Here is a 70,607-nt window from a genome sequence, read left to right as displayed (position 1 = left end):
TTTAACCAGCCAATTCCAGAGGACAGGGTTTCCTGGTAAGGAACCATAGCACAGTGGTTTAAATCCCATCCCTGATGCTCACTGTCTGTGTGACCTTGGACAAACCAACCTCCTTGGGCCTCAGTTTACTCATCTGTAAAATGAGGGTTTGGAAGAGATAGCCTCGGAGGTCCTGTGGACCTGTGATCCAGGCTTCTGGGCCCCCTCAGAATATCCTTTCACCCACCCACCAGTCATTTATGATTCCACTTATGCATTACTGCCACCAAGCCCCCAATGGCGTGCCTTCCTGTACCTAGTTTTGGGAGGCACAGATTAAAGGTATCAGTTAAGAAGCTTCTTCTCTCCCTTTCTTCTCATGTTTTCTTACCACTATCTAAGGGGCGTTCAGTAGACCTTACAGAAGTAGCTCCTCACTCCTATTAGCTGCTGGGGAGTGCTGTGACGGTGGATAGACCAGGGGCTCAGAAAGAACTGGGTTCAAATCCAGCCTCAGATATTTCTTAGCTGTGTGACTCTACTCAAGTCACTTAACCCTGTTTGCCTCAGTTTCCTCATCTGTAAAACAAAGCTACTAATAGCACCAATTCTTCCAGGATTGTTGTGAGGCTCAAATGAGGTAACAATTGTAAAGTGCTTGGCACATAGTAGGTGCTACAAGTGTTAGCTATTATCTTTATCATTATTTTATTTGCATCAAATCCGTTAGACCTACATGGTAGCACATGCCAATGTGTTGATTTGTTTTGCTTAACAGTGCTTTTTTGTTACAAAGAAGGGTCCTACTGAGAAGGGGAGAAGTCACTGGAAGTGATGGGGGAGGTTAAAAAAAAAGCATCAATAAAAAAGAAATTCAATCAGATCCCTGGTCTCCTCTTTCAGGGAATTGTAGCAGGATTCCTGCCTTTTTCTTAGTCAAATGACCCTCTGAAAATGAGATGACAGTAGGTATCTCCACAGGCTGCCAGTCACCTGAGGCTACCTTTTGGGCGGATGCCCAGCCTTGCTTGTAAAAAGAACCACACCACTTTCCTATCTCCCTGGGCGGTCAGAGTTTACTCAGTTGTCCCTCCAGGGATGTGTCCTGGCTCCTACAGAGCAAAAGGGGAAGGGCAGACCTCGAATTCCATCCCCCAGCTCTTCCTCTCTGGGACTCTCTCTGTCTCCCATCTTTCTCTGTCTGTCTCTGTCTTTGTCTCTCCCATCTCTCTCTCTCTCTCTCTCCCTCTCTCTCTCTCTCTCTCTCTCTCTCTCTCTCTCTCTCACTCACTCTCACTCTCTATCTCTGTCTCTCTCTCTCTCTCTCTGTCTCACTTTCTCTGTCTCTCTTTCTCTGTCTCTCTCTCTCTGTCTTTCTCTCTCTCATTTTTGTTGAATTAGCTAATGGTTCACCTGCTTTATTAGTTCTCAAAAACCCAGCTCTTAGTTTTTATTTATCAAATCAACGATTCTTTGTGTTAGATTTGTTTATCTCTTCTTTGATTTTCAGATTTTCTTTTCTGTCTGTTGGGCTTTTTTAGTTGTTGATTATGCTCAATTTCTTGTGATTTTCTCCCTTTCCCCTGCCCTAGTTCCTCTTTCCTCCTTGTGCATGGGCAGAACGAAGCTTCCTGAGAGCAAGGATTTTCTTTTGCTTGTATTTGTACGGCTAGCATTCAGCACAGTGCCTGGAATGTGTTTGGTACTTTACTTAATGATTATTTTATCATTCATTCATTTTCCTTTGTTGATGAAAGTATTCAGAGATATGAATTATCCCCTAACAACAGAATGTTTTAGTAATAATAATAAAATGGATAATTAATAATAATAGTTAGCATTTATATAGCACTTTGAAATTTTCAAAGCACTTTACAAATATTATCTCATTTAATCCTTACAATAACCTTGTGAGGCAGGAGCTGTTATTAGCCCTGTTTTACAGGGGAGGAAACTAAGGCAAACAGAAAGTATCTGAGGCTGATTTTGAACTCAGGTCTTCCTGATTCCAGGGCTAGGACTCTAATGATAAAAATGGTGATGATGATGACGACAACGATGATGATGATACTAGTGGCTATTTTTTTTTTGTCTTTTGGCTAGGCAGTGGGGTTAAGTGACTTGCCCAGGGTCACACAACTTGAACATATCTGAGGCTGGATTTGAACTCAGGTCTTCCTGACTCCAGGGCTAGTACTATAATAATATTAATGATAACAACAACAACAATAATAATAGCTAATGATAATGCCTAATCATTAATAATATTATCCATTGTTAATATTAATAATTATTAATATTAATGCCTAGTTGTTAATAAGATATTAATAGTTTATGCATGTTTAGTGCTTTATAGTTAGCAAAGCACTTTACATATATTATACTATCTAATCCTCACAACAACCCTAGAGGTTAAGTGACTTGTCCAGGATCACACAGATAGTGTCTAAGTCAGAATTCAAACCCAGGACTTTCTAAGTAGGGCACAGCCAGAAAGCTGGAGTAGCACTGGCTACAGTGGGGAAGAGGAGGTAGCATGGATTCTGGCCACTCCTCCCCTTCCTCATCTCAGCTCCCTCTTCTTGGAGGTAGGTGGAAAAAATAATGGCAGGTGGGTGGGCTTTGGCCCACTGCTGCCTCTCCCAGTGACTCCTCTGGTCCCAAACTCCCAAATCCCACACCTCCAAGCAGACCAATGAAGGGTACTGTTCACCCTGTGGGGTCTCTTATCAGGAGTCCAGAGTTGATTCCATCCATCTTCTAGAAGTACAGGTGATTGAAACCTGACCTTGGAGGCAGGAGAGACTTAGGTTCAAAGCTCATCTCCAGTACTTATTGGGACTGTGACCATGGATGGTTCCTTGGAACCTCAGTTTCCTTTTCTGTAAAATTGGGTTAATAATATGTAACATATGTCGTGAGCCGATCAATCAATGAGCATTTAGTAAGTGCCTATTATGTTCTCGATAGTGGCGATACAAAGACAAAAAACGATACAGTGGCTGCCTTCTATCAAAGGAGATAACTTGTATATACAAAGCAGTTACAAGGTAACCTTGGATAGAAAGGCACCGGAAGCTGAGTGGAGCAGCACAAGACCCCTCCAGAAGGTGGCGCTTGAATCCTGAAGGAAACTGGATTCCAAGAGACAAGACATGGAGGTGAGAAGCAAAAGCATTCTAGGCATGAGGATCAGCTAGGGCAAAGGTCCAGAGGCTGGAGATGAGTGAGGAATTTCAAGTGGGCCGGTGCGACTGAATAGTGGAGTGTGTAGAGGGAAATAATATGTCAGAAAACTGGAAAGCTAGAGGGTGGCCAGGTCGTGAAGAGCTTTGAATGCTGAGAAGAGGATTTTGTATTTGATTCCAGAGGTAATAAGAAGCTAGTGGAGTTTGTTGAATAGGAGGTGACATGAGCACACCAACCCTAGGAGGGTGACCTTGGCAGCTGACTGGGGAGCTGGAGTGGGGCGAGGCTTGAAGAAGGCAGTTCTTACAACAAACAGTTTAGGCAAGAAGGCATGAACTAGGGAGGTGACCCCATCACCCACAAGTGTCCCACGTCCTTAATCCCTCTGAGTGTGACCTCCTCTCATTCCATCTCCTCCAAAACCTACTCACTGCCCTCACCTTCCCCTCCAATCTCTCCACCCTCGGTATTTTCTCAGGCTATTTCTCCTGCTCAGGCTTCACTTTTCCCATCTGTAATTTGTAGCCGAGACCGTCTCTGAGGTATATGACCTTTGAGATGCAGGTTTTTAATCGTAGCCTTTTAAAACATTTGTTTGATTTTGGTAATAATTCTTCTCTTCCTTCTTTTTCTTCTTTCTTCTCTTCCTTCTTTTTCTTCCTCTTTTCTTCTTTTCTTTTTGCTTTTTCTTCTTCCTCTTCCTCTTCCTCCCCTTTGAGATAGTCATTCATTAAGGATTTACTGTGTGCCCCTTTTGGGCCAGGCACGTACCAAGCTCTGGAGATACAAATGAAAGCAAAAGGCTGTCTTGGCTCTCAAGGAGCCTCACAGTGCACCATGATGGAGAGGAGGCCAGCTATGGGGCCGGGCAGACCTGGGTTCAAGACTGACCTCTGCCACCTTCTGGCTGTGTGACCCTGGGGAAGTCATTGACCCTCTCTCTCAGTGCCCCAAGCAAATCTGTAAGTCTGTTTAGTTCTGGACAGAGCCCTATCTTCCTCAGAGAGGGGATTTTCATGAGTTCCTCTTATCAATGAAATTAGAAGTTTGGACCAAAGAATAAAACAATCATGAATGAATGAATGTTTTTCTTTTTCTTTTTTTGGGAGGCAATTGGGGCTGAGTGATTTATCCAGGGTCACGCAGCATAAGTCTGAGGTTGGATCCGAACTCAGGTCCTCCTGACTCCAGGGCCAGTGCACCATCTAGCTGCCCCTGTGAATGAATTTTTTTTTTAAGCCAATGAATGTTTCCTACATACCAACAACAATTAACGTTAATATATTGCTTACCGTGTCAGGTGCTGTGCTAAGCACTTTCTTAACATTATCTCTTTTGATCATAAAATAACCCTGGGAGGGAGGTGCTATTATGTTCCTCATTTTATGTAGGAGGAAGCAGGCACACAGGGGGTAAGTGACTTGCCCAGGGTCGTGCAGCTGGTCAGTATCTGAGGCCAGGTTTGAACTCAAATCTTCCTGACTCCAGGCGCAGGACTCTAGCCACTCTGTGGTGTGGTTGCCAAGTTGTTTTAGTCATGTCCAACTCTTCATGACCCCATTTGGGTTTTTCTTGGCAAAGATATTGGTGTGGTTTGCTGTTTTCCTCTACACTCATTTTACAGATGAGGGAACTAAGGCAAACAGGGTTAAGTGACTGCCCAGGGTCACACAGCTAGTAAGTGTCTGAGGCTGGATTTGAACTCAGGAAGAGTCTTCCTGACTCTAGGCCTGGCATTCTGCCCTACCGTATGATATGTGTTGTGCAAAGTGTTGGGCAGTACAGATAGAAAAACCAGACGGTCCCTGCCCTCGGGGTGCTTACATTCTGAAGAAGCTTATCCTCTCGAAGGGAAGGGTCCGGGACAGAGCAGGGCAGGAGCAGTTTTGGAATGGGGAAGAGGTCTCTGGTTCCAGAGCAGGGCTGCAGGTGGCTGGCCAGAAGGCTGGATGAGATATGAAACTGAAGTCCCTTCTTCCCTGCGGGAGACCCCAGCACCTCTTCCAGACGAGTAAAGGCAGCAGCAGCCCCCAAGCTGAGAGGAGAGTGGGGAGGCCTTCCCCACCCCTTCCTCCAAGGGCAGGCAGCAGCAGCAGCACGACAGGTTGATCTGAGTCTCTTCTCTTCTAGGAGGGAGGGACAAACCTGCCTCCTGTCTTTTGTGCCCATACACATAATTTCCTTCTGCCAAGCCCATATCTGCTTTGGGTTGCCAGGCCCCATGGAGAGAGGGTTACAGCTACCCTTTGAGGAGAGTGAGAGTGATGGATGTGGCCTGCTTGTCTGCTGAGAAATGCCCTCCTAGACTCTGTCCAGTGGACCCCCAGCATCCAGCCCGCTCCTATTGGGAGGGGGCTTATTAACTCTAGAAGAAACTCAGGGGATGGAGAGAAGCTGAGAACACATTGGCTGCCCACCAGCCCTGGGATGCTGAGCTGGAAGGGTATTCCCAGCCTTCTTCCCGGCTGGGGGAGAACAACCCAGAATCAGGGGACTACGGATTTACAGCTGGAAGCTGCCACTATCTAATCCAACCTGCTCATGTCACCAAAGGGGAAACTGAGGCTCAGAGAGGGAAGGGAATTGCCCAGGGTCCCAGAGCTAGTCAGAGGCCAGGCTTGAAACTGGATTTCTTGGTTCCATGGTCACCACTCAATCTACTATGCCACACTGCCTCTCAGCAGACCTAGGTATACCATGTGAATACTGTCTAGAATAGACAACCTATTGTACAGATTCAAATGAGGTAACTGATGGGCAAAGTGCTTTAGAAAGCCCAGTGCTCTAAAAGGAGCAGGAAGAACTATTATTGAGGGCATAAGACGCACATTTATTCTGTGTCTCCATTTCCCAGCTGCCATTTTCATTTTTCCCAAAGGGATTCCACCCTATTCTTTCTGTTCTCTGAATAGCAAGCTTTTTTTTCCCCCCTGAAGGAGATCAGTTACCATTGCCTGGCTCAGTTTTCTCATCATTCTATGCCTTGGAACAGAACATACCACTGTGTCCTTTTCCTGTCCATAAAGGCCCTGTTGCCTGGCCGGCTTCTTGGGGTGGGGGTTTCCATGACCATCTGGCAATAATCTCCTGCCTGCTTAGACAGTTTGTGTCTTACCAGTAGGAAGTTCCTTCCTGTGGATCTGTCCCTTGGGTGTGCCAACTGGGAGTTTCCAGATGGGGCTTTGTACAGAAAAAAAAAAAGCCAGCCTTGGCTTCCACTGTAACTTTGTGAGCTATCCAGTTGGTGGTCGTCCACTGGCGTGGCTGGTAAACTGCCATCCAAGAGTTTTTCAGTTTTTCCCAGAGTTTCTACAACTATTATTGAAGTGGTGAGCTCCTTGTCACTGGAGATGTTCAAGCAGAGTCTGTGTGATCATTTACTGAGAACATCTCCAGATTCTTCCAAGGTTCTGTTCATGAACCTTTCTCCATTCCTCCCAGCTGTTACTAGATAGAGCACTGGACCTGGAGTCAGGAAGACTCATCCTCCTGAGTTCAAATCCAGTCTCAGACATTTACTAGCAGTGTGACCCTGGACAAGTCACTTAACCCTGTATGCCTCAGTTTCCTCATCTGTAAAATGAGCTAGAGAAGGAAATGGCAAACCACTCCAGTGTCTCTGCCAAGAAAACCTCATGAAGCATTGGACAGGACTGAAAAATGGCTGAAATATTTACATTTACATATTGTAGAATGCCTTTGGGATGAATGAAAATGGCAACTGGGAAGTGTTGACCCAGAGTAAATATGTGTCTTGCTCTAATCATAATAATCCTCTTGGCTCATTTAGAGCTTCAGTCTTACCAACATGCTTTCCCCATCCATTCTTATCTCAGTAGGACCAGACACATTTGCTCTCATGAAAGGTATTTCCATTGCAGACCTATGTCCACTGAGAGGCAGCAGCAGATTGAGTGGTGGATTTGGATTCACCTGTGTGTGTGTGTGTGTGTGTGTGACTTTTACTAGCTGTGTGCCTATGGGCCAGCCCCGTAACATCTCAGATTTTCAGATTCTTCCTCTGTAGAACAAGGATGATAATACCAGCAGCTGGTATGGTTGTGAGGCTCAAACGGGACCAGGTCACTGAAGGAAGCACTTTGCAAACCTTATGGCATGATATAAATGTCAGTGTTGGTGATTATTGTATTAGACCATAGCTGGTGTAGTCTAAACACCTCTGGAGGTGGACAGGAGGCAGTGTTGAGGAGTGTGACCCATGGCAGCAAAGAAGAGAGCCAGCTACGAATTCAATAGGGAATTAGACATGGTAGTCAAAGCTCTGTTTACGAAGAGATGCAAGTCGAGGGAGGAATGCTGAGTGACCCCCTCAGCAAAAACTCAGCCTCCAGAATGAGGACTCCCACAAAAAGAGAAAGGACATTGGAGCCCCGTGCAGTCAGAGGTGTGAGTTACCATGTTTCTCTCTCTCAGTGTGCACTATGCACTTGTCTACTCTTCCTTCCAATGATGTATGTCTTTGTAGGGGAGCATGCCCCAGGTTTATCGGAGGAATGTTTTGTAGCTATTATTCTTACTATGACATCTCAGTAAATACCTTTGCTAGGAGCCAATGGTGTCTACTGGCTGACTATTAAAGATAAGCATACCAGTGGGGCTCATGAGCTGTAATTTTAGGAGCTCAAATCTGCAACCTTCACGTGCTTAATTGAGGAGGTAGCCCTGAGGGTTGCCACATCTACAATACAATAGGGTTGAACTAGGTGGATTCTAATGCACCTTTTAATTCTAAAGTTAAATGCTCTGTTTCTAGAACATTAGAGAGGAGTTTTCTGTTTTGTGCTGGAGTGAGTCTCCCTTGTTATATTTTGAATCAGCCTTATTTGTTTGTCTGTTTGCTTTATTTTTATTGATTCACTCATTTATTTATAAATACACAGTAGTCTGCAGGGAGAATTTCTCAGGCCATTGCTGTCCCAAGAATTCTGAGAGACTGGCATGATCAAGCAGCTTATAGACGATATGCTACAACAATCCTCTCTTTGCTTCCCCCGACATGCTTCTGGGAATAACTATGGTTCTTATAGTCTCTATTTCTTACATAGCATAAACTAAAATTCTCTACTATAAGGAAGTAGTGACCATTTTGTTATGTCCTGATGAGGCTTATGGGCCTCCTTCAGAATTACATTTGCTGCCTACATTCCTAATTGGAGGAAATGCTAAAATTCAGTTAAAGGTTAGCAAAAGGAAAGATGTGACTTTTTCCCTTCCAAGTTCACAGATGCCTGGAAGTCCATCCATGGGTCCCCTTGGGAGTCCACAGACCTCAGATTAAATCCCCCTGCTCTGAGGGGTTATTTTGGGTTAAATACCTGTGTGTGGGCATTTTACAGAACAGAAGTCAGCAAGTTATCTGGAGGACCCTCTGGATATTTACAGAACCAGGGGCTCTAATAATGACTATAGTAGCTAACATTTGTGTAGCATGTACTACATGCCAGGCACTGTATCTCATTTAATCCTCATAAAAGCCATTCTGAGAAGTAGGTGCTATTATTATTCCCATTTTACAGATGAGAAAACTGAGGCAGAGAGAAATTAAGTGACTTGTCCAGGGCCACACAGCTAGGAAGTGTCTGAGGCTAGATTTGAACTCAGGCCTTCCTGACTCCAGGCCCTGAACTCTCTGCACTGTGGCGCCTCCTAGCTGCTTCAGCTGTGCCATTTTAATGAACAATTACAGGTTTTGCTTTTTGAATGGATCAATTGTAGAACAGCCTACTTTAGTCAGTAAAAATGGAAGCCTCCCTTCACTTGCTGCTGTACCTCTAGGGTCTATGCTTCTGCCTCCATGGGGCAGGGCAGTGTCGCTTTGGCAGCTCAATGGGGCAGAGGATAAAGCTGAGGAACAGAGGCGCTCATGGTCAGGCCAAAGTGGGCAGAAGCAGCTTCTCCTCTGCGCCCTCTGGGATGCAGGGGACGGGCCCAGAGACCTGGGAGAAACCAGGGGAGAGCCTAGAGCCTATTTGTTGTCTAGAGAAAAAGGGGAGAAACCAGGGCTAGACCAGAGGGGGAGGCCTCAATCCTCCTGTCGTCATACACGGAAACTTTTCTTAGACTTTTCTCCATTGGGTGATCCCAATGTTTGATAGCCTGGGTACCCGCTGTACCTGCTCCAGATGGTGACTGTCCCTGGAAGAATGACCAGGGCAAGGCACAGTATGATTACCAGCAGTTCCTTCATCCTTCTGTCTATTTTTCTCCTTCTGCCCGCCCCCATCCCCCTGCTTCTCCTCCTACATTTTTCTCCACCCTCTTTTTTCTTTATCCTCTCATCCCTGATTGTCTAAACAGGCTTCTCTCCCCTGTTCTGCATTTCCCTGCTTTCTCTTCCTAAGTTTTCTCCTTTCTTTCTCCTCCGTTTCCCTGCACAGACTTCTGGGAAGAGCCCACTTGTTCTTTGAACAATCTATCTTTCCTCCTCCATAAACGTTTTTTGAACATGCCCCAGCACTTTGGCATCTTGAAAGGGAGCAGACCTCCCTCCCTTTTGAAGGTTCTTCTTATCACATTTTTAATTTCTTCCTGTTTGAACAGGAATTTGCTCTTCTCCCATGTTCTGCTGCCAAGTCTGCCCGCGTGGGAGAAAATAATTTCAGCTCTTTCCGTGGCATGATCAGAAGAGAAGAGGCGGTATCTTTCATTGTGTGTTTCACAATCTCTATTCTTCCTCTCACAAAAATCCTATCAACTCTATTGTCCCATTTTCCTTTTTCAAAGTCTTTCCCAAAGTTCTCTCATATGTGCCTAAACAAACATCTTCTAATCCTTTATTGTTATGGACTGCTTCTGAGTGCTTGCCTCAGAGGTCCTTCTTTGACTTTGTCAGGTGTAGGTGAAATCCTCTGCCCCGGCCCAATACTAATAACTCAGATTTGGAGATCATCTTAGAGCCTGCAAAGTTCACAACAAACCGGTGCAGTAGAGAGTATAAGGATTATCATCCTCCTTTTACAGATGAGGAAACTGAGGCTCAGAGTAGTTTGGTGACTTGGCCAGGGTCTCACAGTGGAGGAACCAGGATTCAAATTCAAATCCCTCAACTCCAGATCCCATACACTTCCTGCTACTTCACACTGCCCTCAACTTTGCCCTACTTAGTTTATGCAGGCGTAAAAGTAGGGCACTCCCATCCCTAAGAGCAGATGCTTTTGATTGGCACTAAAAGGCAGAAAGGCAGGGACGTAAAGGAAAGGCAAATAGCATGGGCCACCACAAAAGGAAATAGAGTTCAGATGCCTCCTGGTAGGTTGGGCTGGAGCTGCACAGGGTGTATTTCCTGCGCACGCCACCAGATGGCGCTCTGAGTACATGTTGCTCCAGCTCCCTTTTTGGGTGAAGGTGTGAACAGGATCTAAGTTGCTCTAAGCCCTGAGTTCCCTTTTAGTACCTCTGCACGTAAGTACATGAAGCTTCCATGGGTCCCAATCAGGAGTTCACCATTGCCAGCTTCTCACGAAGCTGTCTTCAGGCCAGAGAAGGGATCCCTAGCCAAGCTGAGAGATGGATCACCCCCAAGTTGGAACCCAAACCCTAAGCACAAACTAACTCCCTAGGAGCTCTCAATCCCTTGCACCTCTGTTTTTGTTTTGTTTTTAGCACTTTTCCAGTCGAGCATGGGAAACTCTGTTCTTCTTCGTCCTGCTGCAGCACAACATTAGAATAATCTCGGACCACTTCTTTTACGTCAGGTAGTCTGGGGCAATTTATTTCCACCTTCCAGATATTCTGCAGAGGAAAAGAGAAGCAATTTAATGAGAATGGCTCTATATTCCTTAGGTAACTTTTCTCTTTCAGTTTTTAGGGATGCAGCGGCTGGTTCATTCACAGTTCTGATCTTTTCCATTTTTTCACTTACATCCATGATCATGTATCTTCCCCGCCCAGAGTTCAAATGCTCAAATACTTCCCTATCGTCAAATACTTCCTTATAGAATTTCAGAGTTGGAAGGGATCACCGAGTCTAAACTATACGCAAAAGGAATCCCCAACATAACACCAGACAAGTGGTCAACCAGCCTCTACCCAGAGACCTCCAAGGAAGGGGATCCCATTACCTCCCAACTCTGCCCATTCCCTTATGGGATTGACTCTAATTGTTAGGAAGTCTGTCCTGACATCAAGCCTAAATCACTTCCATGACTCTACACCTGATTAGCTGTTTTCATCAGTCCTCACAGCATGCTGCTACACACACCTTCATCATTCATGCCCACCCACCACAACACCTCCTAAGCCCTAGGATGACTCCAGCCCAAGCTCCACTCACCCTGTGGCCCACATCCAATCTGTCGCCACGTCCTGTTGATTCTCCCTTTGTGGCATCTCTTGTCCCTTCTCTCCCTGGATTCCCTCTCATATTCAAGCCCTCATAGCCTCACACCTGGACTATTGACTGCCTGCCTGTCTTACATTCCTCCTCATTCCAGTCCATCTTCCACTCCAGGTATCTTCCTAAAGCTGATATCTGACCACATCCACCACCCACCCTCCACTACCTTCTTGCCTCTTACTCTACAATTTTCCAACTCTGCACTTTTTCACCAGCTGCCCTCCACGCCTCCAATTTTCTGCCTTTTCATCTTCCTTCGAGCCTCATCTAAAACCCACTTTCTACAAGAAGCATTTCCTAGACCTCTCTAATGTTTGTGCCTTCCTTCTGAGGTTATCTCCAAATTTATCTTGTATTTTGGTATATAGCTGTTTGCGGGTTGTCTTGTGAGCTCCCTGAGGGCAGGGATGGCCTTTGCCTTTTTTTTTTTTTGTATCCCCAGCACTGGCACATAATAGGTGCTTCTTAAATAAATGCTTGTTCACTTGACTAACTCTGTCTCTTGGCCAGCCACTCCTCCCCTCCCCAACCCGCTGCTCCCGATTCTTCCCTCTGGAACGAAGCAGCCCCTCTAATACTTGCAGACAACTGTTGTACTCCCTGAGTCTTCCCTTCTCTCCAGGCCCTTCAGATGATCCTCCCAGGCCTTTCACCATCCCGGTTGCTTTCTGTGTTAAACATGTGCCCCCGTTGTAGGACAGGCCCAAACCCCAGCCCTTTCTTTGCACATCATATTTTTCCCTCTTTATATTCAGCTTTGTTTCTTGTGCCAAGATGACATCTAGTCTCTTTCCTCTTAGATGCCAGGCCCATCAAGAAGCCTCTCAGTCTGCTGGGTTCTTCTGCTATGGTGGTTTGTGTTCTTTCCAAAACTGAGAGGTCATAGTTTGCCTTTCAAGGTTCCTTTTGAACTTCCTCCTCAAAGATGGTGGGCTATGGTTGAAGAAATGTTGTGGCCCAGGTCTAACTTGCAAAATTTATAATCATAAGCTACTCACCCAACTATGCCAAGTCTCAGTTTCTTCATCTGTAAAGTAGGTATGATAATGCCGATATTACTTAACTCTATAACGGGGGCAGATCCAAGCGATGGGTGCCATGTTTATTTATGAGAACTGCATTCCCTAGGAATTTGTGTATGAGCTTCACGGCTTTCAGCATTTCTAGTTTAAAAGAGCCATAATCTTATGGAAGGGGGAGGTGGTGAGAGATATGGGAGACAGAGGGGTTTCCCCAGGGAGGAGCCAGGGATGTGAGAAGGAAAGAAAGAAAGGATGTGGTGCAAGAGGGGCAGCTATAGGTGAGAGTGAACTGATTTGTGATGCAGGATGGCTCAAAGGAACAAAATGAGGTGTTTTCCTGCACCCTAACACCTGGTAGCCATGAGTCTGGATGGACTGTACCCTTTTCTGAGATGTTAGGACCTCAGGGGTTTACGTGGTGCTGTGACTAACTGGTCACTTTTTTAGGGTGTGTGTTGGGGGGAGGGGCTTGTTAGCCTGGGCAACCGTTTAACCAGGGCCCTACATGGACCGGCCTTCTTAGGAGATGCTACTGATGTTGCACAGCTAACAAGTGACCAAGGCAGGATTTGAACCCAGCTTTACCTGACTCCAGATCCAGTGCTCTAACCATTGGGCCATACTGATTTTGACTAAAGTGGCCATGCCCTCAAAAGCCGGGACCCCAAGAGTGAGGTCACCTAAGCTGGCCTCAGGAACCCAACCAGACAGAAAGACAAGAGTAATGAAGCAAATTTAGGCAAATCCTGCTGCTGACTTTAGGGAAAGATTTGGGTGACAAATGGAAGCCACATGTAAAGAGACATGTAAATTTCCCGCTATCCACCTCAGTCCACGGAGCAGAACTTTGGGAATCTGGGAGCTGTGTTGAAGTGCCAGGAGGAGAGTCAAAAAAGAAAGTCTTGGTCTTAGCCCAGCCTGGCTGTCTTGTGAGTAGGCAGGGCCAGCTAAGAGCCAGGACCCAAAGCAAGTGAGGAAATGCTGGGGGGTGGGGGGTTGGTTATAATTAAGAGACCTTTCTGTCCCTGACTGACTCCCAGCTCCTGACAAGATATTTGGAACCCGTCCTTCCCAAAGGCCAAGCTGCATCCCCCACAGCCCAGGCCACCAAGGCAGAGCCATGGGCCTCCCTCCCCGAGCGGAGGGTGCCATGGAGTCACAGCAGCTCCCTGTTGCCTTTAGTGTCGGATACAAATGCCTCGTTCACACCCCTTCACAGACTGGCCCGGGTGGACCTCGGTGGGTTGGCTGTGCATCGCACCCCGCCTCACGCCTCTATGTTCAGGCCAAACTGGCTGGCGTGCTGGTCTCCAAATGCCACGTTCCGTCTTCCTGGCCCTCACACAGGTAGGCCCCCTTATGTGGGTGCTTTTCCTCTCTACCCCTGACACTTGGGATCCCTGACTCCTTCAGTGCTCACCTCGAGGGGCATGTGGAATGGGGACTGACTTGGATTCACATCTTACTTAGTCCCGGTGTGACTTTGGGCAGCTCACTTTACCTCCTTCCGTGTCCGTTTCCTCATCTGCAAGATGGAGTTAAACCTCTGAGACCCCGATCAGGTCGGCAGCTATGACCTTATGTGAGGCCCCTGTCCCCAAAGAATCTTTGGTCTGTCTCAGAATTATTGTAAGATACAAGTGACTTGGGGGAGGGGCAAGGAGAAGGGGGTTGATCAGAAGAATGTCCATATCAGCACTTAGATTGGAATCTTTGATTGTTCGTCCTCTTTCCTCATAGAGTATGACTGTGACCGTTACTACCTATCTAGATGGACACAAGGTGACTGTTTTAAGTTTCAGTGTAGGAGCTGCCTCTGAGAAGATTTGGTTGGCTTGGGCTCTTGTGGGGGGACAGAGACACCCAAAGTGAGCCTGGCCTTTTTCACCGTTTCCCTGTTCAGAGTGGACTTGGCTAGGAGTGGGAGGGTTGTCAGAGGGAGCAGAGAAAGCCTGTGAATGCCTAGGCCCTGTGGTTATTCCTTCTCCCTCCATCAAGAGCCTTGGAATAGAAGCTTGCCCCAAGAGGATAATTCCTGAGAATTTTCTAGGACAAGAGATGGTAGTAATTAGAGCAATGGAGGTATTGAGTGGTCGCAGAAGGACATGGCAAAGGCCTGTGTGTGTTTGCCTCCATGGCCTGAAAGTGGAATTCATGGATGATGTCCCTGAACCCCAATCTCCTTGGCAGAGGAGGGAACATTTTGGTTTCCTAGGTAGCCTGATCCTAGAATCAAGCCTTCTAGACAGAGAAGGGAGATTTCTTGAGGTGTCCAAGTCTTGGGGGTTGCCCTCAGAGGAATCCCACATCTAAGAATTTGGAGATTTAGTCTTCTAGCAAGAATGTACTTCTTGGAGGAAGAAGACCACCCATATGGCCCCTGTAGCTGGAGAGTCAGTAAAGGATTAAAGCCATGAATGGAAGATCAGAAGACCTGTCCTTGTTGTGCTGATGATGGGCCTATGGGAGCCTCAGACTATGTTTGCCTTCTGGGAGGGTGCCTAAACCATAGGGTGGCACTAAAAGTCTGGAAAAGGTTGTGTAGGACTCTGTGGGAGAAGGATTTCATAGGAATGTCAAAGCATTGCCCTGCTGGTAATCCCAAATTTAGTTCCCTTCTGAAGTGAACTCATGGGCTATTGTGAGTGCCTTATGGTTTTTTGGTATCTGTTTATGGGCTCCTACTTTTTCTGCGGAGGGAAATACAGTCTGTCCTCTACTGGGCGTGCATTTGTTAACTAAGTGCTTGTATAGGAACTGGGGACCTTATTTCCCATATTTATGGACACCTAGACATGAGTTATAAACAAGCTAGCTTCAGATTTTTTCCAAAGTCAAATTTGGATGGGAACAATAACAAATGAAAAAAATTTCGTCTTTTACAGTCATTCCCTCAAGCCTCAACCCAGTTTCTAGGAGCCCTGACCAAAGTGCTTAGCACGGTGCCCAGTGTGTTAATAAATACCATACAAATGCTTATTTTCTCCTTCCCTGGGCCATGTGTTACAGGTATAATGGGAACAGTCTGTGAAGTGGGTAGAGTGCTCCTGGGTTTGAATCCTGCCTGTTAGACTTCTCAGCTAAGTAATCTCATGCCCATTTTCCTCATCTGTAAAATGGATACCACGATCCTCGCTGTCCCTCCCTCGTGGGCTTGCTGTGACACGCTGGCAAGCTTTGAAGCTTAGTGATTAATTAGTATGATGGGCCGGACAGTGCTTTGAAATTCATCCATCAGGCAAACTAGGGTTTTCAGGGGCCTTCAGAGAACAGAGGGGCGCAGCTGCACATTCACAAGCTGGTCGCCAGGCTGTGAGTCAGTGCAGCTTCCGTCCTGGCAGCGCCAGCATCGCCCCCACGACAGCCTCCCTAGGGGCTTGGCGGAAACCCGGTCCCACAGGCTCCAGCTGGAGACCAGAACCAGAGACTTCCAGCCTCCAAGCGAATGTTGCCAGTCCCGGAGCCGGAGACATTCCACAGCCCCGCCTCCCCCCGAGAGGTGCCCCTTTCAGGAGAGGGAAAACAATCCCCCCCATGGGGACTGGACCTAGTCATGGAGAAACAAAGGCGGCCAGCCCCATGAGTCACAGGTCACTGTGAAGCTGCAAGTCTCCCAAACACGCATGGTCATGTGACTTCCAGGCCGGGAGACAAGGTCACCCTTGTCCGGCTCTTTTCTCTCGACAGGAAGAGGGGCCTTTGAATCCCTGACAAATGATGGAGCTGGGGCTGCCCCTGGGACCGGCTCCCTAATGGGGAAGGCTTGGCACCTCGGACGCCTCGGAGGCTTGGGCGGATGTCCACAGTCAGGGTTAACAACCTCTGAGCTCTTTCATTCGCCATAAGAGGCAACCATCCCTCACCCCCGTCTCTTCTAATCCCAAGTCAGTTTTCTGAGACATAATAAATAGCCTGAGAAGCCATCTAGCTGTGTGCTGTTGTCCACAGGGTTTGTGTGATTGAGTCATTTTTCAGTCGTGTACGACTCTCCACGACCCCATTTGGGGTTTTCTTGGCTGAGATACGAGTGGTTGCCATTTCCTTCTCCAGCTCATTTTACAGACAAGGAAACTGAGGCAGACAGGATTAAGTGACTTGGCCAGGGTCTCCCAGCTAGGAACTGTCTGAGGCCAGATTTGAACTCGGGAGGATAGATCTCCTTGACTCTAGGCCTGGAACTCTATCCACTGTACCCTGTGCCCTGTGCCCTGGATAAGACAAGTCACTAGATAAGGACACCCCACTCCTCTCCTGCTCTCCCTGGCTTGGAGAGGGAACTGAAAGGCAGAGCTTTACAAAAGGATGTGTCCCTGAGGTGGGGGTGGGGGGGAAAGTATTGGGAAAAGCCAGAGAAAGAGGAGATGAGGTGATTTAGAAGAAGAGGAATAACCCCAAAGGGATGACTTCAAGGGAATCAGGTTGCCTGCTCTGGGGCCCCTCAGATGAAATGGGGCTCCACTTCCCCAGAGGGATGGACAGCCTGGCCCAGTTCTTCCTTGAATTGTTCTCACCAGGTATAGACACCCGGGGCATCCCCCCAAGGGCATGGGTCTTCCAGTAGAAGGGGGGCAAAGGGGAGCAGCATGATCACCCCTTCAGGTCTGTCTAAGACCCCCTCCCTGAGACGGTGCCGCACTGCTACCTGGTTCCTATTCCTTCTCACTGCCCACTGCACATGTACTTGGGAAATGTCTGAGTTAGGGAGGGGCTCCCGAAAAGGAGGCTGGGATTGGACCCCGAGGAGCTGGCCTGGGGTTTCTTCAGAAGAACAGGTGGAAAACACGGCCTGAATACCAAGAACTGTTCTCCCCCATTTCTGGGAACCCCAGCAAGCTACCCTCATCCTCACCTTCTGTCAGCCAAGGAACCTGGTTTTATGTCTCTGAGATGGTGCAGTTTAGAATTCTTTGCCATGTCAGGGGCAATGGTCTAACTTTTGAAAGCCAGTTGGCAAAATGTAAAACTCAGCCAGGGACCCAGCCTACCAGGGCACTGCCTGGTGGGATGGCATCACAGAACTGGAGATGGACAGGATGACTTCAGGGGCTAGACATATGGAGAGTCCCCACCACATCGTCTTCAACAAATAGCCACCCAGTCTTTGAAGACTACCTCCTGAGGCAATCCATTTCACTTGCGGATAGCTCTCTAATGTCCCTCCTACTTCTGACATCCCCTGTTCTGAGGCCCCTCACAGCTCTGACATCTCCTGTTCTAAGGCCCTTCCCAGTCCTGACATTCCCTGTCCTAAGGCCTCTCCCAACTCTGACCTTCCCTGTTTCAAGCTCCCTCTCAGCCCTGACCTTCCCTGTTCTAAGGTCCTCCCAACCCTGACATCCCCTGTTCCAAGCTCCCTCGCAGTCCTGACATCCCCTGTTCTAAGGCTCCTCACAGCTCTGACATTCTATGTTTAAGCTAAGAACATTTTCCTAAATTATCCTCTCTGAAACACTTCCTTTCCCCACCCTCCACCCTGGGACCAGCAGAACAAATCTCATCTCCTTTATATGTGGAAGACAATAGTCAGATACCTTCCCCTCCCCAACCCCTAGCCCCCAGATCTTCTCTCTTCTGGACTAAACATCAGAGCGAACATGCACCCTTCATGTGTCTGCAGATCACAAGTCCAAAGCAGCATGGAGGTGGGCAGACGCAGAGGTGGTTTTCCTTTAAATTACAACCCCACCCCCTTCTCCGTTATACAGATTGTGTTAAATGAGGGGATCTTGTATCATAATTTTGTTGTTGCCAATTGCTTGAAGCTCGGGAGCCAATGTCTCGAAAAACGTCATCGTGTCTGTCCTGGCGCTTTGCCTTTGGGGTGGAGACTGAGGCAGCTGCTGAGAGGGCCACGGTAATGCCTTTTGGTCACGAAGTGTTCACAGTTCTACAACATCAGAGACTAGATTCCTCTGGGTTCATCCTTTTAGGTCAATGAGCAATCGGGGTTCCAATCCTAGGTCTGGTCCCTTAGCGCTACGAGCGACCACAGGCTTCCTCTAGTCTTCTCCCCATTTTAAACAGGAGGATAGTTATCACTTGCCCAGAGTCAACAAGCGATACTAAGTGACAGAGGCTGGGTTTGAACTCAGGTCCTCTGAATCCAAATTTAGCTTTCTTTCCACTCTCCTCCTCTGCCCTTCCTACTCACTGACTATGGGAATTTCCAAAGAAAGAAGGCATTGTTAGTTGTCAACAGTCTTACATACAGTAGGCACTTAATAAATGCTTCTTGTCTGACTAGAACCATAGACCTGGAATGCAGGGTGTGCTTGGACTTCACATGATCCACATTTTAGAGGAGGAAACAAAGTGAGACAAGAGGGCAAGGCGGCAGTCCCTTAGCTCCCCAGGAGCAGCCGCATGCTGGCCCAAGGACACCCCCAGGAGACGCATACAGCTGGGCTGGAGCTCAGCCCAAACCTTGAATGTCCCTTTTACATGATGTCTCCCAGTGATTCTGCTTCTCTTTGTATCCCCAGCACTTGGTAAGAGCATCTGGCACACCCTAAGTGCCTAATAAATGCTCGTTGGTGGACTGACTCCCAGTCTACTTTCTACTGTATAAACCTGGATTAATGTCCAATGCCATCAGATACCTTCAGCCTAAATCCTGTGTTGGGACACAGCGCTGACATCTGAATCATCTCTACATTAGGAAAGGCCCTAGGAGAAGTCACGGCCCAGCATTTCGGCCGACTCCCATGTCCTCTCCCTTGCCAGAGGCCTCTGGGGATGGTGGCATCCTGGGGGAAATGAAAATGTTTGGTAACACCAGTAGGTTTACAACAATGAGAAAATTTATTTTCTCCAGACAGTAAAATAATATTTCTTTCTCTCTTTTCTGTAAAGTACCAGCACATTCCATTTTCTTAAATAACAAAATTCCTAAAAATATATATTAAATTGTACACAGTGTGTCACACTTCATCTTCCATCTTAAAATCCATGATGTTTCTATTTTATTCCCAAAGTTGCATATTAAGAGCGTATTTACAAATCAAACTTCATCTTCCAAAGATAAAAATCCAGACAGAGGACTCGCAACGTTCTCCGCCGGAGTGTGTGAATGCCACTGGCGGCCTCTCTCTGGAGGCGGGGAGAGGGGCCCCCACTTCAGCCTTCTGACAGCCTCCTCACGTGGACGCCGAGGTCCAATGCTTCTCTCTCCCGGCTCTTGGCTGGGGAGGCCATTCTGCAGGTGGGTGGATGGCCTGAGAGGGGGTCACTTGAGGGGCCTGTGCTCTGATGGGAGAGGGGAGGGATGGAGGGAAGGAAGGTGAGTGGGGTCGAAAAGCTCGGGAATTAGACCCCAGGCCAGAGAGGCCCCAGCCAGAGACTTGGCAAGGGGTCTAACCACAAGGAGGGGGAAGGGAAACAAGGGCAGCAGAGGAAGCACCATCACATGCCCAAGGGCAAGATGAGGAAAGCAGACGCACCAAGAGGAAACGACCCGACCTGAAGCCCGCAGTGAATGCCAGCGATGTGCATGCGTGCGTGTGCCATTCAGACTCACTGAGGGGTTGGCACGGACGGGGAGAGTGGGCCTCGGACCCAGGGAGCTGGGGATTCAGGGCAAACGAGTGCTGCCGTTCACATAAGTGCTTTTCATGACTAAGTATAGCCCCCCCAGAGTCTACACTGGCAGACCCTGGCTCACCACAACACAACCCCATGGAAAGCGAGGCCCCCGAAGGGAGACAGAACAATCTTTTCGAGCTGGAAAGGCCTTGAGAGGTCATGCTTACAGATGAGGAGGGAAGGGAAGAGGGTGGTGGGGCCTCGAGTTCCGGCCCCCTCTGCCTGGCAGGAGCAGCTGGACCCGGGCAAGGGGCAGCCATCTACTGAGCCTACATTCTTGGGCCTGGGACCCAGCAGACACTAGGAAACCTAGCAGGGCCCCTCTGCCTCAGTCAGGCCGTCCGTAACTTATCACAGGAGAACTTCCCAGGGAGGTCCTGAACTGCCGCCCTCCCCCTGGACGGGGAGGCCCCCTGGGTGCCGGACCTGCTGGGAGGCTGATGGCCTGGGGTAGTGAGCGCACCCATCCCTTCCTCCCTGAGAAGGCCCTCAGAAGCTCCTCTCACATGCTGAGTTTTAAGTCTCTCATTTGACTGGATGGTCACCCTGGCTTGCTCTGGAAAAGGATGAGCCTTTGGGCCTGGGCTCCTCCGCCTTTCTCAGATGTTTTCTTGGAGTCTGGTACCCGCCCACCCCCCTTCCCAGATGGGTATTTGTTTTCTTGGGGGCTCTCTAGGGGAAGTACCCAGGGGAACCTGGTGTTGACCAGCTCATTCCAGAACCCAGGTGGACAGGCAGAGAGAGCTGGCCGGTGAGTGTCCTAGACGGCTACTCTGGGCTTTTGGCCTCATCTCCTCATGCCTGTGTGGAGTAGGTGGGGTGAGGAAGACTTTCCTAAAGGCCAACCCGACAGCCACTCCTGTGCTGGGAGGGGACCTTGGCTGGACTTCAGGGCCCGGTGCCTCATGCGGGGCTATTCTCAGCCCAGGCCCCTCGGCTGCACACACCTGTCCCAAGTGTTTGTAAGCAGATCCCAGGAGCACTGAGAATAGCCTGGTGGGGTGGCCCTGCTAGCAGGATGCACTCCCCAAAGACCCCCAGCTAAGGACACAGCTCCTGCCTCCTCCCTCAGGCCCCAGAGCCAGACTGAGACCCCCGCTCCCGTCACATCCCAATGGGCCCTTAAAGCAAAGCTGCGGCCACATTCCTCCACATGCGAGGGTCTGGCTTGTGCGTCTTCAGCTCTTCCTCTTCCTTTGTCCTTGCCCCCGACTCAGGTTACCAGCCACCGCCCCCCAAGCAGACGGAACCCAGCTGTTCTTCCATGCCCGCTGCAGAGTTGGGACAGAACTCACTGGGGAGTGGCTCAGTGACTTTGGGGAGGTATGCACAGAACTTAAAATACCGTGTGTGTGAAGTCAGAAGCCAGCCCAGCACAAAGGCCCCTCCTCAGACAGATGGCACCGGCCAGACACCCACACAAAGCCCAGGGGGCCCCTCGGAGGCGAGCTGCTCTGCTCTCAGCTGCTGTTCTCAAATGGCCGTGGAACTTTTAAAATAGCGACAGCCTTCAGTCCCCAGCCCAAGGCAGCTGGGGCTCAGTCCTGGGGGCCTAAGGGCTAGAAGCATCTGTTTCTCAGAGGCCTCTCTGTGGGTCTGTGCTGGTCACTTCTTTGGACACCCCCTCTGGTCTCCGGATGGCGGGGAGGGGGAGGGGGAGGGGAGATGGCCACATCACCCTTGGAGCGGGAAGCCTCTGCAGCAGGGCGACCCCTGCAGAGTCAGCACAGCATCCCAGGGGCCTCAGCCACACCGATGCCTGTTCAGGGCATCATGGCGGAGTCAGATGACCTTGGATCAGCTCCTGGGAATGCCCGCTCCTCGAGCCTGCTCTACCAGACAGGCCGCCCAGAACATCAGACCCACCTGATGCTGCCAGGGCTGGGACGGGGCTGCCCACTCCAGGCCACTGGGGAAGTGAGCCGTCTTCAGCACTGGGCACAGAGGCAGGCCAAGGAGGGCCCATGGTGGTGGCCCTTGGACTACTGAGATAGAAGGGAAGCAGAGGACCGAGCACATGGCCAGGGAGGGGCGCTGAGCGGGCCACGGCCTAATGCGAAGTCTCACTGTCTAGACCCGGACATGTGGCTAACCTTAGATTTGTCAAATCCAGGCCCAGGCCAAGCCTGCATCCAGACTCTTACTGACTGGTAGGAGCCGGTGGCCAGACAAAGGGCAGGGTGGAAGGAGAGGGCCGCCTCGCCGGCCCAGAGCCTCAGCTTTGGTCTATGGCAGGGGTGGGGATGGGGCTGAGTGTGAGGGAGGCCCTGTGACCCGGCCGTGGGGGGGCCCTGGTACCGAGGACAAAGCTGGGGAGGGGGTGTCGGCCAGGCCCAGCGGCCTGCTTAGTCACCCACGAGGGGGTTGCGGTCATCCTGCTGGCTCTGGCCCTTCAGTTTCTTCTTGAAGATGGAGACAGAGGTGGAGGGCTTGTAGAAGATGCTCCAGATCTCTCCCGGAGGCCCAGGCTGGTGGCAGTCCCTTAGCTCCCCAGGAGCAGCTGCGTGCTGGGCCCTGCAGAGGCACAAACACACGGGGTTTTCCCGGGCTTTTTCCCCACGCGAGGCTGCAGCATCATGGCCTCACTCCCAGGGTCACCGAGCCAGCGCCTCCCATCTTACAAATAGCTGAAGCCAAAGCCGGCCCAGCCCCCGGGGTCTCCCCCAAAGCTGCCTCGGCACAGTGTCCCCAGGAGCTGTGCAGAGACAGGAGCAGAGCAGCTCAGGCAGTGGGAGGCCCTCCCAGGACATGTTAAGTCATGACTTCTTGGCAGAGGGCTCAAGAGGGAGCTTGGTAAACATTAATTAAGGACATTCTTCCAGAGACAAATGAAAAGCCCAGAATGGAGAGGCTCACAGAGGGAGGGAGCCCCCGAATGATGGGCAGAGCTCAGGGCGGCTTCCGCAGTGGAGGAGACAGACTGTTTGAACAGGTGTTTCAGCAGGGCCGTGGGACAGAAGCCTGGTGCTGGGGGGGAGGGGAGGGGGGCCTGGAAATGGAGGGAGTGGCTGGGGCGTTCTTCAGAAGGCACAGCCAGCCCCAAACGGGCCTGGTGCGGTTCTGGGTGCTGGAGGTTGTGAGAAGAGGAAACCCTTTTCCCAAGGAATTTGAGCTAAAGGCTCAGAGAAAACACCCTGAGCAGGAACTTGTAAACATAGCACCAAACAGCTGGAAAGTGGGAGGTGAGGGATGAAAACCGTCCCTTGGCTCCCGTGGCCCGGGCCGGGCTCAGGAGGGCGCCGGGGCACTGGCGTCTGCTCCCCACCGACAAACCTCGGCCTGTCGCCATCAGCCCAGAAGAGGGGCACTGTCTTCCTTTTTATCCCCAAGCTGTTCCAATCTTAGGCAAATTCCTGGCCCTGATGGGCAGGATTGGGCCAGCCAGGCTGAGGCTTGAGGTTGGCCCGGGGGGTCTGGAGCCCCACACGCCCCCCTCCCCACACTTACTTGAATGTGATGTGCAGGAGGACCTTGGCTAAAATGGCTGTAACGGTGAGGATGAGCAGGCTTGCGAGGCCATACACTGTCCACCCTGCGAAAGGCAGAAGGCAGGGATTACTGTTTGTTCTGTCTTCACAGGGACAGCCTTGCCCTCCAGTGGAGTTGAGAGGACAGGGCTCAGACCAGCTGCGGGACTCTGGACAAGCCCCCCTCAAGCCTCAGTCTCCCCTGCAGGCTTCACTTCTCAGAGTTGCTGTGTGGGGGTCAAATGAGCTAGCACACATAACAAAACCCCCCAACCTCCCAGGGCTAGAGACAGGGCAGCTTCGGTGGGACATTTGACAGGCAATCCTCCTCAAATGTTCTGGGCTCTCCTTACAGAAGAGCTCTTGGGATCAGGGATCTTGAGGCAGCTGTGGTCTGGGGGAGAGACTGGAGGCTGGGCATCCTGAATTGGGGAGGGGGCAGGATTCTTTCACCCTGCAAAGAATCAGAGAACGTCTCAGCGGTCCCAAGTCGACATCTCTCATTTTGCAAATGGGGAAACCGGGCCTGCTATGTGCCAGGCACCGTGCTAGATGCTGCCTCGGAAGAGCCTAGGATGCCAGTTCTGGGGCTGGCGAGGCATAAGCCCTCTGGTCACTGACGTAAGTGAGTACCTGGCAGTCCCCACAGCTGAGTCCCAGAGAGACTCTGGGCATTGACGGGGGAAGCCGGGCCCAGGCCGTGGGGCTCGGCCTTCAGAAGGAAGGTGCCAGGCCGAGGAGGCCAGCTCCATTCCAGGGGGGCCACCCAGGATGCACAGGGGCCAGGGGAGACGGCGGCAGGCAAAGCAGTAGGCCCCACGTGTAGGTGCTGGGGTGGCCACTACCTGGGACGGCCCGGGGAGGGTGGCTGGGGCTGGTCGTGATGACGTAGAGGACCTTGGAGGCTCGGGCAGCACTGATGCTGAGGTTAGCCTGCTCGGTGATCACCTCAGTGAGGCTCTGGTTGAGGGTGGGCCCTGCTGGAGGTGTCTCCTCCTCGAGAGCTGAAAGGCAAATGAAACGTGGGAGAAGGTCTGTGGCATAAAGGGAGGACCAGAGGCTGGGGCAGCCGGGGAGGCCACACCCCACATAGGGAGCAGGCCGGCTGAAGAAGCGGCTGCTGGTCGGACCCCCTGCTGCCTCCAGAGATGACACATCTCACAGTCTGCAAACACAGCTGATCATTTCCTGCCTCCTCACCTCTGCTCACACAGTGTTTCCTGCCTAGGCTTCACCTGCCTGGCTGCTCCTCCAAAACAGTGACTGGCACCGTGGGTGGAGCACTGACCCTGGAAGCAGGAAGGCCTGAGTTCAAATCCAGCCTTGACACTTCCTAGCTGCATGACCCTGGGCGAGTCACAAAAACCCTGAACCTCCAGGGTTGTCTGGCTCCACACGTGTAGGCCTCTACTGGGGGGGGGGCGCCCTATGCTAAGAGCATGCCCCGCCGTTGTCCTTTGCTGCCCCGAGGACAAGGCCCCCAGTCAGTCTTCCCCAGAAGAGCCCCCGCCTGTCCCAAAGGGGGGAGGCCAGGGACGAGCAGGGTGTGGTTCCCGGGGGGCCTTGAGCACTTGGTGACTGCTCGGGAGGGTGCAGGAGCTGCACAAGGCAGAAAGGCTCGGAGCTTCCATAGTGGGTTTAAAGAAAAAGGGAAAGATTTTTTCGGGGAGAGGAGGACAGTCCTGCCTCAAGGCAGGAGGATGGACAAGATGACCTCCCTGGTGCCCTTCCAGGCCAGCGGCTCCCAGAATCCCCAAGCCCTGCCTTGGGTTAGTAGCTCCCACCCTTATCCAAGTTGTAACTGGGAAAATAACTACGGTGTCCAAACAAAAGGCGAGAATGGAACTTTTGAAAGGGGGCTCACTAGGAGCGTGCCTACACATTTCTGCTCCTCACTTGAGAAATCAGAACAAGGAGCACAGGGTGGGGGTGGGCGGGAAGGCAAAGGGCCTGGAAGAACTCCAGACTGGCCAGCGTGGGAGGCAGCCTAGGGTGATGGGAAGAGCCCGAACGTCCAGCCCGAACATCCAGCCCGGCCCTGCATCTGTCTCGTGAGGGTTGGGCACCTCCCCCCAGCTCTGGGACTTTATGTGGCTCCCACGTCCCAACTGCACCGAGCACTGGGAGAGCAGAGGGCGCTTACCTCGGTATATGACAGCAAATCCCTGGGCCTGATTGACACGGTCAGAGAAGAAGTATAAGATGACAAAGTCCAGGGAGACGTTAAAAGACGGCGGAGGGCGACTGCGGCCACTGAATCGCACCAGGACGCGGTGGGTGTAGCCGTCCAGCAGCTCGACCATGTCTGCTGAGTCCCTGATGTCAAACAGGGTGAAGCTGAAGAGGAGGCGGGAGGCCCCGGGGACGCGGATGGTCCAGTAGCAGGCCCGCCCGGCGGCGTACGTGTCGGGAAAGTCGGGGGAGTAGATGACCGCGGACACGGTGGTGTAGTTGCCCCCACAGGCTCCGACTAGCGCTGCCGAGAGGAGACAGAGGGGGTCGGGGAGAGCTCCAACTGCTCCTCCCCTGCTGCCCAGCTCTATGGTCAAAATCGAGCGGCCTATGACATCCCGTTGTCTGGGAGCTGGGGCTCTGAGAGGGGAGCCTCCCATAACTTCCCGGGCCCCTCCTCTCCAGCCGTCTGCACAGACACCAGGATTCCTCCCCACAGCCCGATTTACAGCAAGTCTGAAGGCATCGTCTGCCCCGTGAGAGGTGACATTCTTGGGGGCGAGGACAGTCTGGTTGGCTTGAATGTGCATCTCCAGCACCCGGCACAAAATAAGTGTTTAATAAAGGCTCCCCACCTATTGATCCATCTATCCCATCATGCATCATCTCATCCATCCACCATCTATCCAGCCTTTCATCAGTCTATCTAACCATTCATCAATCCATCCACCCATCATCTACCAATCCATCTGTCATGCATTCATCCATTATCTATCTCTCTGTCTCTGTCTCTCTATCTCTGTTTAATTCCCATAAACCTCTTGCCCTCAGTAAATCTTCTGCTATCCCCAGTTGAGTATGAAAGGAAGTAAACCCTAGGATGCCCATGCACATGTGTGTGAGAACAAAAGAGCTGAAGGGGTTTCTGCAGGATAACAGAATCCAAGCTCCCGGCTCAGGCACGAGACCTCGTTGAGCCAGCCAGCCCTCGCCTAGCACGGTGGAGGCTGGGTGAGCTCCACCTGGCTCCCGCTCTGGCCTTGGCCAGCCCTGTCTGCTCTAGTTCCCAGGCCGGGGCACCACACAAACAAGTAAGGTACAGACAGCGTGGGCTACGAGCCCAAGGACACGGGTGCAAACGCTGCCTCTGCCGCTTCCTGGATGTGCAACCTCTCAGATGCTCTGGTGTCTCTGGTCAGGGCAGACAACATTCTTCGACCTGCCTACACCACAAAGGCCTGTTCTGAGATCCAGATGAGCTCAGGCCTGGAAAGGGCCCCTTAGCACACTGTGCTGCCCAGCATCACGAGCACTTTCCAAATGATACAGGATAATAACACTGATGATAACACAACAGAACAATAACTAATTAGTAAAACAACACACTAGACACTCTCTGAAGTTTCTAAAGCACCAGAAGCGGAAGAAGTGGATGAAGAGCTCAGCCTGGAGTCAGGAAGACCCGAGTTCAAATCCAGCCTCAGACATGTACCAGCTGTGTGACCCTGGGCAAGTCACTTCACTTGTCTGCCTCGGTTTCCTTAGCTATAAAATGAAGAAAATAACAGCACCTCCCCCCAGGGTTGTTGTGAGGCTCAAATCTGATCATATTTGTAAAGTGCTCAGCACAGAGCCTGGCACATAGCAGGTGCTATATAATTGCTTCTTCTCTTCCCCTCCCTCTACACTTGCAGGATGCTGTCAGGGCGCTGAGGTCAGCAGCAGAGCCAGCATTTGAACTCCTAACCCTTGGGTCCTAGGCCCTGAGCCAGGGATCCACTAACAGCCAGATGACATCAGCCACCCGTGACGGATCATTAAGAGTCAGTGACAATTCAGTGGGAAACTTGACACTGACGAGGATGCTCAAACTCCTCCTCTCTGGAGGGGCAGGTTAGTCCGGAGAGCGAGCTGGCCGGTTGCTCGAGGACAGCCAAGCATCTTCCCTGCCTGGGACTTCGCACCTGTTTGGCTTCTCCCAGACCCCACCGATATAAACCCAGCTGGCTTCTCTGGGGACCAGGAGCCTCAGTCGTCCGCTGGGACAACAGGCCCCACAGGGACCATGGGGTCTGCCGGGGTCCGGCCTGGACAGTCAAAGGAAGAATGCAGGTCAGGAGAGCCGACCCTCAGCTCATGGCTCTGAGCTGGATTCCCAAGGGGCTGGCAACCAGCACAGGAGAAGCGGAAGTGGCAGGGTCCCCAGAGATAGCTCCCATGCACTGCCAGCTGCACAATCTTCTCATTCCCTCCAAGGGTCCCGGCCCTCTGCAGCCCCTTGGATCTTTGCCCTCGACAGAGAATCTCTGAATCAAGACCTAGAGGGGATCTCAGAGATGCAATGCCCAAAATTTATAGAAGAGGAAACTGAGTCCCAGAGAAGTTAAGAGACTTGCCTGAGGTAGAACAGAGAGCTGCCATTTCTTTGGGATAAACAGCTTTAAGGGAAGGGTAGACGGTGCTCAGAGAAAGCTGCCCCACTGGCCCCAACAGGCACGGCCAGCAGCTAAGAGCCCGGGAAGCCCCAGGGGCCCCAAACAATCAGCTTGGATGTCAGGAGCACTGCTTCCTACCAAGAACAGCCATTATTAGAGTGATGAGAGCATGCCTCCGACCACTCCTATGCCTGGCACCACCCAACACTTTCTACAAGGACATGGCAGTGATGGCCCACTAGAGGAGACAGCCAGTATCCAACCAGTTAGAACAAGGAAATGCAGAATCTGACCAGGACAAATGGTGCTATACTGCAGGGCAAATGAGCCACTTCCCAAGTCCGTGATGGGGAGGCGGGGCCCAACGTTAGAACAAATATGGGAGGAGAGGGCAGTGGACCGAAAGGCAATATGGCAGCCAGCAGAGCGGCTGAGTCTGGGTGCCAGCCCTGCTGCGCTCTCCCTGGGCCTGCCCCCTCCTCAAGAAGTTGCAGTGGGGTTGTGAACTGATCCATCCATTCTGGAGAGCAATTTGGAGCTATGCCCAAAGGGCTATAAAACTGCGCATACCCTTTGACCTAGCAATAGCACTTCTAGGGCTGTATCCCAAAGAGATCATAAAAATGGGAAAAGGACCCAGATGCACAAAAATATTTATAGCAGCTCTCTCTGTGGTGGCCAAGAATTGGAAATTGAGGGGATGCCCATCAATTGGGGAATGGCTGAACAAGTTGTGGCATGTGAATGTAATAGAATACTATTGTGCTATAAGAAATGATGAGCAGGCTGACTTCAGAAAAACCTGGAAAGACTTGTCTGGTCTGATGCTGAGTGAAGTGAGCAGAACCAGGAGAACGTCGTACACGGTAACAGCCACACTGTGTGATGACTAAGGTTGACAGACTTAGCTCTTCTCAGCAATGCAAGGATGTAAGACATGTCCAAAGGTCTCACGATGGAAAATGCTATCCCCATCCAGAGAAAGAGCGATGGAGGCTGGAGGCAGAAGGAAGCAGACGACTTGCTCTCCTTTTCCTCTGCTGTTTTGTTTTGTTTCTTTTTTCTTGTGGTTCCTCCCATTGGTTCTAATTCTTCTTTATAACGTGACTAGTATGAAATATGTTTAATATGAATGTATAAGTAGAGCCTCCTATATCAGATTACACGCCATCTTGGGGAGGGGGAGGAGAGGGAGGAGGAGAAAAATACAAACCTGAAAAGCTTATGGAAGTGAATGTTGAAAACTAGAAAGAAGGAAGGAAGGGAGGGAGGGAGGGAAGGAGAGAGAGAGAGAGAGAGAGAGAGAGAGAGAGAGAGAGAGAGAGAGAGAGAGAGAGAGAGAGAGAGAGAGAGAGCAGCTGTGGTGGCTGTCCATGGCCTCTTGTCGGTCTGGCCTTGGAAGCCCCTGTCCCCCTGGCCAATGCACCTGCCGGCATGAATCCCTTCTACAATCTGCTTGCAGGAGAGGAGCTTGGCATTCAGCTGAAGTCCTCCTGGGATGGGGAGCTTCCCTGGCTCTGGGGGAACCTGTCCAGCCTTCTGCCTCTTCCAAGTGACCTCCCTTCTGCTCGCCCACTCCTTGGCCCTCGCAGTGGAGGGACGGACTCACGGAGCTGGGGGCGGGGGGACCTCAGGGGCCATCAACTCCAACCCATACCTGCTCAGGGCTCTCGGCTATATCCCCTGCCAAGGGGCAGCCGGGCTCACGGAGTAGAGGCTGCCTGCCAGCTGATGCCCCTTGGCCAGGAGACGTCCTCTGCCAGCTCTCATGCCCCACCTGTCACTCCTGGCCTGGCCCTCGGGGGCCAAGGAGGCAGCCTCATCCCTCCTCCACAGGCCAGCCCCCTCCAGTTGGTCAGCATCTTTCAAACAATCCACAAGACCTTAGGAAGGGACCCTGGCCCTGGACAGGTGCCTGTCCTCAAGGAGCTGACATCCCCTGAGATACCAAACGGACAAGCAAGGGGATTTATCGGGAGGGTGTGGGCAGTCGGGGGTCAGCAAAGGCTTTATGGGGGGCGCCTGGGCTCAGCTCTGAGGCGAGGAGAAGGTGTGGGGTGGACAGCAGGGCTTGTGAAGGGGTGTCCGGCACAGTGAGCTGGGATGGCCGCAAGGGACAGGGCCCCTGCAGAGGACTCTGCCGCCGCCCCGTGGCTCCCAGGAATCCGTCCCTCCATTGCTGCCCCAGCGGGGGCCAGCTCTCCCTCTCCTGTCCAGAGCTCCTCAGTCATTAGCAGCCCCAGGACTCGGGGCATACTCACTGTCAAAGAGGATGACCCTGCCATCGCCACCACAGGGCTGGGTGTGGTCCCCAAAGCAGACGCTGTTGCATTCAGTGCTGGCTGTCTCCCCGTACTTCCAGTAATCGGGATTATTGCCACAGAAACAAGCATAACCAGATTCCATCCCAGCAAACTGTGGAAAGAGAAACAGAGGCACCAAGGCTGATGGGGGCTGACATCTGTCAAAGGGAAGAAGTGGCCCCCCTCCAGGCCCAGCCCAGATGCCATTTGGATTCTGCCCCCAACCCCCAGCCCTGGCTGGCTGCCCCAGAGGATCCTACTCCCATGAGGGCTGCTGGAAGAGGTGTCCAAAGCCCTCATTTTATAGGAAGGACCCAAGACGGGGAACCCAGGGAGTCAGGGAGAGGGCAGGGCTCAAACCCAGGGCTCTGGACTCTGCTTGGACTATTCTCTTGGGTAGCATCCATGCTGGGACTAACGGGTGAGCTTGTATCTTTGGGGCTCTTCAGACAGAAGCAGAGGGCACTGCCCAGATGGCTGTCCCTGGAGCCAGGGGGCTTCCTGGGATCAGACCTGAAAACAGATGTCCCTCCTCGGCCCCTTTCGGCTCCTCAGCAAACACTTCCCCCCAGCCCTGCTCTAAACTGCCAGGGTGCCAGGCCTGTACCAGCGGTACCCACCGTTTGATGTGGTGGCCCCCAGGGCTCCCCTGAGCCCAGGCATACGTTAGCACAGGTCCAGTGTCCAGACCGAGGGAGACTCAGAGCTGGGCAGACCACAGCTGGAGGCCTGGGGGTGGTCACCACAAGGGCCCAGCTGGCGAAGGGCCTTAAAACCGTGTCACCTGAGGACCAATGGAGGAGTCCTCTGGGGGAGGCCACAACTGTGGCTGCTGCATATCTAGAAGGGGTGACGTTGGTTGGAGGGATTAGATTTACTCTGTGGCCTTGAAAGAGAGGGGCTATGTGGGGAGTCAGAGGGAGGAGGATTCAGGGGCCCAAACAATGAGAGCCATCCAAAAAAGAAACATGCTGCCCTGTGAGATAGTGAGCTCCCTGTCATGAGAGGTGTCCCAGCAGAGGGGAGAGGTCTATTGCTGGACTCTAAGGCCCCTCCTGGCTCTGACCTACCTGGCAGAAGAGAAGAGTCACATGGATTGATGTGGGGTGGAAAGAGAGTCAGTCTCAAAGCCATGGGTTCAAGTCCCAACTCTGAGGCACATGGGCTTTGTGACCCTGGGCAAGTCACTGACCCTCCCAATGGACTGGGTGACTAACATTCTAAGGCCAGAAGCCACAGCAAAAGCGTTGATCTGCCCTAGCGGAGGGGGCTTCCTCACCTGGGGGTTTCCCCAGATTAATGAAAGCACAGGCCCCATCCCCAGCCCTCTGAGGAAGTTAATTAAAACAATTCTAAACCCACTGACTCAAGGGCTGTTTAGCCAAAGGTTCAAGCATTTTCAGAAGGTTCTAATATGAAGAAGGCCCTTTGTAGGAGGCCGAGACGTTCTTACCTTGAATTTCTGACTCCGACAGAAACTGATGCAGTTCTGAATTGTGAGCTTATTGGACGTCTTGCTTGTTCCAGTCAGAGGAGGGGGGTTCCCATGGTCTCTGTAGCAGCCAAGATTTCCAGGCACTGCAAGAAAAAAATATGGAAAGAATCAGACTGCCAGAGACGGGAAGAGACTTTAGAATACAGAATGTTTGAGCTAGAAGGATCTTTGGGATACAGAACAAAGGATGGCAAACCTGGAAAGCACCTTAGAACACAAATATGGAATGTCAGAGACAGGATGGACCTTGGTACACAGAACAGGGATGTCAGAGCTGGGAGGGGCCCTAGAACAGAATGTCAGGGCTGAGAGGGCCTAGAGAACAGGGAATGTCAGAGTTGAGAGGGGCCTTAGAACAGGGAATGTCAGAGCTGGGAGAGGCCTTAGGACAGGGATGTCAGGGCTGGGAGGGGCCTTAGAACAGGGGATGTCAGGGCTGGGAGGGGCCTTAAAACGGGATGTCAGGGCTGAGAGGGGCCTTAGAACCTAGAACATGAAATGTCAGGCAGAACCAGGAGGGATATTAAAACCACTAAGTCTAATCCTCTCATTTTAGGCCCAGGGCAGAACAAAGGTCAGTCTCCCAGGGCAGGGCTCCCTCCACTAGCCCAGGCTGCTGACCAGATTTCACCCCTGGCTCCCGGGGGCTGGGCAGCAGAATCGCCCCCATCCCACAAACATGAGGGCAGATGCCTGCAGCCCACCCTGAGTGGAAACACGCAGCAAATGAAAAATCTTTAAAAAGGGAAGTCAGAGGGACAGCTAGGTAGTGCAGTGAATAGGGCACCGGCCCTGAAGTCAGGAGGACCCGAGTTCAAATCTGACCTCAGACCAAACACTTGACACTTACTAGCTGTGTGACCCTGGGCAAGTCACTAAACTCCAATTGCCTAAACATAATAATAATTTTTTTAAAAAAGAGTCAGGAACAGTGGAGGAGAAAACACCCAGTGGCAAGAGCAGCCGCAGAAGGAAACACCCACGAGGAGAACACTGTGCGGATCCATCCAGAAGCAACCACACCCCTCTCCCAGCTGCCTGACTTCTGCCCCATTGGACAGGACGGCTCGTGTGTGCCTCTGCTGAGAAATCCAGAGGCAGGCTTGAGGGCAGCAGAGGCCGGCCCCCACAGCCAATCATGCTTCTGCCAAGGACGTCTACTGTGAACTGGGCTGTGAGATGTTGCGCGTAGGCTCCCCTCAAACTGCCCCACAGCATGAGAGCTAGAAGGGCACTTAGAACCAACCCGTCCAACCTCCACTTTACCAAGGAGGAAACTGAGGCTGGAGAGGTCAAAGGGCATAAGGTCCAGAGTTGGGAGTGCAGAGGTCTCACATCCCACCCTCTCATTCTGCAATGGAGGAGGAGCTGAGGTCCAGACGGAAGGGGCTCATCCAAAGCCAGAGCTCTGATCACCATGCCACCCAGCCTCTAGAGGGAAATGACCCACCCGAAGACACACAGATGATGCTCAGCAGAGCTGAGTCCTGGCCTCAGACCCCCAGAGCCAGGGCTCCCTCCTTCTTGTGGGGAAACCTGATCTAAGGCCTCCCAAAGACAGAGGGGGCCCGAATGGACAGAGAGGTGCAAGGACGGGGCGGGAGCCTCCTCCAGGGTCCCTCTCCTGGGCTGAGTTAAATCTCTCCAGAATTGAGAGGAGCTGGTGACTCATCTCAATGTCTCCTGACCTCATGCTGAGCCTGCCCAGGAAATGATTTCCTTCAGGGTCACACAGGGAAGAAGCAGCAGAGCAGACACTAGAACCTGGGTCCCTTGACCCCGGCCAGCCAGGGCTTGCTCTCTCTGGAGGAGAAGTCGGCCCCCTTCCCCTTTTGCCTCCTCAGCCACTCACCCCTCCAGGCCAGCCAGGGCTTCCAGCCGCCCAGCTCCCAAGTGACAACCATATGGCTCATCAGACATTGTTCTACTCTCTCTAAGCCTGGGGGACTGCACAGCCCAGTTTAATAAGCTTTGTGTGATGTACAATTCTCTGGGAGCATCAAAGGCAGAAAGTAAACCTCGGCTTTGAGACAAGCTCATCCTGAAGGCTCAGACAATCTCTCTGCAAACAGGGAGGGAGGGGGAGGGGGAGGGCCGGCCCCCCCAACCCCCACTGAATGACCCTTCTCCCTCCTATCCAGCGTGGCTCACCTAAGGATGCACACGGAGCAGCAACAGGAACAAGTGTGAACAGAAAGGCCCCCCCTCCCCCCTGAGTAGGGTGCTCAGGGCTCCTTAGGAAGGGGAGCTTTGGTCTGGCCACCAGAAGGTCCGAACAAGGGCAGCATGCTTGTGGAAAGAACAGTGGATGTGAAGTCAAGAGGAGTTGGGTGTGAATCCTGGCGCTGCCTACAGATCCCCAGGTGGCCCCCTTTCCTCAATGAGCTCAGTCCGTGGCTCACAACTTTCTCTCCTCCCAACTCCTGCCTTTGTTCTGGGGGATTTCAACACACATCCTGCCTCTCCCTCAAACCCCGAGCCTCTCACCTCCCATGACTCCCTCCTCCACCCACCTCAGCCACACTGTACAAAGATGGGCAGATCTGCGATCTCGCCATCACCCACAGACGCACCACCTCCGTGCTCGGGGATTGTGCAATCCCCCTATCCAGTCATAATCTATGGGCTTTCACCTGTCCCTCTGCCTTCCCTTGCACGACCCTACCCTCCATCTGCACCGTGACCTCTAATCCCTTGACCACTCTGTTCTCTCCTGGGCCACCCTCTCCTCTTCTCCCCATTTTGACCCCCTGGTGAACCAACTGAACTCCGCACTGCCTGACTCTTCTGAATCCTTCGGCCCTCATCATACACCCAGCCGAGGCTCAGCCTTGGATCACTCGCACCTTTGTGCCTGCGCTGCTCTCCAGAGTTACCCGTGATCTCTTAGTTTTCAAAGCCAATGGCCTTTTTTCAGTCCTCACGCTTTCTCTCTGTAGCCTCTGACACTGTCCCATCACATCTCTTCTCTCCAGGTGTTCAGGACACCAGCTCTCCTGGTTCTCCTTCTTCCTTTCTGACCGCTCCTTCTCTCTCTCCTTTGCTGGATCCTCCCCCAGATCACCCCCTCAGGCCATGGGTGCCCCTCAGGGCTCTGCCCTGGGTTCTCTCCTCCCTCTGGAGGAGAAATGGGGGGTAATCTTAGAGAGAAGGCACAACTTAAGGAGGAGGAGGAGAAAGAGCTTCTCGTAGAAGGCAGAGCTTTAGCTAAGGCTTGAAGGAAACCAGGAGGTGGAGATGAGGAAAGAGAGAATCCCAGTTTGGGGGCATGGCCAGGCAGGGGACGGGGCAGATGGGGGACAGGAGGTAGAGGGGAAGGAACAGCCAGGGCCTCCAAGAAGCAACAGGTGAGAAGACGAGAAAGGCAGGAGCAGGGAACAGCTGGACAAATGTGGCTCGTGACCCTCGTGAAGCAGAAGGGCAGCATAAAAAATGAGGAAAAGGAGTAACGTGGAGAGGCCTGGGAAGACGTTTATGACCTGGTGCGCGGTAAAGGAGCAGAGCTGACAAGGGCGCAGCACTGCGGGGGGTGGGGGGCTGGGGTGGAGGAGCGAAGAGGAGATGAGGAGCTGCCCGCCCTCCCCTTCCTTCCTCCAGTGTGGCCTGGGACGCTGAGCAGGGGACCAGACTGCTGACCTGCGTGTGAACGGCCTTTTTACTCCCAAAGCACTTGTTAAACCTCAAGAGCTACAACTATGCTAGGCATTATTAGTATTTTCCTTGACCACAACAGATGACTACCTAGTTAAGGACGGGGTGGGGGTTAAACTCAGAAAGAAAGGCTCTATGGAAACAAAAGATAGCAAGAGATCAAAAGAAAAAGAAAAGAAACCTGCCGGCGGCAGCGCTGAGGGCAAGAAGAGGGAAGGGGGCATTCGCCAGCCATGTCGCAACAGGTGGGTGGGAGCAGGGCTCACTGCATGGTTCACAAAGTCTCCATGAAGTTCACAGAATTAGAGCCCAGGAGAGGGAAGCTCGTCTGGATTGGGTGGTACTCGGCCAAGGTCACCCAGCCAGTCAGCGGCAGAGCCAGCCTCTAAACCCGGGTCCTCAGAGTCCAGATCCAGAGGAAGCTGGAAAACTGTACTTGGTCCCATCACAGGCCTCAGCTGGTACGAAGCCTTCGGCAAGTCTTGGGGTAGCCCCTGTACAACAAGGGGCTTAGGAGAGGTCATTTCCACTGGACCTGGAGGCAGGAGGATCTGAATTCAAATCCAGCTTCAGACACTTACTAGCTGAGTGGGCAAGCCACTTCACCTCTGCCTCAGTTTCCTCATATGGAAAATGAAGATAACGATAGCACCCACCTCCCCGGGTTGCTGTGAGGATATTTGTAAAAAGTATTTGGTCACAGTGTCTGGCACATTGCTTATTCCTTTCTCCCTCCCCCTTCCGCTCCAGGACAGGAGGCCTCTGGAAGAGCTCTGATTTTGCGGGGGAGCTTGACACAAGCCCAAACCAAGGCCCAGCACACACTGGATAGTCTGACCTGAGATCGGGGCAGGGATGAAGAGTTTTAAACTCCTTCTCCCTCTTCTGAAATTCCTGTTACTATTGAGGGTGCCGGCTTTGTAACCTCAGTGCCATCTCTGACGTTCCACTCTTACCCCGCCCCACTCCAGCCATCATCTCTACTTGGCAGCATCTCTTGAATCGGCCCCTTCTCTCCTCTGACCCTGTCCCCTCCCTGGTGCAGACCCTCATCACCCCAGAATTACTGCCATACCTGCCGGGGGGGTCTGCCGGCCTCAGTCTCTCTCCACTCCCATCCACCCTCCATCCAGCTGTCAGACTGACCTGCCCCAGGCACTGGTCTGACCCTTCCCCCCTTCAGGCTAAAGGAGGGTCCCTCTGGTGTTCAAAGGCCTCCATGTCCCCCCACCCCCCACCCCGGCCTTCTTCCTTAGCCTCCTCCAGTGACAGTGGCCTCCTGGCTGTTCTTGTGCAACATCACATCCTTTGACCCCAGATGTCTACACTGACTGTTCCCCATGTCTGGAACTCTCTCTCTCCTCATCCCCATCTGGACTTCCCTGGTTTCCTTCCAGCCTCGACTAACATCGTGCCCTCTACAGGCAGCCTCTCCTGATTGCCCTCAAGGCCAGCACCCGCTTCTGTCAGTTATCTGGCCTAGAACATTCATGTACATGTGTGAACACGCTTGTCTCCACGTCCTCTTCCCGGTCACACTGGGAGCTCCTCGAAGGCAGGGCCTGGTTTGGCCTTTCTTTGCCTCCCTGGCCCACGACAGGCACTTGAGAAATGCTTGTTGACTGGCTCCAATCCTCCAGCTGCCCCAGAGGAGCAGAGACCCTAACCAGGCTGGAGGGAGGCTTCCGAAGGTGCCCAGGGGGAGGTTCCAGCTGGAGAGGAGGTGGCCCTTGCCTCCCCGGGGCCCTCGGATTTCCAGACTTCCAGACTCCCAGAGGGGAAGAAACCAATTCAACTTGAACAAGGATATTTGTCTTCAAGTCCTTGTTTCTTCCAGGGCCACCTGAAGATCTCTGGGGGTTCATCCTGCATTCTCCCTCTTCAATTTGAATTGTTAAAAAATCACCTCAAACTACAAATGATCCTTTGTTAGAACCAAGACTCTGAAATCCATAGAAGCTAATCAAAGATACTGTGCTCAGCAAATGTCTTGGAAGGGTCTGGCCAAGACAGAGTTACAGGAGGAGGGAGAAGGAAGGGAGAAAAGAAGGGAGGGAAGAAGGAAGGAAAGGAGGGAGGGAAGAAGGAAGGGAGGAAGGGAAGGAAGGAAAAAGGAAAGGAGGGAGGAAGGAAGGGAGGGAGGGAGGAAAGGAGGGAGAGAAGAAGGAAGGGAGGAAGGGAAGGAAGGAAAGAGGGAAGGAAGGGAGGAAGCAAAGGAAGGAGGGAGGAATGAAGGAAGGAAAAGAAGGAAGGAGGAAAGAAGGAAGGGAGAGAGGAAAGGAGGGAGGGGGGAAGAACAAGGAGACAATCTGTTCTTAAGGTACGTGCCCCCTCCCCCTCAAAAAATTTAAATTAAATCTACCTTAGTTTACTGAATCCCAAGGGCCTGAAATCCAAAGTTTTACTTCAAATGTCAAAGAATTACTTGTTCGTCTAACAGGTGTGCCTAGCGGGGGAGACCCCTTCCCAACGTTCATCTGCAGAAGAGGACTCGGAGGAGCGGAGAGAGCCCCTCGACAGCTGTCCTCACCTCCCAGCCAGACTGGCATGTGCTCAGACTGACTCCCCAGGACACAGCCTGGAGGAGTGGGGGCAAACTGGAAGGAAGCAGGTTGGGGCTGGATGGCACAAGGGGAGTGTGGCCCGCCTCTCTTCTGGAGTGCTTCGAGCAGAAGGTGGGAGATCGCTTGCTCTATGCAGTGTTGAGGAGATCTGCTCCCACGTCTCAGCTGGACCAGGTACTCTTGAGGTACCTGCCAACTCTGTGACTCTTATTCTTTTTTTTTTTCTGGCAAGGCAATTGGGGTGAAGTGACTTACCCAGAGTCACACAGCTAGTACATGTCAAGTGTTTGGCCTGAGGCCGGATTTGAACTCAGGTCCTCCTGACTTCAGGACTGGTTCTCTAGCTGCCCCTGTGACTCTTGTTCTTTCCAGAGGAGGCCTACTGAAGCTCAGAGACTTGGCCAAGGCCACGGTGGGGTTGAAGTTCCAGCCCAAGCCTCTGGCACCAGCTCCACTGACCAGCTGCGGAGGCCTCACAGGAGGCCCCCAGGAGGCTGAGATAAGGCTTGAGCTCCTGCCATAGCACCAGCTGGTAAAGCAGCGGGAGGGGGAGTTGTTAGCTTGGAAGAGATGTTTCCGAGGGACATGAGAGTGGTCTTCAGGGCCCCAAAGGCCTGTCCTTTGGAAAGAGGGTCAGAAGTTTCTGCTTGGCCCCAGGGAAGAGGAAGGGAGGTAAAAACAGGCCAATAGAGACTTGATGTGGGAAAAGCTTCTTAATGATCTGAGGCATGAAACATATGAGAGGGCTGCCTCAGGAGGTGTTCCAGGAGAGGCCAGGCGCCCACTGCTGGGATTCTTTCTAGGGGTGGGTCGGACTGCATGGATGCTGAGATCTCTTCTGACACTAACATTCTGTGGTCTCTGAACAATCTTTGGGGGAACAATTCTTTTCACAGACAATTCAGAAGTGTGTCTGCTCCAGAGCCGCTCGCACTGCCAGGCGTACCATGAGAGTCACCGGTGAGGGCCTCCTGCGTGTGCTCCCTGGGCCTGCCAAGATGCCAACCCATGGAGAGCAAACGTCTGGGCAGCAAGGGCTGCTTCCACATGGCAGCGAGTGCCCCCCAGTGAGGAGAGACAAGAGGCAGAGCCAGGCAGGCAAGGGTCAAGGGGGCCACCTTTCTAGCCACTGGACCCAAGGGCCTCGTGTTCAGCCCTTGGGAGAAAACAGCATCTGTCACATTGCTAATGCTGCCTCCAGGTTCAAGAACAACCCAGAAGGGCTTATGGAGGGGCCGCTACCCCACGCTGGCCCATCTTCTTTCTCTTCTTGTCAGATTCCTCCCTCCCCACCCCAGCAGCCTTTATCTTTATCCTTCCCCATGCTCCCCAGCGATGTTTGCTACCATTTCTCCTCTATCAAATGGGAATAAAGATCTCTTCTGGGATTCACAGGATCCGGAGCTAGAAGGGAGCTCGGATTGTTGTGAGAACACCATGAAACAGGGCCCGGGAAAGGGCTTTACTGATCGAAGGCCCTAGCACAAAGCAGTCTGGGTTAGGCGTCCCCAGGAAGACATAAATAATGCCTATGGGACATTCTAAGCCCCTGCTCCCACCCCGAAGGCTCCACACCAAGCAGCCTTGGAGAGGAGGCTGCCAGAGATGCCAGGCCTCTTGGTAGAAGCTGCTATGCAGAATTTCACGCCGAGTTGTCTGGAGCGTACTTTCCCAGCTGACAACAGCTGGCCCAGGACCCCCGCAGAGGCGGCTCACAGTCTGCTCAAGGCTATCCCACTGGATAGGGAGTGCTTCCTGGATACCATCATACTCTGCTCTCCTCCTGGGGCTTGGGATTGGCTGCAACCATGAAAGAAAAGAAAATGGCTTTCCACGCAGACCTTCTGTCGCCAGTCAATTAAGCCACGGCTTTCACAATTCCCAAAAGGCGACAGTGATCCCTGGGCACAGTCAAGCAGCCCAGGATGAAAATATCGCAGGTGCTGCCCAACTCGCCATGGGGGTGGGGGAGGGGTGGGGACAGGAGAAGGGAGATGTGGGCTTCGAGTCTCCTGATCAGAGCCATCCCAGAGTGAAATGGGCCACCTCTGGGGGATGGTGGGGCCCCCCTCCCTGGAGGTCTTTATGAAAAGGACATCTGCTGGGGATCCTTGGTCGAACGCAGGTAGGACCAGAGGGCAATGAGGTCCCTTGGGCTCCCACAGCCCCCATTCTAGCCCAAATACACTTCTGCCTCATTTCTGCCTGTCTGAACCCTGCCTCTCCCTTCTGACCCCATGCAAACGCCACCTTCTCCAAAGGGGCTTCCCTGACATTCCCACCATCCCCGGTCTGCAAGTCACAAGGGATCTCCAGCATTGGCTGGTAACTCTCTCAAGGCCTTCAGCACGCATGCTGCCTTCTGTCATTGTTTCTGTACGTGCCCCATCTTCCCTACTGTCCTTAATGAAGGCAGTACCATGTCTCATTCTGCTTCTAACATGCTGCTAAAACCAGGGCCCTACACAAGGTATTATCTAAATAGACGATGGATACAGGCTTCATCCTATTTGGGACTCAACCTGTCACCACAGAAGGAGAAGGTTAAGAGAAGAACATCTCACCCACCTGTGCTCTTGCCTAAGTGATAAAACCACCACCATAACCACCATCATCATCACCATCACCACCATCATCAACATCGTCACCATCATCGTCATCGTCACCATCAACATCACCACCATCATCACTATCACCATTGCCATCATCATCACCACCACCATCATCGTCACCATCATTGTCACCACCACCACCACCACCACCACCATCATGACCATGATCCTTTAGGTTTACAGAGCACTTCCTGCCTTTCAAAGCACTTTATAATTACCTTCTCTTTAAACCTTCACAGCAACTTTGGAAGGAAAGCAGGGTCAGGCTTATCATTCTCATTTCACAGAGAAGGAACAGAGACCCAGACAGATGACTTGTCTAAGGTCACATGGCAAATCAGAAAAAGAGGTAGGATTCTAAGCTGCTTTTCTTTGACTCTCGGCACAGACTGCCCCAGAATCAGTTGTGGCAGGGGGAAGTTCTCAGTGGGCTCCTCCTTAAAGAGCTCTGGTCCTGGTGGCCAGACCAGACGACAGCTCAACAATCTAGTCACAAGGAGGAAGTCAATCTAGATCAGCTGACAAGCTGAGGCAGAGGATGCCAACGGACTCTATGAAGATGATCTTCGAGAGGACGCCCATCCCTGCTCTTAGCACCTTCTAGGAAATTCAAAGAAAACCCCCAAATAAATGTTGATCATTAAGAATAGGAAGCCTACACTATCTGCTTATGCTTTCTTCCTAAGGCTATCACTAATTTGTCGTACAGACTGCCACACATTCCCATCACTCTCTGGGCTTCTGTTTCCTCCTCTGAAAATGAGGGCTCTGGCCTAGGTGCCCTCTAAAGCCCCTTCCAAACCTCAGGGTCTACAACTCCCAGTTAGGAAACCTCTTCAGAAGCTATGTACTTAGCCCGTTAACAGTCATAGCAGTTTGCAGAATGATACCCAATAGGCAGGAACGGCCTGGTCTTTATCTTTGGGTCTCTAGGACTTAGCATAGGGACTGACAATCAAAGGTGATCCATAAGTGCTTGTCAGATTTGATGAAATCCAGACGGAAAGTGATCAGACGCTGCCCAAAACACAGGGCTCTCATCAGGACCCTAGGGGGCTTCTGGACTGTAATAACTCAGGCTGTGGATCTGCTACAAACACTTAACAAATTTGGAATTATGCCCCCAAATTGGTCACACTCTTCTCAGCAATACCGCTACTGGGTCTACACCCCCCCCCCAAAGAGATCAATGAAAAAGGAAAAAGATCCATACATGCAAAATATGTGTAGCAGCTCTTTTTGGTGGCAAAGAATTGGAAACGGAGGGGATGCCCATCAGTTGGAGAATGGCTGAACATTGGTATATGCTTGTGGACACTGTTGTACTATAAGAAACGAAGAGCAGGATAGTTTCAGAGAAACCAGGGAAGATTTACATGAACTGATGCAGCAGAGTGAAGTGAGCAGAACCAGGAGAACAATTTTCACGGTAACAGCAATCCTGTACAATGATGACATAGCTACTCTGATCAACCCAATGACCCCCCACACCTCCAAAGGATTTGTGATGGAAAATGCTGTCCATACCCAGGCAGAGAACTGATGGGCTCAGAGGGCAGACTGGAATACATATTTTTCCTTTATCTTTCTTGTATTTTCCCCAGAACATGGCTAATGTGGACATTGGTTTTGCATGATTCCACGTCTGTAACAGGCTTTGTACTTGTCTTCTCAACGAGTGGGACAGGAGCAAGAAGAGGGAGACACTCTGGGTCCGAACGTGAAATATAACTGAACTTTAAAAAACCACGGTGCAAGTGGCCCTTAAAAAGCAGACTGACTGTAGTTTGGGCCAAGCCGCAAATTTAGAACTGCTTGGTCAACAAGCATTTATTAAAGGACTTTATGTGGGTGCTGGTGGCCCACACAAAGTGAGGTGAGCCTTACTCTCAACTCCATAAAAGTGTGAGGGGAGAGCACTGAGAGGAGGATCAGGGTGGGCCCAATGGCCTTTGAGCTAAACCTTGAAGGGAGTCCGGGACTGATGCTCAGAGCCTGAGGCGAAGAGGGCAGGCAGCCAGGCACGGGGCACAGCCTAGGCAAAAGCACCCAGGTGGGACATGGAGGGACAGAGCAATTATGGAAAGCACTTTATAAAGAGCTGCATAAGCATAAACCGCGTCGATTATTACAGAGCTGGACCTGGCATATTCTTATTTCAGATCCTATGACGATGAGAAGGACTGGTGTAGATGAGATGGGTGCTGTCTGGGTAGCCCGAGACACTTAGCACGCTGCTGGGGAGAAGCAGGCAATCAATTAAAGCTAGCTGATGGTCGATTGATGAGATGGCACCCTCTGGGAAGAAAACTCTAGTAAAGACTACTTCAAGGGTGTTTGTCCAGCTATGGGAAGGCCTTCTGGGGACCTTGCTCACCAAGGGAAATGGCGAGCAGCAGGTGCACCCATTCCTGGTCTGCTGTCTCTCGACGGTCAGTGATGAGGGTGTAGGGGGTAGAGGGGATGGGCAGAGAAGCCGCGTTTCATGTCAGTGGATATGAAGTCATGTGACTGACCCCCTCCACCATCAAATCCCCTTGACTCAAAGACCCTGCTGGAGGAGGTGAAGGTGGTGGTCTGCTGTAGTGACTCTTGGATGTCGAAATATATCACTGTCCCTCTGGCAACGAGAAAGAAAAATGCTTTAACGCCTGCTGCCGCAGAGAAACGTGCTGGCGAGTGGATTTGGGGAGGCTGGCCCAACCTCCTCTGAGTTTTTCTTTTGGCAGGAAGGGCAGATTATTCTCAGCAGGTCACAAGCACATACAGTTTGGCCTCCCCATCTGTTTGTCAGCACCCTCCCTCATAAGCTGTAGAGAAGGGAACCCCCCATTCATCCACTTGCCTTTGTCCGTAAACATTACTGCCCCAATTCCTGCTGGGTCCGCTCTGGGCAGACAGGAACTTTCCAGGGATCTGATCATAGCCAAGGCATTTCCCCATATGATCAGTTTAATGAAAGACGGGCTTCAGACAGAGGAGGAGTATTATTCAGGAAAATTATGACTCCTTGTCCATAAATAGGGCAAACTTGGCCTAAAATAGTCAGGCTTGGGCTCTGTCGGGTGCTCTGGGCAATTAACAAGGTCTCTGGCCAGAGCAGAGGCACAAGAGAGGGTCTCCACTGTGCACATCAGCACTAAGATGTCCTTCCCAGAGCAGAATGGGGAGGCTGCTGGCTTTCCCTGTGGGGCTCAGCCTGAAGGAACAGGTCTTTTCAACAGCTAAGCACCCCCAAACCTCCAAGGAAACACTCACATTCTTCTGTACAAATGAGGGCACATTCCACCCACAAACCCCTGCAGGGTTACATGGTGGGGCTTTGTGAGGGCCACTGTGAGGGCTCCTGAAAATGGGAAGGTGCCCAAATGCCACTGGGAGCTTTTCTCCTCAGGATGATGGGGCCCCACCAGGTTGGCATTCAGAACCGGAAGGGCACCATCTGGGCAGCCTGGCCCATACTGTTGCAGCTTCTTCCCCCAGAGCCCAGGCTTCACACGGCCATGCCCGCCTGGGAGGGGCAGATGAGACTCCAGATGCCGATCCCCTCTTCCCAGCCCAGACTCCAGCGGGCACTAAAAGGCTATCTTTGTGCAGAACAAATGGACCGAGGACACTCTGTTCTCTTCTCATTCCTCCAGAAACGAGAGCCAAGAGATATGTTTTCCATTTTTAAACTTGACTGAGCGCCGGAGGAAAAGGGCTCCTCCCTGACCGTGTTCTCGGCTTTGTCAATGAATGATGATGCACAGGTGGGAAGAGGAACTCGGCCAGGCGCCAGCAGTGGGGGAAGGGGGTGGTCTTGGTCACTGGTGGGCACAAAAGAGCAATCAGACGAGGAGAAATTCACAGAGCAGCCAGAGCTGAAAGGGCAATTCTGGCAACCTGGTCAGAGACCTTGTCCCTCCCCCCACCCCCAATGCCTTGTACATGGGACCTGGCCTCTGCATTCAGCAGGCCGTTGACCAGGAGAAGCAAGCGCACAGTCCAAGTGAGCGTCATGGAAGAGCAGGTCACCACGAGATGCTTGGGCTGAGGTCATGAGTCAGGGCACCGCAGGCCGGCCCAGAGGATTCCACTGACTCCTTCTAGCACTAAGAGTGTAGAGTTCCCCATCACTTGGGACAAAGCGCGCGGTTCTTTAGGAGCTCCCAGAGGGAGTGGAGAGAGGCGCTCATCTTCCCCGCCAGAGTCAGAGATGCACAATGACCAGGAGACAAGAAGTCACAGAGCCCAGGCTCCTTGAGCTGGGAGGGACCTCAGAGGTCGTAAACCCCAAGACACTCCTTTTAAAATTTTTTTATTTTTACAGATGTGAAAACAGGCACAGAGAGGAAAGCTCATTTGCCCAAGGAAATTCAAGGCAGTAAATAATTCCAAACTGATGTTTTAGGCTAAGTAATAGGAAAGGAACCCAAGTTTTTCCAAAGGTGGGATGAAAAAATTAGAAAATAGGCCTGGAGTTTCAGCAAGTTTGGGGCTGGCTTCTCACTCTCTGGACAATTTTCCAACCACCGGCAAATGCAAGCAACTCTGACTTCTGGGAGGCATCGGAGACAGTCTGGCTACCCAGAGCCATATAAGAGCACTGAATCTTCAGCAGTGTGCCTGGCTATAGCCATGTAGGCCAATCCTCTCATTCCCTGGGCAGGCCAGGAGGGGGTACTGGGACCCATTCCTTCGGCTTCCAGGCCAGAGACCTTTCCACTGCCTCCCCTCTGACTTGGTCATCACTGTAATTTATTAGGCTCCTGGGTGCAGGGAGAGGAAGCAGGGCTGACACCTCCCTCAGATACGGCTAAATGAGGTACGTTTCAGGGTCCACCTTTAACCGCCGTGTGAAGTAAGGAGTACAAGCACTATCAGCCCATTTTGTGGATGAGAAAACTAAATTCATGGAGATGAGGCCATGTGCCCAGGATGGCCCCGTTGCCTGTGTGGGGAGGGGCTTGGGCTCATGCCTCCTGACCCCAAGTGTAGCACTCCAACCCTCTCTCCCAGCTGCCCCAGGCTGGCCTGCAGCAGGTGAGTTTGGGCCCAGAGCATCTTTGCAGACCATCTGCTGGGATGCTGAGGGGGAGAGTGTAAGCTGCGATCTGAGCTAGTGGAGGGAATGCCCACACTCTGAAAGCACAGGCCCCCAGTTATTGATCCAACAGCTGTTTTCTGTTCCCAAAAAGGGCAAAGAAAAGAAACTCAACAGCTGAGATACAGAGTGAGTGTGTTACCAAGATGGTCAACACTGGAACAGGCCCTGGTGGGAACTGTGGAAATCTTGGGGGTTTTGAAGAGACCATCACCATTACCAGTGCCGGGAGTCTGGCCCTGAGCTCATGATGTCCAGCACACGGCACCCCCGTCCCCTACCCCCCCCCCATCAGCTTACTCTGACAAGCTGGGATCTCACAGTATTTCCAGTAGATGCCATCCTCATGCTCGGCCACATAGCACCAGGGACTTACATCTCCATCGGGGTTCCTGTCAAGAAAAGAAGACACAGAATCCCATTTCAGGCATTGTCAGTGATATTTCTGGCTTCGCTCCTTCAGCCTCCTAATATTCCAGACACCTCCCCTTGCTGTGAGCCCCTACCAGCGCAGGAGCCATGACATATATGCCCATGGTGGACTGTTTTGGAGGAAGCCAGGAAAGGGAGGAAACATCTCCGCACAATTCCAGAGTCACGAGCTAGTTCTTGGGAGGTGTCTGTTGTGGTCCAGCTGGTACCACAGCCTGTGCTTAGAGGTAGCCATCCCAGAACGAGGGCTGCCCTCTGCCCCGAGAAGACCACAGCTAGGGTATTGTGTTCAGTTCTGGGAACCACATTTTAGGAAGGTTGCTGACAACTGGGAGTGTGTTCAGAAGGGCAATGGGGGAGAAGAGTGGAGGCAATGCCATCATTCTAGCAACAGCTGAAGAACTAGAAACCCTCAGCCTGGAGAGGAAGGGACTGGGTGTGGAGGGAAGCTATGGTCACTCTGTTAGAAGACATGGAAGAAAGATTAAATGCACTCTGCCTTGCTTTCTGGGACTGACAGGCGAGTGACCAAGACACCCGGGGCCTCAGCATCCTCCCTGTAACACGGCGGGCTTGGACTCAGCAGCCTCCAGGGCCCCACCCAGCTCTGTAGCGAAGATCTTATGAGCCCCAAATAGCCAGAGATGTCCCAAAATGGGACAGGATGCCTTGAGAGAGAGAATGAATTTCCCAATGCTGGAGGTCTTTAAGTGGACGGGGCCACCTGGGAAGGGGAAAGGTTGGATGAGACGGCCTCTGACCTTCCTTCCAGCTCTAAAGCTTTATCACTCAGTGATGCTGAGTCAATTAGGAAAAGGGGGGCTGCCACAGGACAGCGGCCTTGATGACCCATGCTGGGGGTAGGTCCACTGGGGTTTCATGGGCTACACAGCAGGGGCATTCAGGCCAGACCTCCACCTGAGAGCAGCCACAAGGCCAAATTCTCAGGCTGACTGCATGATCTCAGCTGACTTCTTTCCAGTAAAAGTTTTGTTTCATTTTTATGTTTTCTTCAAAGTCACCAGAAACTACAGATAGGAATGTGACAGTGTGCTGAAGACTGGCAGGGAGTGTGGGGGGCACCAGAAGCTCTCCCTTCCCTGGTTCCTCTCCATGTTCTCCTTCATCCAGACCCAGGACTCTGGAAACCTGACCCTCTTGTGGGGCCGGAAACTGGTACCACGGCCCTGGGGCCTGGAGCCTCAGAGCAGCCCCTATCAGGCCCAGAGGATAAGCCTATTGTGTGCCTGATTCAGGCTGCAAGATAAGCATTCCCAGAGTACAATGGGGCCCTTGATTCCTGGGCCGAAAGGCAGGGGCCCTGGCCAGCCCTGCTCCTCCCTCTGATACCGAGACTTCAAGTAGCATTCTCCATCTCTCAGACACCTCCAACTGAACAGGTCTAAGCCAGTGCCTAAGATAAACAGGGGGTTGGGTGTCTCTGGCAGAGAAATCCAAGCAGCCGGGAGGTACGGAGCCTCCCTGAAATGCCAGATGGAGCCACGATCCAGTTCCACCCCCTTCAGCCAAGGGCTTTGCTCAGCTGCGTCCTTTAGCGAAGCCCTCGGAGACAAGCCCTCGTCCTCATGTCCCGGGCACCAGGCACGCCATCAGAGCGGCTTCACCTCCAAGAACCAAGGGCACCTGACTCCCCCCACTGAGGGAGGTGGCTCAGGCCCTACCAAGGATCCACCAGGCAAATGTGGGTGGCTCCCCCTTGTTTGAAGTAGGAACTTGTAATTCAGGTCTGGTGCGGTCAGTCTTCCCTGAACCTGGGGCTGGGGTGAGGGGCAGGGCAGCAGTGAGGGGGGTGGGAGGGGGGCCGGGAGGGCTCCCTAGCCTCACCGCTCAGCCTCGCTTGGGCCTGGCTCATGAGAGGTGCTGGGGCTGGCTGGTCCCTTGCACAGGTGGTCTCACTGCATTCTGCATAACCGTTACTAATCAATGGGTCTCAGCCTCCCTCCATGCCACTCACTGCTGGCTCCGAAGCATCAGGTAAAAAGAATATTCTCCATGGATATTCAGATTTACTTCCCAGACAGATGAAACAAGAAAACTGGGGAAGACCCATCTGGTTATTAAGCCATTCTCCACAAAGCAAAACAGAAGAAACCGGGGTTGAGGACCTGGGTTCAGATCCTGCCTGATAGTTCCCCACTATTTGAAGCCAGGGTGTTGGCCTAGGCCTCTAAGGCCTACCGCAGCTCTGGATCATTGACATTCAGGCAACCCTGGGGGTCTGCCGGAGAGAGGACAGTGAGGACCAGGTAGGGGGGAGAATGGACAGACCACACCTGCCCTGTGTGCCCAGGGCCACAACAGGAACCCAGCAGGGAAATGGGGTTCAGTCTAGGGCTGAGGGGCCACACCGGGTAAACGGGTGGGGGGGAATTCAGGGGGTACCCCCAGCAGCCACTGCTTTGCACTTCCAACAGCCCGGGAAGTGTTACTTTTGCACCTGTTCTAATAATTAAATGCTATAAATTCCTGAGCCATGAATCAAGTTACCAGGGTCTTGTGCCTAAGTACCTTAAGTGCAGGGTGAGCGTGCACAGCTGTGGCCCAAAGCCCTCGGCCTCTTCAGCCCCTGCAGGCCGAGAAGCGGCCCAGCCAACGGGCAAACACAGCTAGTCTGATTAAGACCGACAGCTGTCTGCAGGCTGTCCTGAGCAGCTTGGGGCCCAGGAATCACGGCATGGGCGGCCTGGCTCATGCTGGACCCCATCCCTGCCCTCTCATTTGGGAGAGGGCTCAGCTACTAGAGGATTCACCACTCCCATTTTCCACATGGACAAGGGAGCTAAAACCCAGAAGGGTCGGTGACTTGCCATGGTCATGAAGTCAGAAGCAAGATTTGAACCTCAGGGTCCAGCATTCCACCCACCACCTGCACACATCTGGCTTGGGGGAGCCACAGATGTCACACTGTCACAGCCAAAGCCGGTCTATCAGGAGCCCAAGCTGGACGGCAAGGAGGATGGACAAAGGGGGTCCTCGTGATCACAAATCCCTGAGGGTCACAGACAGACAGCAGGGACCTCAGGGCTCCTCAAGCCCCTCGAGTCACAGAGCTGGAACAGAGGTCCAGAAGGAAGGCCTCACCCACAGCCACTCGGGGAGAAGGAGACAGAGCCAGCATCTGAACCCAGGCTGCACAGCTCCCCCTCCCATGCTTTTCTTACAGCACCAAGGGGCTGCTTCGTAGCTCAGAAGACAGGGCAGAGCTGACAGGATGCCCTTCTGATTCCCTGGCCTGGCCCTCCTTTGCACATGCTCCTCTCCATTCCCTGGCCCCGGCCCCTCACCTGCAGTAGTTGTGGTCCCCCAGGCCCCCCTCTCCATGAGGGTACTTCAGAGTGTTGTAGGGGTGCTGGAAGGTCTCATTCCAGAAGAGGCAGGCCTTCCCTCCGTGCGGTGCCGTCCAGTTCTGCCTGCCCCTGTAGTCGACTCCGTTTGCCGTGAAACATTCTAGAAGGAAGAAGAAACAGGAGGTGATGCCTCAGACCAGCCTCGTCCTCCCCTCGTGCCACTGCTCAGCCGACTCTGTTGAACGGGGGAGGCATCTCGCTGCGGCCTCTGGGCAGCACCAGGGACGTGAGGGAAGCCCCCCTAGGGGTGATGGAGAAGCCGGCACTGACCAAAGACAGACGGGGGGGGGGGCTCAAAATGAACCGGGAAACACTGGCAGCAGACCCTCCTCTGGAATTCTGGGTGCTTGGAGGGGGTCATGGCTCTGCCAGTGCCTTTGTGCAGTAACTAAAACCAGGTCTCCCCGCTGTAGCTCAGCGCTCCCTCCAAGCCGGAGAGGCAGCCCTGACACTTGGATTCAATCAGCCCCTCGCGCACAGAAATGTTTCAGAATCCCAATCACACAAGTGGGGGAATGACTCAAATTCCCCGGTAATGAGGAACAGCCCTCCCTACAGAGTTGGGGATAGAGGTGCAGGGGTGCAGGACAAACACCAGGGCTCTCCCCCGGCCTTCATTCTGTAAGTGCCCTGGAGCATCAGGCCCTAGGATACCCTCACTGACCAAAACAGCAAGGTGTGCAGGCGACCTCGGATCCCAGGCCACCGGCCTCTTGTCCCTTAATGTATCAAATCCAGAAGGGTTCAGGACAAACACACAGCAAAGAAATAGCAATCAATGCATTAGCTAAAAGCACAGCAGCCCTTCAAGCACTCCGTGCTGGCGGGCACCAGCCAGTCACGGCTGCAGCTTTCCCCTCCTTCCTTTTCTGATCTTTGCCCTCCTTCTCTGACTCCTGGGACTCAAGGCCCAGACGGCAGCCGGCTTTCCTTTCTGGGGCCATGGGCTTGCCCCAGCCCCAACCCCACTGGCCCACTGGAAAGCCTTTTGTGGAGCATTTTGGTCATTCAAAAACTATGTTTGGAAGAGCCCATTTCCCCAATCAGGACCCGTGGGCTGTGCTTGGACTGGAACCACCCAATTCTCTGGGTCAGAAGAATGAGCTGGCTGCCCCACCATGCCCACAGCCCAAATCATTTAGGTTGGCACAACATTCACTCAAAGCCCACCTTCAGTGGACTGGCTTCATGCATGAAGGGAAGTGTGGGCAAAGGGGAGGCGTCCAAAGGCAAACTGAGGAGTTGGCTGGTGTATGAAGGGGCCCTTGGCTGGGAGACTTGCTTCTGGTCCCTGGCTCTGCTGCCCCTGGACAAGTCACTTCCCTTCTCTGGGCCTCAGTTTCCTCATCAGCAAAGCGCTCTTTCCACTGGGCCACACTGCCTCCTACCACTAATTTCCTTCTAGTTTTGATTCTATGAACAACAGACCAACTGGTGCCCATGCCCATTTTCCTATGAATGCCAACTATGAGAAAAGATGAGGCAGAACAGACCAGAGCCAGCCCTGCGAGCTCTGGCAAGGCAAGTGACATCTGGTCTTGGTGTCATCGACACATCAGAATGTGTAGCATGGGTCTTCCTCTTCCCACCTTCTTTTTACTAAAAATCACACCGTGATTAGGCCAACACATACTCTGAGGAGGAAGCCACTACATTCTCAGTGGTTTGCTGAGGTGTCACTGGTATACTTGTCTAATCCCCCAGAAAAGGAACCTGACATGCCCAAGGTTAGTCAGTCAACAAACCTACCATGTACCATGCACCAGGTATCAGCATGCTAAGTGCTGGGGATACAAATACAAGCCAAAAGAAAGACAGTCCCTCACCTCAAGAAGCTTACATTCTAATGAAGAAAGATAGCACATAAAAGGGAGCTGAGAAAGCTACCCCACTTGCCTTATTGCCTTCATCACCCATCACCACCTCCTTCCACATGCATAACACTGAATACTGGGGAACCTTTGGAGGCTGGGAAATGACTCACTTTCCCCTCCCTTCCATAGCTAGTTTCTTTTTCTTCTCTATTACACATCACGCTTCTCTACCAGCTCCAACCCTTCTATTGGGGATTCAGTAGGTGGAACAGTCTGGTAGAAACCTAGGATTGGCCACAGGACCTATGTTTCTTTCACAGGACAGATTTCAAACTTTGCAAGGACCTCTTAAGCCCTTCCTGGTTAAGTATCTGAATAGCTGGAACACAGTCTTGAGCTTCCATCCAAGCTGGGTACCCTTCTTTCATGGGTTCAGGATAGACAGTTTTTATGTGTAAGACCCACCCTTCAATGCTCCAAGTCTCCAAAGCCTAGCAAAGAACACTCACTCGAAAATCAGAAGCTCTTAGACAACAGAAGTGGTCTGGGGGGGGAATCACCGAAGTAAGAAGTCTTAACCCTAAGGGACTCCTCACTCTTCTCTACTGACCCCACAAGTGGATGCAATTACCCTAGACACAAGAGGCTCCTGGGTAAAAACTGAAGACAAAGCTTAGCTCTGGGCTGTATCGAATACGGCCACATTTACTAGGGACCAAGAAGTTACCCAGAGCTACACAGCTGCTCCCCTGAAACAGAAATCTGGGGGCTTTAGGCCCACGAGGGTCAAGCGGTCTTTCTTGAAACAGTGAACAATCTTTTTAAAAATTCCCAACACTGGAAAGTACCCTTGAAGGAACAAGAGAATTTCCTCATTTGCCTTCATTTCCAAAACTAAAATCTATTTTAGGAGGGAACAGGCAATGAATCTGAACAACTGTGATTAGGTGTGGGGTGCCTCGATTCTTTATTATTGCTAGTTTTCTACCACAATCAGAATTAGACTTCATCAGTTAGCATGCCCCAAATGGGTTAAAACATGAAAATTAAAAGAACTAATTATCAGGGAGGAAGCCCCCCAACCACATGACACATCATTACATCCTTATCTAGAATTCTGACACACCGATACAGAAAGCTCATGGACTTTTCTATATTTTTCTGCACAGGAAAATTAACAGGAATTATAGGTAGTCTTCAACAAGTCAGGGAGACTCCCCATGGTGGGAATTAGGCTATCACAGGCATTCTGGCCCTTTACAAAACGATTTCTAATATACCCCTGGGGAGGTAGGGAAGAAAAGGCTATAAGCCAGTGAAAATGAAGTGGCTTCTTGGAATGCAATCAATGGAAATAATCCTGGCTTCAGCCATTAATATTGTGAAACATTCACACGCTCTCCCTCCAAAGAAGATAAGAATCTTTGGGTGCATTCTGTATGCTGTCCAAATCACAGAAGTGCAAATACTGAATGATTATAAGTGTTAGCAAGATCCCAAGTTACCAGAGCTCTAGGAAAATTAGCTTGGCCAGGTTGGACATGCTAGGTATTAGAATCAGATGGGCAGGGGAGAATTGCTTTAGGTAGAGAGGCATTAACCTCAAAGATGACCAAGAGCTTCGGGGCAGGAGAAAATGAGCCCTTTGAATGGGCATGAATGGATGGATGAAACCCAATCAAGATGGATGAGGGCTTCTTCAAGAAAGCTCCATCACATGGTCATGGCCAAACACACTTCTCCTGAACACACCCATCTGAGAAAATTCATTTGGTTTGGTCTCAGCACCATGGGTAAACAAAGCATGCTTTCTGTGGGTAAGCATGGCCTTCTGATGGCTCCATGGACTCTTTATGAAGGTGGCTTATTTTAGTATCTGTTGCTGCTCAAGATCATAGGTTTGGAAAGGTCTTGAGCAGTTATCCAGTCCAATCCCTTTGCTTTTTAGATGAGGAAACGGAATCTCAGAGCAGTAACGTGACCAGCCCAGGGTCTTTCAATAGGAAGTGTTTGAGCCTGGCTCTCACACCGTTTGGCCTGGGCTATAGCAAATGCTTCCAACAGGTTTTCACATCTCCCAAAACCTTCCTTCACACTACTGTAAGTGATTCCTGCTTAGCCACTCAGAATTTTGTGATCTGTGGGTAAATTACAGAGATTAAGCATTTTCTGGAGGGAGAGGGGAGAAAACCTTTGATATTTTTCTTACAGCACTAAATGAAGCCTTCAAGCTGAAGCACAATCCATATTTAACAGTAATGAAGATGGGACAGCAGGCTGTTAGGGGGCATAGACAACATTAATTGCTGCTCCTAGGAACTGCCAGTTTCAAGTGGTTTTCACATGGAGATCGAAAAATACAGAATCCAACTAAAGGTAGAGAAATGATGCAAGTGAGGACAGTAGCTATTCACCAATCAGAGAATTTTAGGGCTAGGATGGACTTTAGAAATCATCTAATCCAATTCTTCCAGTTCACTAAAAGGCGGGAGGGAATGTGGAGGGGGGAGAGAAAGGAGTCAAATGACCTGTCCAAGGTTATATGCAGAGGAGCCAAGCTTTGAACCCAGGTCCCCAGACTCTAAACCTGGTGCTCTTTTCACTAACCCATCCAGAAAAGCTAGCCACAGCCTCAAATACACCATACCAATGTTCCTGAAGCATACCTTATGGGGATGGAAGCGGCTCCAGGTTTGGGAACCTGGGTTCAAACACTGGCATTCCTCTGCGACTTTAGACAACTCACTGAACTTTTCTGGCCTCGCTTACTTGAACTGAAAACTAGGGAATCATATTGGGTGAGTGCATACAGTAAGTGCTTACTCAATGCTTGTTGTTGACTCTAAGTTCCCTTCCTGCTCTAAATAGGGACGCCCAATCCACTCACATAAGTCAGAGGCTTCACACTTCATACTTTTAAGGTCATATACAATTCTTCATCAAAAAATGTAAACAAATTGGCCTCGGATTCAGGCAGCTACACTGGAGGCTAATGTCCATAGGATCTTAAGGATCCTGCATGAAGTTGGAGGCTGCCTTGTCCACTCCATGACTGAACCACCAATCATTGCTACAACCTCTGTTGCACAGGGGAAAGAGTCTTTGCTCTGAAGTCAGAGGACCGAGGTTCAAATCTCGTGACCCGAGTGACCCTAAGCAAGTCATTTAATCCCCATGGGCTTCAGTTTCCTCATCTGTAAAATAAAGGAGAGGCTGCACTAGATAGCTTCCGAAGTCCCTTCCCACTCCAGATCTATGATGTATGGTGGATACGATATATCTCTGACGAGGGAGGAATCTGCTGTTTTGTTCACCTGAGAATTCTATAGTTAGTCTAAGTTCAGGGGTTCTTAAACACAGATCCATGAACTTTGTTTTTTTTTTTAAATATAGGTAGATAGATAGGCAAATTGAAACCGTATTTCGATTTGATTGGTTTCCTTGGCAATCCTCCGTTTTTCATTTTATGCATTTAAAGCTTTCTTCTGAGAAGGGCTGTGGACGTCACCAGGCCACAGAAGGGGCCAGAACATATAAGAGCCTAAGAGGCTTGGTCTAGAAAATGGACCAGAGGGGAAGATTCTCCATGCACCCACATGAGTAACAAAACAAAACATGGATTAAGATGGAGGCAACCTAATTCTCACTGGATCTTAATAAAATGCTCCCTCCCTTTGCTTTCTGGGGAGGCAGCACTCACAACCTTGTGGAGTCAGGAGGAATCGTGCCGGAAGCCTGCCTCTGACCCTGGGCTGGCGGGTCCCTGAGCTGCCTCCCTCGGGGGCCAATAATCCCTGCAGCCCCTTCTTCCCTAGGATGTTGGGAGAGGCTCTCAAGTGAGATCATTTCTGCAAGGTGCTTTGCAGAAATGTCAGCTGTCCCCTCGAGGGAAGGAAGAAAGGTCAGCGCAGTGAAGAGCCCCTAGGTCAAGGACATTCACTTTCTTGGTTCCTTGATCCTCATCACAGAAGCTCAGATGGCAGCCCTGAATTGTCAGTGAGTGCTGGTAATGGGGGGCATCGATGGCCTCTCCACCCACACAGTACAGCCCCTCTTCCAGCAGCAAGCATCTTCTACTTCCTTTAAATATTTAAATGTCAAACCAACTCCACTGACACACAAAACATTAACTATGAATAAGTCAAGGGGCTCAGCAAAAGCGTAACTCATGCTAAGTAAAGGAATGGGAGTCTGTGGGGCAGCCAGCTTAAACTCAGGACGCTAAAGAAGCCATTTCCTTTGTCGAGGGCAGAACCCACAAGGCGGGGGCTTCCCTGCAGACTCCCAGATGCATCAGGTGGCACTGCAGGGGTCTCCAGAGGCCAGAGAGGCCACTCCCAGCCAGCCCAGACTCCTAGGGGATCTGAGAGCCACAGCTCCCACTAAAGCTCCCACATGTGATGCTGGGCTCTCCGAGGGCCTGCCTCTAGGACATAAGCTCTGGTGGCCCCCAGCCCCCAAAGCTGGAAGGGCTGAAAGCACAATCCCCACAACAGAGCTGACATCTGCCCCCTGAGGACGGACCGGGGTATGTTTGGAGAGGCTGCTCATCACCACAAAGACTGACCACAGCAACTCATCAAAGGGCAAGGAGACTGAACTGAGTCTGACGAAGTCACGGATCTTGGAAGTGCTGAATACAGGGGCCAAAGGAGAGGCCTGCAGGAGGGACTCCAGAAGAACATCCAGAGAAGGCCGGGTCTGAGTCAAAGGCAGGCCTGCACTGGGCGGGCAGGGCCGACGACAGACAGAGACCCCACTGAACTGCCAAGGGATCTTTCCCAAGGCCCACAAATGCTGGCCGCACACAGGCCCCCGGGGGCTGCCCCTTGGAGACAGCTCTGGGCTTGGGAGTTTGAAAGCTTTGTTTTCGAGTCCTGCCTCGGACCCTTAGCACCTATGGGACCTTGCGCCAAGCCCTTCCCATCTTTGGGCCCGAGTTCCCTCATCTGTAAAATGAGGGGCTGGACTCATTGGCCTCAAAAGAAGGTCCCTTCTGGCCCTCAAATGGGTCAGTGAACCTTCAGCATCCCCCTGAGAGGAGCATGGTGATGGAGAGCCTCCAAGAAGCTGGACAGAGACAATAAGGACACCTGACATTTATAAGATGCTCTGCAGCTGTCTGCCAGAAATGTGTGAGGGAAGCAGAGGAGAGACAGAGCCAAACCCAATGGGGGTAACTGGCACAATCCTTGCCACCTGGCCTCATGAACGCCATGCTCCCGCTAGCTCTCTGCGGGCATAGGGCCCACGGGCCAATCCAGCTGGAAGGCCCTCCTCACACCCACCTCTCTGAGCCCTCTGCACATTCCCTATATGCATCTCTGAGGCCACAGGAGCTTTGATTTGGAGCCCAAGCACCTTCAGTGGCCCCTCTGGCTCAACTCTCACCAGAGTAAATTCCCCTCAAGGGCCCAGAGAAGTGGTCCTCATCCAGTCTTTGTCTGCAGAAGGCAAAGCCCTTCTCTCCTTTTCTAAACACTTACTAAGCATCCCTTTAATAATCCATTGTAAAAAACTGACTGCTCAACCCCAAAGAAGAGACGGAAGACACCTCACCCTCCCCCACTTCTCTGCCTTTGCAGAGTGGGGGAACACGGGTGTGGAACACCGCATAGAACAACACACTTTTCTCATTTGTTGGTTAGTTGGGTTTTTCCTTCTTCTGGCTGTATGAGGATGAGGGTCAGGTCTTACGATAAGTATCCTAGGACAGAGTTTCTCTGTGGTTGGTCCAAACCCTTCATTTTACACATTATGAGGAAACTGGGGCCCACAAAGGGGAAATCACTTGGCCCCGGGTCACCTAGGTCAATCAGAGGCACAGCAGAGACTTGAACCATAGTGCTGCGGAGACAGCAACAGCTTGGGAGGTTGGCTGTCCTGGCCAGGCCTCAGGCCTTAGCTGTAAACTAGAGGCTAGCTCCTCGGCCCCACATCTGGCCCCCGGCCTCTGTGGCCTCCCACGACCGTCCATGGCTCGGCTGTGAGCCAGGCCCGGGAACATCTCCGGGAGGAGCTGGCTGCACTGAATGCAACCCTTGCCACGCTGAGCTTGCTCCTTGGACACTATGAAAGGGTCAGGACTCCATCCCTGGTGGTGCAGCTTCTTTCCCTGATCTTGGTCACAATCCCTCCACGCCTCGTTGACCTTGTGGTCATGGCTACAAAACTAAAAACTAGTAGAGACGCAAGACTCTCGCTCAAAGTCTCCTGCCTAGCCACCTCACCCTGGTGGTGTGCAGGGCCCTCCATCAAAGCAAAGGGAGGGCCGGGGGTTGGCTTTCCTGGCTTCATCCGTGAGCTCGGTTGGGAACGCTGCCAGCAAGGAGGACCGACACTGGGCTTGAGCACCGCACTGAGCACAATCAGACAAGATTGGTTTTGTGTGCCGAGCAGCCCCAGAGAAGCCGGTGAGGAAGTGCCGACGACGCTGTGCTACCAGGACAGCTCCTGCCCATCCTTGGGACGTCCCACTGTGGGCCCTCCCAGTGGCTCTCTTGAGACTGGGCTACCCTCTAACAAGCTGTCTGACCCAGGACCTCGTCATCACAGGAGCAGCTGACCGGGGCCCTCGGAGGACTGGACCATGGGCCTTGACGGGGCAGAGCCTCTGGGGCCGGACCTCTGCAGGCACGGCCTTCTGAAGCCTTGACCTCCACGCACAGCGAGGCAGCAGAGTGGCATCTGACATCCCCTACAGATTTTGAAGCAGATACCAGATATCAAAGACCAGAAACCGTGGTCAGTGAGATGTGAGGCCTTCTCAAGAGTGACAGCAGCAGCTGATTCTGTGCAGTGCTTGAAGGTTGTAAAACATAAAATATTCTCAATCTACTTTCTCATCTGATGCTCCAAATGGCCCTGGAAGGGAGGCGCTGCACTTCTTATTAGCCCCACGTCCCAAATGGTGATGCAGGCAAACCCACAGAGCCCAGCTCTGAGCCCGGAGTGGGAGAGGGCGTGGAAGCCCTCGAGCCTGGGAAGCGAGCTCCTGCGTGCACGCGCACACGCACACACACACACCCCAGTGGTGGACGGGACAGCTCCCCAGGCCTTTGAAGATGCTCTTTTTAAGTTAACCTCCCCTCTGACCTCACTCTTTCCAAATCTCTTCCTGCCATTTGGAACTTGGCTGATCCTCAGCTGAAAAGGCCTGTGCGGACTCGGTGCAGATGGCAGCAGTTACGACCCCTAACCAGATGCTGCAGTCTCTAATTTGATTGAAAGGATATAATTAGACAACAGAAACACTTTAATGAAAGAGCAAAACATGGCGGGAGGGAGGGACAGAAGGCCCTTAACTGATGCCAAAACACCCACTGGTAACAGGAGCTTTGAGTCTGGGGAAAGGGATGGGAAAAGACCCTTAAAAGGACAGTCCCCATCCTGTTTACGTCCCCCGAGACGGAGGAATAGGGCTTTTATTACTGCAGATTTCCACTGCATTTTATGTGGGGACAATCTGATTCAAACCAGAAGGGACTTCGGGGGGACATCAAAGAAAAACAAATATGGCTTCTGTGGTCATTATTAAAAATACTTTTACCAGCCCAATAATTTTCTTTGAAGATGAATTTTTATAGATTGAACAGCAGCAAGTAATTTACATACTGGGACTGGATTGGCCAGTGGGGACCGGTGGCCCCCCCCCCCAAAACAGCCACCACTCGGTGGCCATGTTTCTCGAGACTCCACGCAGACACTTAGGATTACTTCTATCTGCTTTAAGAGATGAAAAGCAGTTTTTTAAAAATCCAGTCGCACACGCTGGTGGTGACACACCACCCTGACTCATCTTGACACGGTGGGGGGCGGGGGATGGGGGACTGCACCCTGTAAAAAGCCCTGGAACGCATGGAAGGGCTCCTCATGCTAGCCCAGAGGACCAAGGGGCTGAGCAGCCCGAAAGGAGGGGGTGACACTTGAGGCAGGCACTCATTCCACTTGGGAACCGGGCAGCACCCCCCAGCCCGCTAGAAGCAATGCCCCACCCTTGTGGCAAGTTAAACAATCAAAAGTTTAATGCCCGGGCTACTTGCCAGAGCTTCAATCAGTGACAGAAGAAAGCAGGGGCTGGGCCCCAGCAAGTGAGGTGGGCGAGGGGGGGGCGGTGACCCATGGGAAGGAGGGATGGACGGGACCTTGCATGTCAGGAGCCTGCCTGTGAAAGGGCACTGCCTACCCACCCAACTGTGCACCTCCTAAAACTGCTCTGGTACAAGTCCAGACCATGGCGGTATTTGCCTGGAGTGAAAGAGGATCCCCTTGCGGGCTGAAAAGCCGCCCGGCTCCTTCTGGGAAATCGAGGGGCCCCTTTCTAACAAGCTCTCTTCTCTCCTGTCCTCCCCTCTCCCTCCTCCCTCGGTTCTGCTCTTGGGCAGAATACTGCCAGCGTCCCGGCCCCCAGCCCAGCCCCCTCCCAGAACTCCCTTTGCCCAGCTGCTGCTCATCTCCAGAAGGCATCCTGGCGACTCCCTCTCCCCAGCCCCACACAGCTGTTCAGTGGCCAGGTCCCCTCCCCACCCTCAGAACTTTCTTACTCATCCCCTCCAACACCACCCAGGGTCAGGCCTTCATACCTACCGCTGCCCAGCTTCCCAGCTGTCTCCCAGCCTTTAAGTCTTTCCCCTGCCCTCGTCCATTCCTGGCACATTGAAAGCATTGTCCAGTGACAAAGCTGACCCCCCACTACCATTAATGTAAGTACACCTCTGATCATGTTACTCCCCCACTCAAAATCCTTCTGTGATCCCCAGGGTCAGATGAATTATGTCGAGGCCTGCCATTCAAGGCCTTCCATGAATTGGCCCCCCCTACCCCTCCATGACTCAATTACCCATACCCTGTGCACTAACTATTCCCCTTGTATCTTTGCTCTTTCCTCTCTCTGGAAGACAAGGCCCCAGCCTGTTGAGACCTCATAAATTGTGTACTCAGGGCAAATCGGTCTGCTGGCCGTTCCCCGTAGAAGACACATCCTCTCCTGCCTCTGTCCCACGTCCCCCCACCCCTTCCACCCCAGTCTGGAGGGCACTCCCTCACTAGTCACCATCTCCTGAGAGCTCTCCAGTCAGGGCTCAGCTCAAGAGGCACCTGCCACAGCAGAGCTTTCCTGAGCTTTGCAATTCTTGGCAATCTCCCCACCCCCCCAAAAAAAATTAATTTTTGACTATTTTGTATGGACTTAGCTGTATACATGTCACACACACACCCAGCAGAATAGAAACTCCTTGAAGGGAGGGTCCATTTTCATGTGTGTCTCTGTAGGCAGGCTTGGAACTTCCCAGCTGAGATGAGATAACCCTCACTACTTGTATCATCTTAGACAAGTCCCTTTCCATCTCTGGGCCTCAGTTTTCTTGTCTGTAAAAAGAGGGGAAGGGCCTGGAGAGCCTTTCAGGCCCCTGCAGCTCTGAATCACTGACCTGCTCCCCAGCACCTCCCATGCCAGGCTCCCCATCCCTGAAGGTCCCAGCTCCACTGGGGCCTTGGAGGGGTCAGAACTGACAGCTCCTTCTCAGCCCCGTGTGTTCTAAAGCCTGCTCTGCCTGCCTGCCCTGCATTCTTGTCATTCCCAGACTGGCTTTCTTCTCCCTCCTAAAGTGTAAGCTCCAGGAGGGCAAGCAGAATGTCTTCATTTTCTGTTCTCCCAAAGTGCCTGGTGCCGTGCTTTACGCACACTAAGCACTTGGTAAACATTTGTTGAATGAATGAATTCTAACTGAATGACTAAATGAAGAGGCGAAGGTGGGAGAAATGAGAAGGGAGAAGGGAAAGGACGTGCCTGTGGGCTCCCCCCACCCTTGGCCCCCTCAAAGAGTGAGCATCTAGATTCTAATTCCTCAAATCAGACTGAGGACTGGGAAGACTGCCGGATCAGAGCATTTGGGCTAGAAGATTGCTGAGATCAGATTGAAGGCCCTGGTTTGAGAGAAGAGGAAACAATCAGTATCTGGACAAGCAATCCAGGCTTGAGCACGGCAGGAGCCACAGTGGAACCAGATCTATGAGTGAATCAGTCATAAGCACTGGTCCAGACCAGGCGCTGGAAATACACAGGCAGGGGTGGGACAGCTCCGGTCCTCAAGGCAGGACGTGAGGGATGGGGGAGACAAGTCCCGTCCATCCATGTCTCCAATGACTCCAAGGCGATTTGGGGTTGCCCCAATGCTGCTGAGGGGAAGAAGGGAAGGATTAGGAAGGGCCTCAGCCCTCCCACACACCTGGTGCCCCAGGTAGCTGCAGGGGGCCTGAGGCAGCCTTAAAAACCTGTTTAATGAGCATTTTCCAAGGGGGTGGTGGGGAGGAAGGTGTGGCTAGAAAATCATGCACTTCTCTATTCTCCTGGTAACTAGGCAGGGGACAAAAGCTGTGCGCACACACACACACACACACACACACACACACAAACCCACATACACAGAGAGCAAGCCTTTCTTCTTGAGTGTTTTGCATTAACTCTGTGTTCCATAGTACAAACACAATCAACTTGGTATGTCTGAAAGTTTCTTCTTCTTTTTTTTTTTTTGGCCAAAAAAAAAGACTTAATTAAAACAAAATAATCCACCATACTAAGCATACTGTTGTTTTTAAAAGGGATGCTCTGCTTAGCGTCGAATGACAGAAAGCGTGATATGAAATCCTCCTCAAAAGAAGTGACAAATGTTTTCTCTGGATGGATTTCTCTTCTGGCCTCTGGGCCCCAACGCCCCCAGAGCCACACCTGCCATCACATCACAGCTGAGCCCTCTTCGGCCCGGCAGACGCCACTGTCCTGGCCATGGAATCCTGGCTCCACATGCTGCCTGACCAGGCAGTCCTCTTCTCTCTAAGCCTCGGGGCTCATGTGTGTGGTGGGGCCCGGCATGTCTGCGCTGCCCCCTCAGAGGGCTTTATCAAGGTGCCCTTTATAAGCAGGCTGTGAAGGCTATGGGAGGCAGCCTGGAAGCCAGGACGACATGGCTGGGCAGCCTCATACACATCCTGGCAAAATGATTCACCCTCTCGGTGCCCAGGCAGCTCTCAATCCACTGGCACCTGCATTGCTGGGGCTCTGGACACTAAGGAAATCCCAGGTCATTCCTACACCTGGGCTCTTTCAAGCTTATCAAGAGACTTGTCCTTCCCTGGTCACAGGACTCGAAACTCGGGCCTGGCTTGCAGGCTTCAGCTTTGCCTCTCTGTATGGTCTCTGCTTTAATGCTGCAAAGGGACCGCCCCAAAGTATCTCTGATCACCACTGTTCCCTAGCTTACATGTTTGGAAGAGAAGCAAAGAACCACGGCGGTGACGTTTTGACCCAGTGTTAATGAGGCTGCATTCATGCCGACCAGGAGACGTTGGGCTGCTCCAGGGCAGTTTTCTGGGGGCTGAAGCCACCCCGTTCCTCCAGGCCCTGGAATCAGGTTCTCCCATGAACCTCCACTCCTAAGGGGTTCTTGCCCAACACCAAAACCCCACAGGCCTAGTGGGAAGACCCTGGTGCGTCGCTTCAGCCAAAGTCAATGAAGCACACGTCAAAACGCCTGCTCTGTGTGAAGCCTTTTGGTCGATACTGGGGTTACAGAGAAAAACTCTTTAAACAGTCCCTGTGCCCCAAGAACTTTCATTCTACTGAGCACTAGAAGCTATGATTGAGTCCAACATGATTTTACAGATGAGGAAACTGAGGCCCTAGAAAAGTTACATGCCTCATCCAAGGTCACACAGCTCCTATGATCTGGAGGCAGAATTTGAACCCAGACCCCCAGAGGCAGAGCTAGTAGTGACAGCCAGGTGGTACCGTCAACAATAGTGATAGCTCCCACTGACCCAGCACCTACTCCATGCCAGGCCCTGTGCTAAGTGCTGGATGAAGATTACTTCCTGTGGTCCTTACCACGACCCTGGCAGGCAGGGGCTCTGGTTACCCCCGTATTTTCAGGCAGAGAGGGTTTAGTGACTTTGCCCAGGGGTGCACAGCTAGGCAGTATTTGAAGGCTGGATTTGAATTCAGGTCTTCTGAGTCCAGGCCCAGCCCTCTCCGTGTGCTCCTCCAGCTACCTGAAGCAACACAGAAATGCCAGCTTGTGTTATTTTTATCATCCATACAAACCCATACAAAGCCATGTCAACAGGGAGACACTTTAACCCTTGGGAGTGGGAGGGGGCCTCCCAAAGGAAGCCTGGGATCTCGAGAGGGAGGGGAGAGAAGGAAGAGCGAGCCTGAGCCTGAGCAAAGATGGAGTGGTGGGAAACCGAGGAAGGCTAGCCTTGGGCCACTGGCGCAGGAGCCTACAGCCCCCAGCTCCCTACAGCACATGCCTGCCCTGGTGCTAGGCAAAGCACAGACAGCCTCTGGCCTCGGTCCTGCCTATGGGGCAGCCAAAACATGCCAGCCCAATTTAGGTCTTCCTAAAAATGGACACAACTCATCACAGATTTGGGCTTTTTAAGTGACCAGAAGCAAAAATACCCAGAGCCCTTGATGCTTGAGGAAAGCTTCCCTTTCCTTCAACTCCCCAAACCACAGGCACAGGGTCCTGGTATTTTGGGTTCCTAGAGAGCAGCCTCCGGCCTTCAAGGATCTTGTACTAAAAGCAGACTGGGCATTCCCTCCATCAATTCTGATCACCATCCCTCTGTGACTATCGCCACAGCTGGGTGGCCAATGTCACAAAGCCGGGCTGGGATTCTGTCGGCCTCGGGGCGCTGAGGCTGTGCTCAGGCCTTTCCTGCCCTGCTCTGTGCCCGAGGGTCATCCCCGGCCTCTGTGCAGGGGGGTGTTGGTGGCTCTTTCCTCCCTCGATCTGCACCATGTGCTCACGGCATGAAGAGATGCCCCCCCTAACTCCAAGGGCTCAGGCTGGACTCAATCTGCCCCACTGGCGTCTGCGACACTTCCATGCACACGCCACAGACTTGGAGCTGGAAGGAACCTCGTCTAGTCCAATTGCCTCGTTTTACAGGTGTGGAAACTGAGGCAGAGAGAAAGGATGTGACTTGCCCTAGTTATTGGCTGAGGCAGAATTTGAACTCGGGCCTCCATGACTCCACTGCCTAAGATCCCACAGTCAGCACAGGTCAGCAGCAGGACTTGCACCCCAGTCTTCTTGTTTCAAGCCCAGCGTCCCACCCACTGCACCACCACTCTGGATCCCACAGAGGAGAAGCAACTGGCCTAGAGGTGCCCAGGTGGGATCATGGGGCCAGAAGGGTCCTTAGGGGTCATCCAGGCCAAATCCCTAATTTAACAAGTAAGGAAACTGAGGTACAGAGAAAGGAACAGCTAGTTCCCAATCCGGAATTCTTCCCACCACACCACACTGCCTCCCATCAGCCCTGCACACAGGCATGAAGACGGGGCTAGTCACATCACTCCCATTTTACAGAGCAGACAATGCAGGCCAACAGGTTTGTCCCAGGGCCCACAGATATTAAGCGCCTAAGCCAAAACTCCAATCCAGGGCTCACGGGGGGCCACCGCCCTTCCCTCTCCATGCAGCTTGCTGGGCAGCTGAAGGTGCCCAGGAATAGATTCAAGTTAGTTCAAACGAGGTGATTTCAGTGGCTGACAGCATGAACGCCACATGGCTTTCAAGGCTGACCGTAGGATCATAGGCCTACTGCGTGAAGGGACCCCAGAGGACAGAGATCCAAGCTGGCAGGACCAGCACCCACGGTCACCCATGCAGTGAGGAGCAGAGGAGGGACTGGAAGCTGGGTCCTCTGACTCAAGAGATTGCTTTGGGAGCTGCCTCTGCTCACACGTGAAGACGAGAGCACTGAGGCGCGTGGTCAGCGCTAGGATGCAAAGCTGCCACGGGAAGAGCAAAACTGAATCCAGCCCCCTGGAGGAGCTCTCCACAAGGCGTGGGAGGACCCACTGCATCCAGATGCCCAGAGCAGCCAGATGCGGCCTCCCAGCATGGTCTTTGTTCTTCTCTTCTCCTGCCATCAGATGAGGATCAGGATGAAACGGGCAAGCTCGGCCTTCCTCCCCGTCATTCCTGAAGGAGGGGAAAGCTTGGAGATCTGGGGCTGGCTAGAGCCAACCATGAGAAGTAGCAGGGAGGGGAATGAGATAGCTGCTTCTTTAAAGCCAGACTTCAGAAATGCAAACCACCAGTAGTTTAAATATTGCAATATTGCGCAGACCCTAAGCATTGAAATAATTTTTTCCATCCACAAAACTCTGAGAAAATTATAGTATCAAAAAAAATAATAAAATGATGTGTTTGGCAGAGCCTCAGAGTGAGACGGGTTTTTTATTGAAGCTCAGTTTGGAAACTGGTGGGTAACACTCGGGAGGTGACCTTCAAACAACGGGAGCTCTCCCTGGAAATGTGCTGGAAGAAGAAAGGACAGTGAAAGCCCAGGGCTGGTGTCCTCGGTGGCTTTGGAGGATAAGCAGGGACTCTGGACTCTGGCTCGGGCAGTGCCCCCTTCTTGCAGCTCATTTACCCTCACCAAAAAAAGGGTCCCGGCTTTGGATCACTTAAGAACTCAATTTACCCGATTTGAAACCAAGCAAGTTTGTATCATTGAGGAGATGAGTCCACTCTCCAGCCAAGTACTGCTTACCCAGAAGGATAAGAGCCCGGGTCATTTACTGCTTCGGTCCTGGGTCAAAGGTGAGCCCAGGTATTTTCATCCCCTCCTCTATCCTATTGACACACCCAAGACCACACAGAAGGAAATGTGAAATTAAAGGGTTACCAAGTCACTGTTCTGTTGCTAAGTCCTAGACTTCTCAGACAACACAAAACCCCTCAGGCACGTCATACATAACATATACATATAGAATGTTAGAGCAAGAAGGGTCATGTGGAACAATGCTCTCATTTTACAGATGAGAAAACTGAGGCCCAGAAAATTCAGAAGAGATGCTTTCCAAACTTCCAGGGAAGGGGTTTTTTGACCCATCAGGGATACTGAGACATCTTCAGCTGTCTGTGTATTCACAGCACCTAGCTCTCAGAGCCCTTGGTCAATGCTTGCTGAGAGGCTGACCATTCCATGGGCTGCCAAAGCAATTTCCCTTCTAAGAGGTTTGGAGCTAACAAGAATCTCCCAGCATTCTAGACAGACTTAGGAAAAACATCCTGGGCACTGCCCTGCTTTCTTTTGTTTTTAAATCCCTGCTTTTCAAATATCCTAGATCAGTATTGAAACTGAGGAATGAAGACTTCAGTTCTCCCCTTCTGAAGGGCTTCCAAGTAAACTTTTTTCCCATCCCTTCAAAGTGCTCAGAGGTGAGTGTCTAACCTCCAAGTAATTCGTGAATAAACACAAAACAGCCCCATTTTCCACCCGCACCTCTGGTCCTTTCACTCCATAAATGATTTTGCTGGAAAGAAGACTATCTAAGTCTCCCTTTCACCTCTGGGTGCCCCACCTCAGAGCTTATTTTGCTTTGTCTGAGGACAGACACAGGGCTAGTTCCCTTTACCCTAATTACAGTGAAGTCCCAATGGAGCAGGTCCTGCTCTATCTTGGGAAAGTGACAGTCATAGCTCAATACTGCACATCTGTCCATTAGGCTAAAAAGCCCCCAGCCCAGGGCCCCTCCTGTCCCCCCCCCACAGGCTGCACCTCATGCTGGACAGCTGCCCAGCACCCCCTCCCCAGCAGTCTGCCCTTTGGGGGGGAGTCGAAAGAGTTAAGGGGACTTCAGGCAATGATGCCTAGGAGGCTGCCACTCATATTTCTGGACACCACCCTCTATCTCCTGGCAAAACGGGGTGTGTTCCCTGACAAAAAGCACCACACATGAGGAATCTGGCTTCCTCTGAAGGAATAAAGCTACATAAAGGCCAGTGTACCCGGCTAGGAAGGGTTCCAGGAGGCGAAAGAGGGCCAGGAGGGTGCCCAGAAGGGGCTGGGACCCCAGCATTCTGGACAGTCTGACCTGCAGCTCTTTCTCAGATCTGCTCCAACCTCAACTCCAGAAAGTGGAGACTACCAAACACAGCCTCACGGTCCTCTGCTTCCTCGCTGTTCTTAAGGGCTGCAGGCAGAGCTCTCAGGGGCAGAGCCATCCAGGGACCCCCAGGACAGGCTCCCCAAGAAGTTCCCCACCTCACCCCACCCCCAGAGGGGAAGGAGGACCGAACATTGGCTTTGGTATCTATCTTAGGGTCACAGATCTCAGAGAGGGTAAGCCCTCCCGGGGCTCCCTAGTCCAACCTCTCATTTCACAGCGGAAGATGAGGAAACCGAGGCTCAGAACAGCGGGGTGCCCTGCCCAATACCTGACACATCTACATGCAGATATGATCCATGTGTTTATGTATGTATGTGTATATATATATATATAAACACTATGTACATCCACACACATATCTGTCTACACACTTTATACAAAACCTCTACACGCAATCACACACGTATTAATACCCCCCCCCCAAATGCTTGCTGACCGATCCCATGCGGCAAGGTCAGTCCTGCAGTCGGTCACTACGGGGCAGGGACAGGCTCTGGACCCAGGTCCTCGGACCCCAGATGCGGGGCTTCTCCCCCGCCCCAGCCAAATTCTCAGGAGCCCCGAGCTCTCCGTCTGGCACCCCACTTTCCTTCTCTGGACCTCAGTTTCCCCACCTGTAAAAAAGCCGTGCCAGCCGTCCCGGGGCCCCAGGACCCCCGCCCTCCCGCGCCCGGACCCCCCTCCTCCGGGGTCCTGCGGGGAGCCTCAGCTTCCTCCGGGGTAAGGCGGGCGGGGGTCCGCACGGCCCCGGTCCGAGCTGGTGCTGGTGGCCGCGGGGCGAGGCGCGGTCACTCACCGGGCGCCGGTCCGGGTCCGGGTCCGGGTCCGAGGCCGGGTCCGGGGCGGGCGGCCAGCGCCAGCGCGGCAGAGAGCAGGGCGAGGCGGGCGGCGGGCGGCGCCATGGGCCGGTCAGTGCGGGGCCCCGGGGCGCGGCCCGGGGGAGCAGGGGGAGCGCGGGGAGCCGGGGCCGGCCATGGGAGCGGGACTCGGGGCCCCAACAGTCTGCCCGGCCCCGCCCCGCCCCGCCCGCAGGGCCCGCCCCCCAGGGGCCCCGCCTCCCACGTGCGGCCCGCCCCCTCTCGCCCCACCTCCGCCCCTCCCCAAGCATGCGCCTCGCCTCCGGCTGGGCCACGCCCCCTTACGCGGGCACGCCTCGTGCGCCTGCTCAGCAGAGGAGGGGCCGCTCAGTCCCTCCAACACGGCCCCGCCCAACTTTCCAGAGGTCCCAAGCATGCGCCTCATCTCCTACGAGGCCACGCCCCCTCCTCGTGACCCGCCTGCGCAACTTGCTCAGGCCTTTCCTTACAGTTCCGCCCCCAGAGCGCCCCGCCCACTTCTCAGAGGCCCCGCCTCCGCCCGCCCCAACCACGCCCCACGCCCCCTCCCCGCCCGCCGGGTCGGAGAAGCTCAGTCATAGAGTCACAACCCGCCTCCGCGCCCAGAGGAGTCATCCATTAGTATACTCACCCACTTATTCAGGCAGGAGCCGCCTCTGCCTCTGGAGTGGAGCATGCGCACTCTAAGGCACCGCAACCGCGCCTTCACCAAGCCCCGCCCCTCCCCCGAAGGACCCCGCCTGGTAGGCTCCTAGACTCCGCCCCCTAGGGACGAGTACCTTCGGTAACCACTCCTGTCGTTCGCTCATCTAAGCTCGGAAGGAGGTGCTGGCTCTTGGCCCCGCCCATCCTACGGATGCATGCTCACAATTGGTCTGTCCAAGGAGGAGGGGCAGGACAAACAAGTGATGGGGATGCGGGAGGTGGAGATGCCTGGAAGGGAAGGATGGTAAGCAGAAGCCATCTGGAGAGGAGCAGAGATGGGGCAAGACTGCCCTCCCTTCACCCCACCCACTGGGCACAGGAGCGCCGTATTAGAGGATCTATTAAGGTTTATCATATGTGTTAGAAACTGTACAGAGGTGAAACAAGCCTGGCTGGCCCTCGAGGAGACAAATGCGTGGATGAATGAACAATTAATAAATAAGTGAACAAACGAACGAACAAATAATAACTAGCACCGATCCAGCGCTTTAAGATCTGCAAAGTGCCCGGGGTGGCATAGGTAGTAAACGTCTTTGCCTGGATGTGAACACAGTTCTTCCTGACTCTGTCCACTATGCCACATCGCTTACATTCTCACTGAGGAAATGGCATATATAGCCAACTACAAGAATATGCAAAATCATTACTATGTGGTTATGGGAGAGACCATCAGGTATTATCTACGCATTTTACAGACTGGGAAACTGAGGCCAGAGAGGTTAAAACATCGACTAGGAACCCAATGAAACTAAGAGGTCTCGAAAATAATTCTGTCTAGTCCAGCCCAAGTAGAAATCCCCTCTTAACCGAAATCTGGGGTCAGCCAGCTGCGGCTCGGATATCTCCAGGGACTAGTAGCTCACTGCTTAGCCAGGCATCCGTGCCATTTTCGGACAGTTCTATCAGGTTGTTGTGTATTCCTTTATCACCCTTACATCCTTTATCACAAAGCATTTATTAAGTACTTACTGTGCACGGGTGGGATACAAATACAAGAAGAAAGACAGTCCCTGCCCTGAAAGAACTTACATTCTAATGGAGGAAAACGGCAGGTAAAAGGAAGCGGAAAAGGGGGGCTTAAGCTCTTTGAGGCTCAGTCCTGCTGAGGCCTCCTCAGGGATGTCCTCGCTGATTCCCCCTTACACACCTGCAAAGTATTCCCTCCCTCCTCTGCCTAAAGCAGTTGGGTGGTTGAGACCTCTCCTTTGCTACCGCCACTCCCCACCTAGCAATCTGCATATCTGCATACGTGTGGTGTAGACATATATCCCCACTGGTCTGGTGGCGGATCTCGTACCTGAACATTTGCAAAGCTATTCATCTCTTTTGAGCTGCACAACCCCCTCAGCTGAAAGGAAATGAAGAAACTGAGGCGAAGTCACTTGCATCTGCTCTGGATTTGAACTCAGAGCCCTCCTGTCTCAGTCCACCAAAAAAAAAGAATGTAAACTCCTCGAGGGTAGGAATCATTTCATTCTTCGTACTTGTGTCTCTAGCAAATGAGAGCAAAGTTGTGGAGCACTTAGCACGGTGCCTGGCACTTAGTCGGTACTATATAAAAGCTTATTCCCTT

The 70,607-nt window shown here is 52.3% G+C and overlaps 1 protein-coding gene across 1 annotated transcript; it reads right to left on the bottom strand.

Annotated features, from left to right (window-relative positions):
* Positions 1-19,324: 19,324 nt before the first annotated feature.
* KREMEN1 (kringle containing transmembrane protein 1) lies at positions 19,325-68,502 on the bottom strand. Its single transcript, XM_020996598.2, has 9 exons — positions 68,290-68,502; positions 49,650-49,812; positions 46,213-46,304; positions 31,958-32,082; positions 30,463-30,616; positions 25,738-26,070; positions 24,440-24,598; positions 23,575-23,659; positions 19,325-22,641 (listed from the first exon to the last, which is right to left on the bottom strand). The coding sequence occupies exons 1-9, from the start codon at positions 68,393-68,395 to the stop codon at positions 22,473-22,475; spliced, it is 1,386 nt and encodes a 461-aa protein (XP_020852257.1). The 5' UTR covers positions 68,396-68,502; the 3' UTR covers positions 19,325-22,472.
* Between the last annotated feature and the right edge of the window lie 2,105 nt (positions 68,503-70,607).

This window comes from Phascolarctos cinereus, unplaced genomic scaffold (assembly GCF_003287225.1).
Source record: "Phascolarctos cinereus isolate Bilbo 61053 unplaced genomic scaffold, phaCin_HiC Scaffold_4;HRSCAF=312, whole genome shotgun sequence".
Lineage (NCBI taxonomy): Eukaryota > Metazoa > Chordata > Mammalia > Diprotodontia > Phascolarctidae > Phascolarctos > Phascolarctos cinereus.
Note: the sequence above shows the minus strand (reverse complement) of the source record. Positions and strands in the feature narration are given on the sequence as shown.

Excerpts from the sequence above, each read along its gene's own strand:
- KREMEN1 (XM_020996598.2), bottom strand. The coding sequence starts at position 68,395 with ATGGCGCCGCCCGCCGCCCGCCTCGCCCTGCTCTCTGCCGCGCTGGCG. Across the intron at positions 49,813-68,289 it reads CGGACCCGGACCGGCGCCCG|AATGTTTCACGGCAAACGGA; the intron begins GTGAGTGACCGC and ends TCTTCCTTCTAG. Across the intron at positions 22,642-23,574 it reads CTCCTGCACATCACATTCAA|GGCCCAGCACGCAGCTGCTC; the intron begins GTAAGTGTGGGG and ends GTGCCTCTGCAG.